Consider the following 72,089-nt stretch of genomic DNA (forward strand, 5'->3'; position numbering starts at 1 on the left):
TCTTTTAGTTTTGATTATAATTCCTTTGGTTTTAAGCTAACAACTCGGAGGAGGTTAAAACAGTGAGATTTTTTTTCTTATCTTCTTTATTATCCATTTTATTTCAAAATCGGATTACCAATTATACCCTTGTCTTGTCTGAGATTATACTGTTAAGTAAGTGGGGGCTTTCAGTCTTTTGAGTAGCATAGGATAGAATGGGTCATTGCTGTGTGCCACGTTACGGTGTCATTGTTGATTTGAAGAGTTTCAAAGTTTTGTTGTACCAATTGGCAAGGAGTTATGGGTGTGTTTAGAATTGTCATTTTTTAGATAAAAAAAATGTGATTTTAAATTAAATTATAAAAAATGAAAAAAAAAATTGATTTAAAAAACATAAAAAATCTATATTTTTAAATTGCAGATAATTGAGTTTTTTTTTTTAAATGCAGAATTTTAAAGGCTAACCTGCGATTATAAAGGTCAAATTGTAATTTTGCCAAATGCTTAACTGCATTTTTAAAAATTATCTTCCAAATTTATACATTTTAAAATTACTATTTTTAAATCGCACTTTTTAAAATCAAAAATCCAAACAAAGCCTAATACATGTAGATTTGACCGCTAGCTAAGTAGAACACCTTGGCCTCTTGTATTTGTTGGAGAAGTTTTATTACTTTTCCTAAAAACTTACAACACGTCTTTTTTTTTTTTTTTTTTTTTTTTCTTAAGGTTATATTTAGTACTCTGAAACGATGATTACATAGACATAATAATAAATATTACCAAAAATATAATAAGCTGAAATAAAATGACAATTCATATTCATTTGGATAGAACACAAGAATTGCCAAATTTCCTAACCGTAATGAAATCAAATTTCAATTAAATTTCTTAAAAATACTCTTATTTTTAAAAATAGCCTAAGAAAACTATTTTTTTTTGGCAAAAAAACAAAAAAAAAAAACAATCGTATTTGTAATCTCACCCATGGTGGCCGACCAACCCAAGGGGGTGGTCGGTGACGGTGGCAGACAGTGACAACAGAGGGCTGCCGAAAACGGCAACGTACAAGAGTTGGTGATGGTGAGGAACCGTCAAAGACAGGACAAATGATTGCTGGTAATGACAGGGGTCATCAAAGACAGCGATAGACAGTCAGTGACCGGTGACGGTAGAGGGCCTCTAGAGATGGCAGCAAACGGTGGTTGTGACTGCGACAGATGGTCGTGGAATGCTAGGCCACCAAAACGATGGCGGATGATGGCCTATGTTGACGTAGGACTGCCGAATTTGGTTTATTATTATTATTATTATGTGAAATTATTTCCAATAATAATAGATCAATCAAAGTATGAAATAACTACTCAATATCTAGATGTATACTAAACGTAACCTTATATGTAGATCATATGCTTACATATCGTTTACAAAAACTAATGGACAGATAGAAGACTCCTGTTACAATAGTGTTTAAATAATTACATGGTGCCGACTCCATATACTTTTCTTTTAATTGGATAGTAAACAATAAAATGAAGTTGTTATGTCAGATATTAGCAAAACAGTAGTAGTTATTGTCATTTTATCTTTGTCCATTTCATACGCATGCGCATGCACCAGTGGAAAAAGGAAAAAAAGCTGTTCCATTTTAAAATTGGAGTCATTCATGCATATGAGTTCATAAAAACGGGAGAATATAGAGGAAAATTTTAAAAGAATGGCCCCCCCGACACTTGCCATGCATCCTACGGTACACTTTTTGTTGGTCGGTTCTTTTGGATTGTCGACTGTCATATATCTTCCATGGAAAAGTAAGTCAAATCTGTCATCTGGTAATCTTCCACGCGGGTCGTGTAAGATTTGATTTTTCTGTCGGTTTGGTTTCAAAGAATTATTTATCGGTTAGAATTCTTTACAATTTTAAAGATTTGTCAAATTTTAGAATTTAAGTTGTCGTTTTTAAGTATTGAAATGCATGAAAAATAATATCACATATTAAAAAAATGACATGTTACAGTTGAGAATTTAACATATTTTTATTGAGGGCTGATTGCTGCACTACACCCCCACAATATGGACACAACACCTTCTCACATGGGGGTGGGGCCCACACACTGGGCCTCACCCCGTGTGAGGGGGTGTTGTGTACATGTTGTGTTGATGTTGTAAAAGTAGCATTTCCTATTTTTATTAGGTTCTTACTTTGTATATTGTAAAAAAACTTTAAGCAAAAAACTGTTTTTTTAGTTTTCTGAAAAAGAAAAGTATTTATAAAAGTGAAGAAAAAGCTTTCTACGAGAAATTTTTTTTTTGGCTACCTCGATAATATCATTTACATGCCAATTTTTTTTTTTTTTTTTTAAAAAAAGGGTGACATTTTCTAAGCTTGTTGATGCTTAAAAATGACCTAAATTTTATAATTTGAGAATTTTAATGGCATGTTTGGATAAATTGTAATTTTTCAAATATCAAATTCTACTTAAATTTTATTTAACTTTTTCTAATTTTGTTTCAGGTTTTTTAAATCATCAAAATATAATTTTAAAAATAAATTATCTCGATATTTATAATTTTTCAAAAAATCGCATACCCAAACGAACCATTATAATCTATTTAAAATTGTTGAGATCTTAAATCCATTATTTATACTAAAAGAAAATTCCAACTTTAGACGTGAGAATGTCACCAAATCCAAGATCATCCTTCTCAGCACAATCTATCAGTAGATTTTGAGAATGTCGGATTTATTATATTGAGCACATGCATGCATAGTATAAAGCTGTTGGGTTCTGACTTTTATTTTTTAATTTTCTGTTTGAGCACATAGAATTTCGGATGTTTATGAGCGTTGATCTGTTATTCTTTTGGATTCTGGTTGAGCCCATAGATTTGTAAAGGTGTAGAGTATTGATATTTTGGACCACTACTCGCCCTTTTTCTAGTGTCTACCTAAAGTTTTCATTGACAAAACGAGGTGATACGATGCCGAATTGTCTGTTTGTCTGTTTGAAAATTCATGGTATGTTTACATACTATAAATTCAAAGAGTACACATAAGTTGAGCTAAGATGCACCTTATAAAAGAGAGTTGTGTTGAAAAGCACTTATAAATGGTTTTGTCAAGGTTAATTAGGATACTGATATGGATAAAACTAAGAAGAAGATGGAGAGCAGTGTTATAATTAGAGACAACAAGGGTGAGGTTTCGGCAACTTTAACTGAACCTCAAGATAATATTATTGCACTATGTTGCAAAATCAATGGCAGTTTTAAAGGCAATAAATTTTAGTTGTGCATTGGAGTTTTTTATGATTATTTTAGAAGGTACGGTGATGCCCTCCAAAAAATGTAGAAAAAGGTGACAGTAATTAGAGTGTCTACGACCATTTTATTGAGGAGACACAGGGGGGGTTACAATTTGGAGAATTGAAAAGTTCACCATGTTAGACGGAATCTAAATGGTGCGGCTCACCGATTTGCAAAAGAAGCTTTATCGGTGTGTGAGTTTCAATATGGTCTTGATACAATTTCTTCATTATATTGCTGATATTATTGCTGTTGAGCGTTGTACTTAATTTGTCTATTTATATGATATATTTGATTCCAATAAAAAAAAGACCAAAAAACAAAAAAGAAGAAGAAGAAGAAGAAGACAAGAGAGCACACAGAAATTGAGAAGGCTATTGAGCAATGATTATGTTGTAGAACAATGAATACAATCACTTTTCATTACTGTCTTTCTTTCTTTCTGTGGGTAGATGTCCACGAACACAAACTACTTAAACGTCTAGATCGACAATATAAAACTAAGAAGAAGATGGAGATCGGTGTTATAATTAGAGACAGCAAAGGTGAGATTTTGGCAATTTTGATTGAGCTTTAAGATAATATCATTGTACTTGGTGTTGCAAAATTAATAACAGCTTTAAGGGCAATATATTTTAGCTGTGCATTGAGGTTTTTCATTATTATTTTGGAAGGTGATGCCTTTCAAATAGTGCTGGAAAAAGGTAGGAGTAATTGAAGTGTCTATAACCATCTTATTGAGGAGACGCGGAGGGTTCTGAGCAATTTGGAGAATTGAAAAGTTCACCATGTTAGGTGGAATGTAAATGGTATGATTCACGACTTGCAAAAAAGCTTTATCTTTGTGTAAGTTTTAATATAGTCCTGAGGCAATTTCTTCATTGTATTGCTGATATTATTGTTGTTAAGCGTTGTACTTAATTTATCCATTCATTAGATATGCCTGATTCCAAAAAAAAAAAAAAAAAGAAAAAAGAAAAAAGAAAAAGAAAGAGAGCACACAGAAATTGAGAGGGCTATTGAGCAATATATGATTATGTTGTATATAGAACAATGAATACAATCACTTTCCGTACGTTACCGTCTTTCTTTCTTTTTGTGGGTTGATGTCCACGTACACAAACTACTTAAACGTCTAGACAATATAATTAACTTTTTTTCTTCTCTTTCTTTTTCCAACTATATATATGTATATATATCTTAGGCAAAATTGAGAAAGAAGTGGTTAATAATATGCTACACAATAACAACCCTCCAAATCTCTTAATTTTAGATATTCTCATATCGCATTTTTATTTCTCATTATTGTTTGTACCTCAGGCCAACCTCGAGATAATTAACTTCACTAGATATTCTCATATCGCATTTTTATTTCTCATTATTGGTTGTACCTCAGGGCTCAGGCCAACCTCGAGATAATTAACTTCACTCAATTTACATTTTCTTTTTTGGTTTTGAAGGAAATGAAAAAAAGAGAAAGAAATAAATGAGGTAGCTAGAGGGATTTTATATATATTTTTATTAAAACATAGCATCTATACAAAAGGTAACTCAAGATTTAAAGTTCCGGACAACGGAGTCATAGACTAGACCGAATAGGTTTGAAAAAAAAAAAAAAATACAAGCAACTCAATCGAAACATTCAAATTAGACGGGCAACAACATCTCATTGTACCGGAGAAAAATCAAGTAAGTATAACTCGAATGAAAATACAACCAAAAAAAGATGCAGCCCAGTATTATATATTTTGCTCAAGTCGTGGTTACCACGACCTGAATTTAAAGTATATATTATATACTTTAAATTTCTAGTTAATGAATTTTGTAAACAATTTTTGTGGTTCAAATTGTTAATGAATTTTGGCAGTGTTTTTTTGTAAATTTTGATTTTAAAAAATATTCTAATTTAGCATAAAAGCGAAAACAAATATTTTGTGTTTGCATTGTTTATTAATATTTATTTTTTAAGAATGAAAAATTAAAAAATAAAAATTTTAATATGACAGTTAGAAAATATGGATGTTGGCAAAAACATAACAAAAAATGAAAGAGAAATAATATTTAGATAAAGTAGTGAAAATGATAGATAATATGGTGAATTGTGTATTGAAAAAATAGTAGATAAAGTAGAAAATTGTATTTTTTTGGTTAGCTATTTTACCTAACCTTGCTAGAGATGCTTTGAGATACGTGAAGGACTTGATTGGGCTCGAGTGAACAAGTGCCTTGATAAGAGTAGAGAACTGAGCGTCCAATGCATATGCTTTCAAAGTAGTCTTAGCCATCACAATGTGATAGATCACGTGAAATTGAGATGTGTTATTTGCACATTACATTTGTACAGGGGCGGAGTTAGGAAATTCTTGGAGAGGTGGGGATATATATATATAGTCTTTCTTTATGCGCGCCCGCTCGTAAAATAAATTAAAACAAGTTTTAAACTTAACTTATAACAGTTTTTCTTGGCATTAACAAGTGAAAAAACAACGAATAATTAACTAAATTAAACCCATCAAATTAGAAAAAAAAATTCCAATAATTAAAGTAAGTTAGTATCTATTAAAAATTTCAATCTAGCCAAAATAACAAACACATAAATATATAAACTGCTTGACAAATAAATTATACACAATTAATAGGGTCAAAGAAAAATGAGTACATTTCAATGAATCAACGTTATCTTGAGCTCGCGAGATTTCTTAAAAACAAACCAAAGACAATAATGTGCAAGCTAAATGCTGCAAACCAATAAAAACAAATAATAAATTAGAAGAAGAAATGATGGAACCGAATTAAAAAAGAAGAAGAAGAAGTTATCTTCAAATTGTCTTCTAAATTGATTACTTATTTTAAAGACAAATATTAATTTAATAGAATAATTAAAAAAAAATGTCCGATCTAATTTGGATGAGTTTTTTTCATTTAAAATCAAAGTGTTGTATTTTAATCAGTACTTTTGCTGAAAAAGACATACTATTTTTCTTTTTTTTGTTATGTATTTATTTTGTAAGCTTCTTGAAAATTTTATTCAAACTAAATACTGAAAAGAAAAATTAAATAATAAAGACAAATATAAAAAATTCTATCAATCAATACAAATATAACAATACATATTTGATTAGTTAGACAAATCAAAGACAAATATAAAAATCCTATCAATAAAAACAAATATAAAAAATTCTCAACTCCATCTTCACTTTAGATCTTCTTGAAGGATCTCAATTTCAAAATCTCAAGATTCTCAACTCTCAAGAAAAACACCTAGACCCATCTGGACCCACCACTCCCACACTTGACAACCCTCAACCTTTCATTTTTTTTTTTTTTTTTTTTTTTTAAAAAGCTTTTTGGTCCTTATCTGCTTGAGATTGCAAGCACTCCTAGCTTTCTTGTTCAAGATTCTGGAGTTCTTTAAACAGGAAATGATCGATATCTATTCTCCAGTCACTCAATTAGACTTTTCCTATTCTAATTTCTCTCTTCAACCAGTTCTCACGTCTCCCCTCCCTCTACGCAATAACTACTACACCTTTTAGAAAAATTTCAAATTTCAAAACAAAATCATATTAGAGATTTAATGCCTACAGAGAATTAAGAGCAGATAACTCATGGTGATGAGTGTTGACTGCTGTTCGTGGTGGCCCGGTGGGTGGATCAGTGGATGAACAGCCGACAGTGGTTGCACACTGGTTGTGATCTCTCGCCTCTCGGTATTTACCGTATTTTTTTTTCTTGGGGTTGAATGAGTAGATGAGATTAACTGATTGAGCCTTGGGGGCTAGGGCTTTGAGGGAAATTTGACTCATTTGAGAATTGTTGTAAAGGGAATTTTTGCCCCATTTTTTCTTGTGCAGTGTGATTTTTTTATTGACATTGTCATTTGTCACATTGGGTTGCCGTGTTGGAAAAGGCTAGACTGCTATTTTTTTTTTTTTTTTTATCTGCTGCGTCTGGATGGGTTTTTTATTTTATTTTTTTTTTTTTCATATCTAGCTGCTGCGTGTCGTTGGGTTTTTATTTATTTTTTTAAAGAATTTTTTTTTTATTAGAAGTTAGTAGAGTAAATTTCTTTGGCTTCATATCAAAAAAATTTCTTGGGGGGGGAAGGGGGGGGGGGGCAGGTGGGTTGGATCCTATTTTTGCCGGGACCATAGATGCCTATCCCTTAAAAAAATTAAAGGTGTGAAATTTTTTTGGGGGGCCAACCCATAACGTGCCTCCGCCCTTGCCTTTGTGTACACCAAGGCACATTTGGAGTGAAACCCATGCCCGTGGGATGACCCTATTAGATAGTCGGATACATCTCATGTATTTGTTTTCTAATTTTCCAGGTGTTTCTTATAGCCTGTACTTTTATAACTATGTGCAATATCCTAGTTTCATGAGAGCTTTAGGTATGGTCAATACCATAGGAAGCGCCGAAGCGGTCACACTTCCACTCTCACATAGATAAGTTCATTTAAGGTGATCATGTTTCACCTCGACAATTTTGTTATGAACTTATTAGGAGTTAAACGCATCCTTTAATACGTATAATGTATATCGCATTCTATGACAAACCATGTGCCTTGGGTGGGGGAAGCTGATTAACTATATGGGTATATGCATCATGAGTTATGACATTGCCCAAAATTGCATTTCCATGAATCAAATTTAAAAGACGTCTATAGATTTACTTGAATGGAGGATCTACTAATAATGTGACCAATATGTACAAAAATAGGTGAAACCACATCGATATTTGTTAGGTGGTCTTGAGCCTTTCTCTATCCTAAAAGTTAGCTCATGAGGTGAGGCTTTCTCTCACACTTATAAACTGACCACCAAGCTCCTTCTACAACCGATGCAGGATAACACCAACAATCTCCCCCTCATACATCGAGCATTAGGTCAGAGCATAGACAACCCGTTTCTCCCGCAAACTGTTGGGCTTGAGACTTGTTGATAAACTTGGGCTCTGATACCAATGTTAGGTGGTCTTGGGCCTCTCTCAACCCTAAAAGCTAGCTCATAAGGTGAGGCTTTCCCTCACATTTATAAACTGACAACCAAGCCTTTTCCACAACCGATGTGGGATAACCCCAACAATATTAATTGAATGAACCTCGCAATAAGTTATGGTACACATATATATAGCTTGAGCATATGAGCATCCTATCCATTGTATCCAATATATGCATGATATGGAAAGAATTCAATCGACAAAAATTCCGCCTTACCTAAATGCTCATTACATGGCTTTCTATCCTACTAAAGGAACATTGGAGGTGAAGCTATGAATTAACTGTTTATATGCAGGATGCTGCTGCCTTTCTCTTGCATTAAATACCCATAAGATCAGAGAAAGCATCACTGCAGCTGAAACCAGAGCCAACCCAATACAGATCAATTTACTATAGTGCCTCAGGCCTGGACAAAGATCATCACTGATGTCACTAAAGGTTTGTCGAACAAAAGAGCAATCTTGTATGTCAACAAGGAATGGCTCACAATGATACAATGCATAGCTCACATCAACAACAGCCACCATCTGGTTGTAAAAATCAGGGGTTAACCGGCCGACACTTGTGCAGTTACCGGTTTCTGAAACTTGGCAAACATATTTTCTCCACTCCTGCCAAAAACACAATGAGGATATTACAACTTCCCACCAAATAGTGCTTGGTCAGACGACAAAAATGATGTAGCTAAAAAGGATAGATCAAATTCCTTCTCCTTGATTTACTTCAAACAAATGGAGCATATGAGAGTAATCTTAAAAAAGAACTTTTAGTTTGCTTTTCTGGGTGGAAAAGAATAAGGAAAGATTTAAAGGTTATTCCAAGGAAATTGGTTGTAACTATGCAGACGGATCTGGCTTCAGTGCTGTTAAAAAAAGAACAGCATATCTGCTGTTAAAAATTGGACGGCGAAGATTAAATGGTAAAATTTTTAAAACAAAGCATCGCAAGGAACTAACAGATTCTTTTAAACGGACGGGGCTAACGTTTAATTCTAAAGACGATCGTCCTCACGCTGACCCAAATTCTACACACCACTTCTCATGCTTTCAAACTTAATAATTTCTCGTCCTTTGGGCATGATTTCAATCTCATTAGGTATCTTTCCAGATATTTTGCGCTTCACTATCAGTAGTTTTACACAATTTAGTGAGACGCCAACTCAATCTACAACGCCCATTTTCTCTTCCCATATCTGAGCCTTTTCTGTTTCTTCCCAACGTTTCTTCATCGCTTCTTCGTACGCTTCACAATACACTCTAGATAATTTTTTTTTTTCATCGTTCGTCTTCCTTTTTTAAACTTTCTTCTTCAACTTCTCTTTTTTATTTCTCAACGTTTCTTCTTTCTTCTTAAACTTTTTTTTTTCTTTCAAACTTTCTCCTTTCTTTAAAATATATTCTTCTTCTTTGCAGTACAGTAACAAACAGCCAGAGGCCCAGAAGTGAACCCTCATCAATAAAAATTAAACGTGGTGGGTGAAAGCAACAATTCCTCCATTACAGCTTGGGTAAAAAACAGAATGCCTTCATTACAGCTCAGAGAAAAACCAAAAGAACCTCCACTATTGTTCAAAACCTGTAATTTGTAAAGAAACAATAACCATCGAAATGGAATTACTAAACACTTCACTTCGGGTGTGAAGTAAACAACAGTACAAGTGATTGTAAAACAACATGACAAACCTTCCCACTAATTAACCAGTTACCCATGTTCTTGCCAACTCACCATGCTCAATTCTACCCACGTTGCTCATCTTCCCTACCCATTAACATTCCTCTGTTCAACCCTGTTCTATGCTACCGAAACAGAGGCCCCTTGCTTCGCGTTTTCTTCGTCTTCTAATGCTACGCTTATATCACTCCCCACTTTGGTTAATTTTTCAAGGTATTTCTGATTGGGTTTCTTGGCCTTCGGCTTCGGACTCTATCATGTTCATTTCAGTTGGCGTGAGAATACCCCCTTCTGTATCAAACCAAGCTTTGAATATAGAATCTATAGCTTATTTCGAAGTGTTTCTGCCTCGCTTTTGATAGATTAGAATAATATCATTGGGGTGAATGTCCTGTGTTTTTGTGTGTCAAGGAAACAAAAAATTATTAGGCTCTTTTCAGTTATTGTATCACGTCTTTCGCAGACCAGGAGGAATGATATCACAAGGGTTGTCTTCACTTTCTTTTTCATTAAGTATCTTGGACAATCTAGGAGGTTTGAAATGGTACTAGCAAAGGCAAGGGAGTTATTTTAGTGGAAATAGAAACCTATATATGCTACCAAACCCAAAGCAGAGTTAGTGGCATAGAAAAATTGTAGAGGGATGATGACACGATTTAAAGCTCTGCAAGTTCTTTCTCCCTTTGCTGTTAGAATGAAATGGTTATCCTGTTGCAAAGTGCGACTTTGAAGAAGCCTTGATGAAGGTTCAACGTAGTGTTTCTGAAGCTGGTATAAAAAAGCATGAAAAGTGGACTGCAAAATTTGGGTCTATGTGAGAATCATCGCCTTTGGAAGTAGACGTTAACACCGTCTAAAAGGAATCTGATAGTTCCAACGTAGTTTATTTTAAAATTTTCACTATTCAATCTTCACCGTCCATTTTTAACAGCAGATGTGCTGTTCTTTTTTTTAACAGCACTGAAGCCGGATCCCTATGCAGACTATTTCTGTCAACCTCTACAGTGTCCTGAAATTCACTGAAGAAGCATATGACGTGTTACGATCATAAGGGTTAAGAGATTAACAAAATTGGTATCCAAGAGTCCCAAGCCTTTTGGATCAATGGTTAGGCCCTTTACAATTGATGAATTAAAATGTCTTGGCATTATGTATGGACATGGTGTTAAGTTATTGTATCTGATAGGTGAATGAAGTTGCCAAAAGAAAAAGAACTATCATCGAGTCAATGTCGATAGAGTGGGCCGCCGTAGACGCTAGATTCAAAAGCGTTATGGAATATTACGATTCTAAGGGTTAAGGGTTTAATCAAATCAGTATCCAACATGCATCTAGTTTTTGAATGACTGTCCTTCTAGATTGACTAGTAGATATAGGGTAAAACTTTAACAACTTTAAATATGCTTATAATGGTCATCAATTGGAATTATTTGGAACTACAAATCCCAGATTAATTAAGAGATCTCAAAGAAGGTTGTGCAAGAACATGGGCACAACACCCCCTCACATGGGGGTGGGGCCCACACACTGGGCCCCACCCCTACCCATGTGAGGGTGTATTGTGCCCATGTTGTGGGGGTGTAGTGCAGCAATCAGTCCCCAAAAAAAAGTAGTTAAAGTTGTACAAATGTTGTGTAAGAGTTGTGCAAGAAACATTACTCATTCTTTTTGAGTATTGTTTTTTGCACAATTTTTGCACAACTTTTGTACAAATCTAACAACCATTTTAAGGATTAACCTTAAATATTTAGGGTCCACATGTACGAAAAACAAATTTAATGGTTTATCATAAAAAAAAGTAGTTAGAGTTGTGCAAAAGTTATGTAAGAGTTGTGCAAGAAACATTACTCATTCTTTTTGAGTAATGTTTTTTGCATAATTTTTGCACAATTTTTGTACAACTCTAACAACTTTTTTAAAGATTAACCATTGAATATTTAGGGCCCATATGTAGGAAAAACAAATCCAATGGTTGATCATAAAAAAAGAAAAAAAGTAATTAGAGTTGTGTAGGAAACATTACTCATTCTTTTTTAGTAATATTTTTTGCACAATTTTTACATAACTTTTTGTATAACTCTAACAACCTTTTTAAATATTAACCATTGAATATTTATGGTCCACTTGTAGGAAAAACAAATTCAATGGTTGATCATAAAAAAAGTAGTTAGAGTTGTTCAAATGTTGTGTAAGAGTTGTACAAAAAACATTATTCATTCTTTTTGAGTAATGTTTTTTGCACAATTTTTACAAAACTTTAGTACAACTCTAACAATCTTTTTAAAGATTAGCCATTGAATATTTAGGTCCCACATGTAGGAAAAACAAATCTAATAGTTGATCATAAAAAAAAGTAGTTAGAGTGTGTAAAAATTGTGTAAGAGTTATGCAAGAAACATTACTCATTCTTTTTATTATTCCCAAGAATAGAACGTTTAAAGTTGGAGGATGGATTTTATTTAAGAAGGTCTTTAATATTATTTGATTTTCTTATTTAATACTATCAATTTTTTAAGACTTATTTCAAGAACAAATGTTGGAAAATTAAGTTTTTAGGAGAATTAAATGATATTAATACTTATTTAATTACTTATTACTATAATTAGGGACCTTAATTAAAGAATATTGACTATAATAATAATGTTTTAAAAATAAAAAATATATGAGGAAGAAGATGAAGACCAACAGCAGAGAGAGATAGAGATAGATGAGTTAAAATAATAATAATAAAAAATATTAAAATATTAAAAAAAGTAAAGAAAGAGTTAAAAAGTGGGATACATAATGTTTTAAAAAGTTTGTAGCTAAAATAAAGAAAAGTAGGCTAAACTTTGAACAGTCCAATGTTAGTGGTCTAATAAGAGAAATGTTATAACTCTTTCTAACGTCTTTATGGGGTCGTTCTATGCTGACATGATACTTTTTTATTTTTTATAATAAAAACAAGAGAGAGAAATGAAGTTGTAATTTTTTTTTTTTAATTAAAAATAGGGTTCCATGTCAAGATAAAAGGACCCAGAAGGATACTAGAAGGAATTCTAGCATTTCTCGTCTAATAATTATGATGAATATCTCGTATTGGAAAACTAGCATAGATGACTCCTATTTATAATAGGGGAATGCTAAATCTCCTTTTAGTGTTCTTCTGGTGTCAATCTGGAAGAATATAAATGTAATAAAAAAAATTAAAAAATTGCATCAATGTAATTTAAAAGGACATAAATATAATTTTTTTTATTACATTTATATCATTCCAATAAAAACTAGAAAAACACTAAAAAAAACTCTAGCATTCCTCTTTATAATAAGCATTATCAAATTTGCGATTTAGTAATAAGATGCTATTAACATTGTCTCTTTTCTTAATTGACTAAGTTGATTGTACCCCCATTTTTTTCACTTTTCTCAATTCCACATTTCAAGACTATATCAACGAAAAAAAGCGATGACCAGGCCATTAATGTCCAGCTCGATCTTCGGTTATTCAAAGCTATATAATATTAATATCTTAAATTAAATTATTATACAATTATTCTTACCATCAACAGCGAATCATGCAAAGAAGAGCTCAGACATCATGGACAGATAGAGAGTATGTACGTAAGGCTCCCCACAGCTCCACAAGTGCTAATTGTTCTCATATCCCGTACAGAGGATTAGGAAGAAACAGCACATCATAAATAAATAAATAAGTAAATAAATAAAGAACTCCAAACAAATCTTACTTTAAGAAAAGAGAGCAAAAGAATTTGAAAACGCAAACTATAAATATATAAATAAGCACCAAGATAAATCACTGTGTGGTCTTGACTGGAAGTATGCGGGTGGAGCTATAAATAGAGCAAAACGCTTGCAATGTCATCAAGAGCAAGAGCAAAATTGCAGCGAGCAATGTGAGAAACTGCCATGGCTCAAAAACGTAAAGCTTCAAGAATTTTCCAACTTTAACCCTCCATCTGCCACTGTAGTACCTGTTCACATCTTCAATCACCTTGTCTAAAAATGGCACTTTTGTCAATCTGATAGACTTGCTCATTCCATTCCACAGATTTGCCACCTCTCCATCGCTCTTCAAACGGTTCAAAATGATCCCTTTTTCTCTAAGTTTTTTCACATCCTCCTCAGTGTCAATAATCCCATTCATTAATTCAGTGTAACGCGTAAAAACCAACGGCCCTGATGCATTCGAAGCTTCATATGCTACCAAGTTTCTCAAAACCACCTCTGTGTTAACATCTAAAGCAATGGTGGGAAGGTAAAATGTGGAGGTTTTTATGTCAAAAGCAACGGCTGAGATGCTACCCTTTGTGGGTAAGAAACGGACCCCGGATTTCCAGAGATCACTCACAGAAGGGATTGTGATTTCCTCTACCAATGGCGATCTGCTAATGTCATTTTCAGGCTTGTGTTCTTCTTTATTTTGAAAGAAAAATAAATACTCTACGGGCTGCTTTAAGATTGCGAATCCGGGAAGGTTAGAGAGGATTGTCAAAGGAAATTTTAGGATGAATTTTACTGCTCTAGATATTATTACCTCCTTGACGACACGTATTGGGCCGCGGTTTAATTTTGAAAGTAGCTTCGAAATCTCATGCAGGAGTTTTTCTACGTAATTTGAGTCTGCAGAAGATTTGTCCTTACCATGCACGTCAAGTTCAAAGATTTCCGATGGCTCTTCCATTTTAGGCACGATCATGTGGTACAAAAAGTCTAGCAAGTGGGCGATTTCTGAGACTAGTTGAATCTTTGGGAGGTCTTCCATGATCAAGTTGAAGGGTGAAAGCTCTTTGCATAACCCCATTAACATTGAAAACAAGGTATCATCGGCAGAGTCTAGTGATGAGAATTGGAATTCTAATATCTTTCTCAATACAAATAAAGGAATTTGATTCTCGAGCATTACCATATCTCTCAGAATTGCATTGTCCACAAAGTGTGACATCCTAGAGGAAACTCTTCCTTCTTTGCTGGCGTAAATTTGAAGGAACTCAAGCAAGAAGGATGCATCAATGGCCATCATCCACGCTAACGTTTCGCCATTGAAATGCAAGTACTTATGATAGCATGCTCGGATCCTTGGCTCAAACTTTATCAATTGGTCAACGAGATTTTGGAACTTAAGGCTTTGGAAATGCTTTTGAATGGTTTTCGCCGCTGCTAGCTTACACCTTTCCATCTCAAAGAGCTCCGGGCGGCAATAGTGATAAGGACCGAGAGAAACTTGTTGTGGGGTATAAGAATCTGGATGAGTAGCCAGAAGTGCTTTGGGGACATTGAAAATGCATACGGCGGGGACTTCGCCGTAGTCCTGATCAATCTCTTCTTCGAGGGTACGACGGATCTGAATGACCCATTGAAGCTCATCAAATTTCGGATGGAATTGTGATGACATTGTAAAAAGATTTCGGCCGTGTGGAGCGGAGTTAGGAGGATGCATGAGGCCTTTATTTCCGTAACTCTATAACCATAAACATTACTATCATTAATGAACTTCAATAAAACATTAAAATATGTGTTACATCTAGGGGGTAACGAACAAACGATCTTTCATTATAGTACGACTGTACGTACGAGAGTCATCCTCTTCTTTCTCTTAATTAATTTTCAATTTTCTTCTTTTTTTATTTTTTTTTTAAAAAAATAAATAAATCAGTCATGCAATTCTTTCATTAACGTTTACTGCGTTCAGAATTTATAATGTTCAGAATATAGTGGGAGGCTTCCTCTATATGAACTTGTACATCCATTAGAGAAAACGCTTTCTTGATTAGTCTTTGAGCTACTCCATTCCCCACCATTCTGACAAGTTTCACACACCATAACTGCAATTTATTCAGTATTGTTGTAACGCGCGTGTTACAAACATATTATTTTTCAGCTATTTATTCTTTTTTCTTATAAAAAAAATAAAATAAAATAAAGTTTGCACAAGCCATTGTTTTTTAACCACTAATCAATAAAATATTTTACCATCCATTATTATTATTATTTATTTTTTTATTTTTTACTGTTGGTCTTTAACACAATTCAGTTTTTCATATGTTTATGACCCTTTGAATTTAAGAGAAGATATCATTTGACTTTAAGGTTGTTTCATACTTTTTACGTTGTCTTTAACAAATGGTAATGGGCTTGAAAAATCATATTTACTTTTATGACCGTTTCAATTTACGGTCTTGTGCCTTAAAAGAAAAGGGGCTTGATTGTTGCACTCTTAATTCAGCTTGCTGTAACCATTTTTACTGTCTCTGATCGTTGGACAATATCAAGCTTTAATTATGGTGTTTTATGGCATTTGATCTTAATTTTGATCGTTTGTTCATTGTAACTTCTTCATGACATGCAGTTGTATATAAAACCATCATATATAAGAGCATCGATCTTTAGCCAGTGGCGGAGCCACATGCATACCGACACAAATTCTTTCTTTCCTTATTTAGTAGTGGTTGCACAACGCTAAGAGGGCATCATCTTCAAACGCCACGTGTTGTAATCTTAAGCAAAGTATGAGTAAAGGTTTTTTATTAACTGTATTATTTTTCTAAGCCTATATATATAATACAATAAACCTGTATTAAAATACACGTGGCCAACTGTGCAGTTAGTGTCAACTGGATCCACCGCGTGTATTTACGTAGCCAACAGTTCGCCACATATACAGTGACCATCCACGTGGCGAACTGCAAGTGGCGAAAAACTATTTTTTTTGTAGTGGTCAACCTGCATGTAAACCCTAAAACATAACAATTTTAAGTACAATACATATTATATATAATTATAAACCATAACTAAATATAGCACAAATCTAAGGTTGGGGTATATAATAAGAATTTTTTATAAAAATAAATTCAAAAAAATTTAAATACAAGTATTTATTTGAATACTGTACAAAACTAATTAGTTTATAAACTCTAATTTGGTATAGTGTACATAATAATATTATCATATACATACTATTTGTTTGTTTGTTTTTTTTTTTTTTTTAAAAAAAAAAAAAAAAGAATTCCAATTTTTTTTATAAAAAAACACCAGTTGGCCACGTGGCGTACTTACACGTGGCCAATAAAATGCCACGTGTCCAATTCGTACAAGTGGCCAGATGGCCACGTGTATTAAATCTACGTGGCCAAATTTAGCCACGTGTATTTTTACACGTGGCCATCTCGCCATGTTGATAAAATACACGTGTCCAGATGGTCACGTGTATTCATACACGCGGCCAATTGGCCGCGTGCATTTATACACGCGGTGAATTGGCCGCGTGTAGAAATGCACGTGGCCAATTCGCCGCGTGTAATAAATACACGCGGCTAATTGGCCGTGTGTAATAAATACGCGCGGTCAATTGTTTTTACGCTACAAATGGCCATGTGGCCAGTAAAAAACGTGGTGATCTGGCCACGTGTTTACAGTAACTGGCACTGTAGACAAGTGGCGATTTGCGGGGTTTTTTATAGTGAGTTGTGCTATGATTGTGATAAGATCATACGATCGATGGCATGGTTAAAAGAAAAGTCACCTCCTTTTCGACATTTGCCCAATTCCCACATATCACTGGGGAATATTTTGGGTTGGCGTCCGACTCCGGCTAGGATACAAATGAAACCCATATTTGATATGTTGCACAAACGAATTAAATTAAACCCAAATATCTGTAAGAATAATATTTTGTCTTGAGATTAGACATCTGTTTGGGAAGTAAACAGATTCTATTCTAATGATAATTTGAATAAAATGTTATTTTTAGAGTAATGAAAGTCTTTTTAATTAGAGAGATAATCAGAGATTGATCAAATTTTGGAATTGAAGTAGATTATTTATAGATTTAATGACACTTTTTTTACCGACCATAGTGATTGTTCTGAACCGATACCTTTTCATATATGAACATGTGTATTTTCATGAAAATGTGTATTTTTGTGAGAAGGTGTCTTTAATTTCACGGATAGATATCTTGTTTCAAAATGAATATATAATATTTAATTTTAACCGTTTGATCGCAAAGATCACTTAATTTGGATCGTTGGATTTCTAATTAATATCACATCTTTTTATAAAAAAGACAAATCCTTTACTAGCTATTGTCATACTCGTATTAGTCGTATGTTAGTATTATACTAGTGGCCGGAATTATTCAAAAAAGATAAAAATCAATAAATATAACATATTTGGTTGATATTATCCCTATAATTTTTTCTTCAAGTTAAAAAGGGTTTTTTTTCATGTAAATTCTGGTTTTTTTTTTTTTTTTTTTTTTCGTGTGATTGATTTGCTTTATGTTTATATTTATGTTCTTGACTCGGAAATTTTTATTTGAATATTTTTTAAGGACTGCTTGAAATTCTTTGTTAACTAGCTAGAATTCACATATATACGATTAGGTAGTGATGCAATATAACTAAAATGATGGTTATGGTCATAAGAGAACGTGAGTTTTTCTTACAATTATGATCATATATGTTGTTGCGAAAATTACCCCCACCAATCACATTTTAGTGTTACATTTCACGTGAAGTTGCAAGAAGACTTGAGAATGAAATTTGGACGAAAAATAGGACTTTTAGATTACTTTTCATGACTTTAACCCAAAGGAAAAATGAGTGTGTATAGTAACTTGCACTACAAAAAAAACTGTAAATCGCCACTTGCAGTTCGCCGCGTGTACAGTAACTGTACACGTGGTAAACTGTTCGCCGCGTGTAAGTAGCCGCGTAGATCCACGCGGTGGATCTGGGCAACGCTAATTGCACAATTGGCAGCGTGTATTTTAATACATGCGGCCAATTTGCCGCGTGTACATTAATACGGGCTGCCATTTGGCCGCGCGTATAAATGTACACACGGCCAACATCTGGCCGCGTGTACATTAATACACACGGCCATCTGGCCGCGTGTATAATAATACACGCGGCCAGTTGGCCGCAGTATAATATATATATATATATATATATATATATATTAATTCTATTTTTTAATTTCTTTTTATTTAAAATATATTTATATATTTTATATAAATATTCTTTATATATATATATATATATATATATATATATATATATATATATATATATATATATATATATATATATATATATATATATATATATATATATATTTTTACTAAAATTCTCCAAATTTATTTTATCCAAAAATATCACAAAATCAAATTGCACAAATTAATCAAAACAACAATATTTAAAAATTCGAATACCATGTACTAATAAATATATTCATTACTAACAATAACTACTTACACAACAATATCAACAAATTTGAAATTCTTAATTTAATAAAGTTATTCGGTACTAAAAAAAAAAAAATATACACAAAATATCTACAAATCTGGAGGACGTCGCTGCGGATCACAAGGTGCAGTCCCGGGCGTGAGCTCGCCAACTGTCGATTGTCCCGCAAGAGATGGTGTAACGGGTGAAGGAGTCCCGAGAGGGGATTGTTGGCTCAGCAATTGTCCAGAAGGCGACAACGGACCAACCGTTGTCGCATTACCTGCAAGTACTAAAAATAATTAACCTACATAATATTATATGCAAATTTAAACAAGTAATGAGAACAAATTAAAAATAAACCTAAGTGTATACATAATATGAACCATACCTGCAGGCGCACTACTAACAGATGACGTACTATCGACGTGTGCAGGTGAAGACTGCTGAGCACCAGGGCATACGAACGATAATCCTGTAGAGGACATGAAGGCCTCAAAATGTCGCATGCGCTGCTCAATGCTGTCAGCCCGCTCTCTCTCAACCCGCACTATGCCCTCCAACTCCGCAATTTTGTGAGCAGCCCAATCCTGAGACGTGCCCTCGGCCGGTCCCCCCATGTACGGGCCCTATACGAGAAACAAGTCCCGCGAACAGGAGTAACGTTCGGCCCAACCTGCTGAACCCTACCCGCATACTCGGGTCGCCCAACCGCTTGCTCGTACGCGTCGCCAGGTGCCCAACGCACCGTATCTGATGAGACGGGGTCCGAGGCAGCAGGATCAGTGGACAAACTCTGTGTCATCCGCTCCTGTACGTCGTCAACATACAAAACACTGGTAATTAATAAATACTTTATCACACTCATAACTAATAATAATCGATAACCTATAACAGTAGCATACGCATAGGTCCCGTGTCCGCTCGTTTAGGTAAGTGCCGTCTTTCCTTGTGTGCGTCTTCATAAACGACTCGGCGCGAGTGGGGGGCGTGCCAGATATAGATGCCTGTCGCCATACAGTATAAATATATAACAAACATTGGATATTCATTTAACGTTAAGAAAGAACAATTACGCACAAATAAGAATTAGGGTTTTTACATATTGTTCCATACCTCATCGTGATTAAATCTGGCATAACTTTTGGACCCCAGACTATAGGGGATGTCATTCTGCTCCCGCAGCCGCTTCATTCGTTCAGACCTCTCATTTACATTGAACATTCCCAAAAAAATGTCAGAATTGATACTTTTAATTACTTATGTGTTATGATTGAATGAACTGTTTATTAAAAAAACACAACATTATCGTAATACATTCAAAGACCTACATACCACATTTATTTTTGTGCACCACTCGTGCAGTACGTCCTCCACATCCGTTTGGTCATACTTATCAAAAAACGTATCTGGCATTCTCGCACGTATTGTCAATGGCGTGTCACCGTCTCGAATATTTAGCTGGGTCCTCAACTTCGACTTCCACGAACGGTGCTTACGGCCCATATCACCCCAGAATTCATTCTGTGCCAGGCGCTGGTCGACGGATACGGGTACATAAAATTCTTGCTGCACATTCAATCTAATGATTAATTTTAGCAGTTCAATAAAGAAAAAATCATCTTAACTTTAATTTCACAAAATACATATATTAGTTTCATACACATACCATTATGGCATCCCACATAGCCTGCTTAATCTGTTTATCTACCTTTGCCCATTTGTCCCACAAGTGAATATGGGACCCGCTCCGTAACAGCTTGCCCGCAGCCCGTCTATAACGATTGCATGCTCGTCCCACTGGTTGTGTTGCAGCATTGTACTGCAACACAACTTTCTTACCCCTCGGGAGCACCCAATTTCTCTCTGGGTCCTTAATCACCTCAAAATAGATGCTCCCGTCTGGGTTATACTCTAGTCAATAAATATAAAACGTTAATATATTAACACTAAATAACTTAATTATATTAATAAATTAAAAATTCAATTTAAATATTATACGAACTTACTAAATTAATTAGTTTATAATGATGTATACAAATGTACTTACCCATCAGCCGAATATGGTCGAACGCTATGTGCTCGGTCGCTGGGTCACCAGCATGCTCCTCGCCTACCTCATCTTCTGGGTGATGCTCATCATCATGATCGTCATCCGAAGGCATATCCTGGGGGACATCATGGGCTAACTGATCAAGACCCAACATCACATCGTCCCCCTCGCGGGACAGCTGGCTCTCCCCCACATCTGGGTCCTGACTCTCCCCAGGAAGCGGCAACTGGCTCTGTCCATAAACATGCATCTGGCTCTCCCCAGGTGCCGGGCCCTGGCCCCCCGCCGGTGCCGACAGCTGTCCCGACCGCATAGCCGGCATAGGCATCCCCCCCCGCTGTGACAGCGGGAATCTGTCATCCTGAGTCTCACTATCAGGGTTGACTGGCATAGGTGGTGGAAGGGGTATGGATAGTACAACAGAAATCTGCTCAGATCATGACACTCTCGCGCCCACCATCGATCAATATGACCCGGTGATGTCAGCCCCAACTGCAATAATGTCGTGTATGGAGAAGGAGAATATCCAGCTGAGCTCGTCTGGCCGGGATCTGACCTGCTCATCCCCGCCGTACCCGGGGGCAATGGTCTATAAACGGCGTCCGGGTGGTGTGGCCACGGTGTAGTATGTAGTGCCGCTGACATCGCCGGTGTCGACGTAGGCGGGTATAGAGAAGGAGAATATCCAGCTGTGCTCGTCTGCCCGAGATCTGACTTGCTCATCCCCGCCGTACCCGGGGGCAATGGTCTGTATACATCATCCGGGTGGTGTGGCCACGGTGTGGTATGTAGTGCCGCTGACATCGCCGGTGTGGATGTAGTCGTGCAATGCACAGGCTGGCGTGGTGCACGATGTGCGCAAGTAGGGGGTCTCGGGTCCATCGAAACCTGCGAACAAATGTGAGAAAAATTATTTGAAATTCGTTTTAATTTTAATATTAAAATAGAATATGCATAATATATAATGAGCTCTATGCAAAATAAGAAAGTATTTTGAGTTTAAGCAAATTGTACCAATAATAAATATAGCAATCATTGTATAACATGAGCTTCAATCGGATCAATGTCGGGTCTGTCGTGATCGAATTCATCATTCATATCATGCAGGTCATTAGTGGGTAATACGATCGGTACACACTCGTGATATGCATTATCTGCATCACTACTCCCTTCCCCCTGACCAACATCGTACACGTTGCGTGGTTTAGTCCTCACGGCACAAACCCAGTTTGGGTTCCTTTCATCCTCGACATAAAACACTTGGTCTACCTGAGATGTAAGCACGTAAGGCTCGTCAGTAAGCAGTTCTCCCCTGTGGACGAGGTGAGTGAAGTTGACAAACGCTAGACCATAATCGTCGACTCTAAATCCTCTGTCCATCGTGGGGTCTGCCCAATTGCACTTAAATAGGACGTACGTAGTCCTATCGTAGTACTCGACCTCAACCACATCGGTTAACTGCCCGTAGTAGGTTTCGCCGTCAACGGTTGGCACACATACGCCGCTGTTCTGAGTCCTCCTTCCCACATCATGGGCTAGCGTGCGGAACAATTTCCCCGTTTACCACGTACCTGTTATACTTCACTGCTGTCTCCTTCAACCCTCTACTGCGCATAACCAATTTCAGCCCCAATTCCTCCCTACTTTGATCGTCAAGGCCATCAACCTATGTTATCATTTCATATATTAAAAGAATACATCGGTTAATAGCGGCATATTGTCGAACCCTATCTTAAATTGACACTGAACATAGGTAAATATTATATACGAAAGTACCACTATTTCCTTACATATGCGCGGTACCACTCGCAGAACTGCTCGTGATGTTGGGCTTCAATCAGAGCGTCCGTGATGCGACCCCTAACGCATGATCGCCTAATAGCGTCTTTATGCATCCTACATTCAGCGGATATAATTAAAAAACTAATTATTATCAATTATATCATTTGAATCCGGTTCAATATGTAAACACTACTTACATCCGCAAATTGAGAAACTCTTCAGAGTTGAACACAATATAACGATGAATCTGATGCATCGTCAACCGGTTCAATCTAACTCGCGTTCCCACCCCCTTGGAACCATCAGGGTTTCTCAAAGGTCTGTTGTGGAAGGTTGATGCATTTTCTAGATATCTCGAATAGAACGTTACTAGCTCGGTCGCTATGTAACCTTCCGCAATGCACCCCTCAGGAGCCGCTTTGTTGCGCACATTCGACTTGAAACCCCCAAGACTCCTGGTGCACACACAAACATTAAGGACTTGCCCCCGTTTAATGCCACGAGTTACATGAAATATATATATATATATATATATATATATATATTCTATTGTATTTTACCTCTCTGCCGGGTACATCCACCTATATTGAACGGGTCCGCCGAGTCTACATTCGCGCACAAGATGCACGACCAAGTGGACCATGCTAGTAAAAAACCCAGGAGGAAATACCTGTTCCAGCTTGCACAGTGTGATACAGACGCCACCCTGCAGTCGGTCCATCTCAGCTTGGGTTAGCTTGGTTGAGCATATGCCTCTGAAAAATGCTGACATCTCAACGATAGGTCTGACCACTTTGTCTGGCAATGACTGACGCAATGCAATTGGTAGAAGCTGCTGTATCAGTATGTGGCTGTCATGACTTTTTAACCCTGAAATTGTACGGTCCTTCATCCAAACACACCGTGAAATGTTCGACGCATATCCGTCTGGAACTCTCACATTTCGAAGCACCTTTAAAAAGCTTTGTTTATCCTCCCTGGACATCGTGTGACAAGCCGCGGGTATATATGTTTTACCATTTGCGGCGGTAAACGGATGCAATTTAGGTCTCAACCCCATCTCCTGCAAATCCAGCCGAGCTGCCAAGTTGTCCTTCGTTTTCCCTTTGATGTCCAAAATAGTGCCAAGTATATTGTCCATGACATTTTTCTCTATGTGCATGACATCAAGATTATGCCGAATCAAATTGTCCTTCCAGTACGGCAATCTGAAGAAAATACTTTTCTTCTTCCATACAACATCATTAGCACCCCGTGCACCCGTCTTCCGCTTCTTCCGTCTCGTCTTACCCGCATTCTCATTCCCAAACGCAACTCCGTCCAACTGTTGGAGGATCTCGTCCCCGCAAGGCACATCAGGAGCACATTCTAACTCCTCAGTCCCATCAAACGTTCTTCTGTTCAGCCGCCACAGATGTTCGGTTGGCAAGTACCTCTTGTGTCCCATGTAACAAAATTTACAACCGTTATTCAGATGTTTAGAACGTGTCGAATGCATGCAACAAGGACATGCCTTCACACCTTTGTTAGGCCAACCGGATAAATCTGCATACGCCGGGAAGTCGTTTATTGTCCACATCAACTGAGCACGCATATTGAAATTCTCCATCTTCGCAGCATCTAGTGTTCGTACCCCTACATCCCACAGCTCCAACAGCTCATCAATCAGTGGCTGAAGGTAGACGTCGATATCCATACCAGGTGAGCTCGGTCCAGGGATAACCAGTGACAGGATGAACGACGTCTGTTTCATGCACATCCAAGGAGGCAAATTGTACGGTACAAGTAATACGGGCCATGTGCTGTGGGATGTACTCATGTTCCCAAATGGATTGAATCCGTCTACTGTCAGTCCAAGCCGCACGTTCCTACCGTCGGCCATAAAATCCGGATGTAGAGAGTCGAACGATCTCCATGCCTCACCGTCCGCGGGGTGCCTCAATACGCCGTCCCTAGTGCGGCCTTCTGCATGCCACCTCATATTGTGCGCCGTGTGCTCCGACATGAATAACCTCTGTAACCGTGGGATGAGTGGAAACCATCTCAACACCTTCACTGGACGTTTTTTCCTCGACGATATTACCCCACCATCCTGATCGAAATGTATATCAGCCATCCACTTAGATTCTCCACATACGGTGCATGTATCTAGATCTTTATTGTCTTTCCAGAATAGCATACAGTCATTACGACACGCCGGAATCTTCTCATACCCGAGACCCATGGAACTGAGGAATTTCTTCGCCTCGTACGTATTAACCGGCAATGCCTCATCGCAAGAAGGCAATAACTGACTGACAAGCTCAAGAATATCAGAAAAAATCTTGTTACTAATACCTCCAATGCACTTCAAGTTGTAGAAATGTACAGTAGCACTCAATTTACTGTGCTTTGTACCGGGGTGAAGTGGCTTGTCGGCAGTCTTCAACAACTCAAGGTACTTCAATGTGTCCCTTGCAGAGGTTCCTTCATTTACTTCTCCGGGCTGGCCAACATGATCGGTGTCACCTACTTCGTGCATGCCGAAGGCGTCACGCAACATGGTGTGCATGTCACCACCTTGTTCCAGGTCTCCGCCTTGTTCTGTGACTTCTACATGTTCAATGCCACATGCAGCCGTATCTGTGACACTGGGATGATCGTGACCCCGAACAGGACCAGCAGGGTTTAGGGTTGTCTCATCGTGCATATACCAGAAACCGTATCCCGTGGACATTCCCTTCCCCCCTGTCAGGTGGGCAAGAACGTAATCTGGGGGGTGCCGCTGGTTATTCCGGCAGTACTTACATGGGCAGTAAATTTTGCCATCAGCAGACCTACAGTTACGAACGGCAAATGCCACGAACGCTCTACACCCGTCGTTATACTGTGTTGTACCTCTAGGTGCTGACATCCACGACTTGTCCATATTCCTCTGTACGCGAGTTAACAGTTTGAAACGAAATATGTTATTTGATTACAGCAAATAAAGTGCTTGATTGTTTACTGTTTGTTTTAAACAGTTAACTCAAAGTATCATTTTTTCATACTTTTTTTAGGAGTTAGGGTTTTTTCTTTTTAGGTTTTAAGGTTAGGGTTTAGGTTTTTAAGGGTTTAGTTTTTAGGGTTAGGGTTTAGGGTTTAGGTTTTAATATTTGTAGGGTTTAGGGTTTTTTAGGGTGTAAGGTTTTAGGGTTTAGGGTTTAACTAAAATAAAATAGTAATAAAAAAAAAAAAAGAGACTCGAACCTTTTTCTTTTATATTTTTTTAATATTCTTCTTTCTTTTTTTAGGGTTTAGGGTTTTGTTTTTTTTTTTTTTAGGGTTTAGGGTTTTAGCTTTTTACGGTTTAGTTTGTAGGGTTAGGGTTTGGGTTTACCTCACCATAAAAAAGTAATTAAAAAAAAAAAGAGATCTCTCCCATTTTTAATTTTTTTTTTTTTTGCTATTCTTTATTCTTTATTTATGGTTTAGAGTTTTAAGGTTTCTTTTTTTAGGGTTTAGGGTTAAAAAGGTTAGGGTTTAGGTTTTTAGGGTTCTAGTTTTTAGGGTTTGGGTTTTAAGGGTTTAGTTTTTAAGGTTAGGGTTTAGGTTGTTAGGGTTCTAGTTTTTAAGGTTAGGGTTTAGGTTTTTAGGGTTTAGTTTTTACGGTTTAGTTTTTAGGGTTAGGGTATTAAGGTTAGAATTTAGGGTTTAGGGTTTAGGTTTTAGGGTTTTAAGGTTAGGATTTAGGTTTTTAGGGTTTAGTTTTTAGGGTTAGGGTTTTAAGGTTAGGGTTTAGGGTTTAGGGTTTAGTTTTTAGGGTTAGGGTTTTAAGGTTAGGGTTTAGGGTTTTAGGGTTAGGGTTTTAAGGTTAGGGTTTAGGGTTTTAGGGTTAGGGTTTTAAGGTTAGGGTTTAAAGGTTAGGGTTTAGGGTTTAGGGTTTAGGTTTTAGGGTTTTAAAGTTAGGGTTTAGGGGTTTAGGGTTTAGTTTTTACGGTTTAGTTTTTAGGGTTAGGGTATTAAGGTTAGAATTTAGGGTTTAGGGTTTAGGTTTTAGGGTTTTAAGGTTAGGATTTAGGTTTTTAGGGTTTAGTTTTTAGGGTTAGGGTTTTAAGGTTAGGGTTTAGGGTTTTAGGGTTAGGGTTTTAAGGTTAGGGTTTACGGTTTAGGGTTTAGTTTTTAGGGTTAGGGTTTTAAGGTTAGGGTTTAGGGTTTTAGGGTTAGGGTTTTAAGGTTAGGGTTTAGGGTTTAGGTTTTAGGGTTTTAAAGTTAGGGTTTAGGTTTTTAGGGTTTAGTTTTTACGGTTTAGTTTTTAGGGTTAGGGTATTAAGGTTAGAATTTAGGGTTTAGGGTTTAGGTTTTAGGGTTTTAAGGTTAGGATTTAGGTTTTTAGGGTTTAGTTTTTAGGGTTAGGGTTTTAAGGTTAGGGTTTAGGGTTTTAGGGTTAGGGTTTTAAGGTTAGGGTTTAGGGTTTAGGGTTTAGTTTTTAGGGTTAGGGTTTTAAGGTTAGGGTTTAGGGTTTTAGGGTTAGGGTTTTAAGGTTAGGGTTTAGGGTTTAGGGTTTAGGTTTTAGGGTTTTAAAGTTAGGGTTTAGGTTTTTAGGGTTTAGTTTTTACGGTTTAGTTTTTAGGGTTAGGGTATTAAGGTTAGAATTTAGGGTTTAGGGTTTAGGTTTTAGGGTTTTAAGGTTAGGATTTAGGTTTTTAGGGTTTAGTTTTTAGGGTTAGGGTTTTAAGGTTAGGGTTTAGGGTTTTAGGGTTAGGGTTTTAAGGTTAGGGTTTAGGGTTTAGGGTTTAGGTTTTAGGGTTTTAAAGTTAGGGTTTAGGTTTTTAGGGTTTAGTTTTTACGGTTTAGTTTTTAGGGTTAGGGTATTAAGGTTAGAATTTAGGGTTTAGGGTTTAGGTTTTTGGGTTTTAAGGTTAGGATTTAGGTTTTTAGGGTTTAGTTTTTAGGGTTAGGGTTTTAAGGTTAGGGTTTAGGGTTTAGGGTTTAGTTTTTAGGGTTAGGGTTTTAAGGTTAGGGTTTAGGGTTTTAGGGTTAGGGTTTTAAGGTTAGGGTTTAGGGTTTTAAGGTTAGGGTTTAGGGTTTAGGGTTTAGTTTTTAGGGTTAGGGTTTTAAGGTTAGGGTTTAGGGTTTAGGTTTTAGGTTTTAGGGTTTTAAGGTTAGGGTTTAGGTTTTTAAGGTTAGGGTTTAGGTTTTTAGGGTTTAGTTTTTACGGTTTAGTTTTTAGGGTTAGGGTTTTAAGGTTAGAGTTTAGGGTTTAGGGTTTTAAGGTTAGGATTTAGGTTTTTAGGGTTTAGTTTTTAGGGTTAGGGTTTAGGGTTTAACTACAATAAAAAAGTAATAAAAAAATTTCACTCTTTTGTAGGGTTTAGGGTTTTTAGGGTGAACGGTAATTTGGGCTAGGGTTTAGGGTTTATGGTTTTTGCTTGTTTTTTAGAGTATAAAGCTTAGGGGTTTGGTTTTGAGATTTGATCATAGGGATTTTTATATTGGTTTTGATTTAGGATTTAGGGTTTATTGTTTACACCTTTGTTATAAATTGAATAATAAAAAAAATTATTATAAATCGTAGACGGTGGCCAAATTTAATTTTCTGTATCTATCCAATAATCGTTAGATACGATCATTTTATTATGAAATGATGGCGAGTTTACTTTGAAATGGTTTTTTTTTTTTTGTTTGTAAAAAAATTACCTGAAAATGAACTATTAAACTTTTTTTCTTTGTTCTTAAAAAACCCAAAAATTGTTTTTTGTAGTACCGCATACTTATTTATATTTTATTGGTTTTGATCATTGATTTTATGATGAAGTTAATAAAATAATTGCCACAAATAATAATCCACACACCAATTCGTAGTACAGTAAAACATATTACAAAACAAAAAAAAATACCACAACTGTACGAATATTTTTCATGCATAACGACCAACCACATCAAAACACATAAAATTACACAACAATAGATATTCAAACCCAACAAAATTAACAGCATTGCATAGACCATTATTAATTGCTAAATCCACAATTATTATATGAAACTATTAAAAAAATTAGAAACAGATTTTAAACAAATTAATTTAAATGCACCAAGTTTATTATAGCCAAAAATAAAGAAAAAAAATTAATGCTAAAATTACTCACAAATATTTTTTTTTTGAGTGATTTGTATGCTCCTTTGCCAAAATGTACCTGCATTAAAACATATTAGTCCCAAAATAATATCCCAAAACAAGTCCCAAAATAGCAATCACGTACAAGGCAGAGAGAGAGAGAGAGAGAGAGAGAGAGAGAGAGAGAGAGAGAGAGAGAGAGAGAGAGAGAGAGAGAGAGAGAGAGAGAGAGAGAGACACCGGGAGAGGTTTCAGAGAGAGAGAGAGAGATGTAGAGAGATAGAGTCAGAGAGATGGGTGTAGAGAGAGAGAGGTCCGGACCTAGGGTTATGGTTTAGTCTGTGGTTCGGTTAGAGAGAGAGAGAGAGAGAGAGAGAGAGAGAGAGAGAGAGCTAGAGAGAGACAGAGAGAAAAAGAGAGAGAGAGAGGGAGATGTAGAGAGAGATAGGTCCGGACCTAGGGTTAGGGTTCATACTGTGGTTCGGTTAGAGAGAGAGAGAGAGAGAGAGAGAGAGAGAGCTAGAGAGAGAGATAGAGAGAGAGAGAGTGAGAGGGAGATGTAGAGAGAGATAGGTCCGGACCTAGGGTTAGGGTTCCTGGTTCGGTTAGAGAGAGAGAGAGAGAGCTAGAGAGAGAGACAGAGATAAAGAGAGAGAGAGATAGAGAGAGAGACAGAGAGCATGCACCTATTGGGCCAACACGCGTGGTGCAGTGACGGCCGGAGAGGGACCTGGCCGGAGAAGACACCGGATCCTGGTGGTCGGTGGTCGGTGGACGGAGAGGGAGAGAGAGAGAGAGAGAGAGAGAGAGAGAGAGAGAGAGAGAGAGAGAGAGAGAGAGAGAGAGAGAGAGCTGAGTGAGCGAGAGAGAGCTGAGGGAGAGAGGGAGAAATGTGCTAAGAACGAGGGTAGCTTCCTTTGGAATCTACCCTGTTTTTTTTTTTATTATTATTATTAATTAAAATTTAGGCCAGGTGGCGCACGGGAATTGTCCCGCGCAGGTCACCTGGCCAAAAATTGGCCGCGTGGCGTAATGCCACCCGGCCAATTAGAGACATGTATAATAATACACGTCTCTATCTGTTTTTATTTTTATTTTTTATTTTTTTGAAAAACGAAAAATTATATATATATATAGATATATATATTATCTATATAAAATATATATATATATATATATATATATATATATATATATATATATATATATATATATATATATAAACACAAACACAAACCCTAATCCGACCCTAAGTGTATGTAATATATATAGTGTTAAGGTTTACGTAAACTCTAACCCATAAAACTAAACCCTAAACGATAACCCTAAAACTAATTCTTAAACCCTAAGTCTGTGTTAAGTTTCATATATATATATATAGGTCCTATATATATATGGGGTTAGGGTTTTATTAGATTAGTATTCCATTAACGTAAATCCTAATTAGAGTTAGGGTTTACTTATAAGTATACCATATATATTTAAAGTACTCAACACGTAAAACGTAAATATACTATAAACATATTGCACGTAGCCCATAACCTCTAACCCTATATCTATATACTATATATAGTCATAAACCCTAACCCTAAGTGTATGTACTTTGTTATGTTGCAAATTTTTTTTTTTGTTCCTCGCCGTATAATTATGCATATATATATAGCACAAATTTGGGTTAATTATGCATTTAGTACTCTATATAAACATAAACCTTAACACTAAGTGTATATACAACGTTATTATATATATCTATAAACCCTAACCCTAAGTGTATATATATACTATATATATATAGCTATACACAGTATAGCTATATAAGTATACTATATATATATATATATAGCCATAAACACCAATTTTAGGTTATATACAAGTAACTATAAAGGTATATAGTTTCGGCACGCCGTTTACATGCATGCATGCATGCATATATTATATATATGTATATACATAATATGACAAGATAGTTTTGAAATACAAATACAAATACAAATACAAACACATGCAACCCTAAGTGTATGTACTGTACAAATTGTTAAACCCTAAGTGTATGTACTGTACAAATTGCTAAACCCTAAGTCATAAAACTAAACCGTAAACTATTAATTAAAACTAAATCCTAACCCTAAGTATATATATATATATATATATATATATATATATATATATATATATATACTATACTATACTAAACCCCGACCATAAAATTGAACCTTAAAACCCATAATCTTAACCCTAATCTTAAGTGTATGTACCATATATATGTAAGCCATAAACTCTAACCTTAACCCTAATCTTAAGTGTATGTACCATATATATGTAAGCCATAAACTCTAACCTTAACCCTAATCTTAAGTGTATGTACCATATATATGTAAGCCATAAACCCTAACCTTAACCCTAATATTAAGTGTATGTACTATATGTATAAGCCATAAACCCTAACCTTAACCCTAATATTAAGTGTATGTACTATTTGTATAAGCCATAAACCCTAACCCTAAATATATATACTATATATATAGTGATAAACCCTAACTCTAGGATCAAATGATAGTTCGACCAAGTTTTGAACATTGAACTGGATCAAATGATAGAGGAATGCAATTTTATACTTGTGTAAGGTATGCTATAATGATCGGGACCACAAGGCGAACACATTCAGATGGATGTTCTACGAACCCTAACCCTGAGAGTATGTACTACACATACAATAAATTAAGTCCTAACGTATAAACCATATTCAAGAAACTCAACTTGCATGTAAACCCTAAAACATAACTATAAGTACAATACATACTAAATAAAGCACAAATTTATTGTTGGGGTATATAATAAGAATTTTTAATATAAATAAATTCAAAAAAATTTAAATACAAGTACTGTACAAAACTAATTAGTTTATAAACTCTAATTTGGTATAGGGTACATAGTAATATTATCATGTACATACTATTTGTTTTTTTTTTTTTTTAAAAAAGGAATTCCAAAAATATTTTTTTGGAAAACACCAGTTAGCCACGTGTATTAAATTACACGTGTCCGCCAGATGGCAGCGTGCATAAATTACACGCGGCCAGATGGCAGCGTGTATAAATTACACGCGGCCAATTTATACACGCTGCCAATTGGCCGCGTGTATAAATTACACGCTGCCATCTGGCCGCGTGTAATTTATACACGCTGCCAATTGTTTCTACGCCACATATGGCCACGTGGCCAGAGACACACGCTGCCATCTGGCCGCGTGTCTACAGTACCGGTTACTGTAGACACGTGGCGATTTACAGTGTTTTTTGTAGTGTTGGCTGATGTTATCTCCTAAAATCATATACATCAATTCTGGTTTTGGGATCGATATATATAGCTGATTTCATTGCCTACAATCATGGAAATGCTTTCCATAGATTATATACTTCACTCTCATCATTCTTTTATCCTACTTGGCTGACAGTGCCCTATTAGTCTCTTTTTTCTTTTCTTTTTTTCTTTTTTTTTTTTAAAAAAATAAAATAAAATAAAAATAAGGGCTAACGTAAAGACTGATTCGCATTTCAGTCCAGTGAGACGAAAATTTAGTATGTAGCATTACTTAAGGTTGTATATGCAGATGCGGATGCGGTTATGGTACTCGTATTCGCATTTTGTGTGGTTCTCTTTTAAGTAACCGCATCCACATTATATGGTTGTTGACCCCTATCGGGGTGGTTATTACGGTTATTTGATGCGATTGTTAACCACTATCCTTGTATCGGATATATAATAGGCCTTTTGGACCTCTATTATAACATATTTAAAACGATTTTAAAAATGCTTTGAACATGATTTAGTTTTTTTTAAGCCCTAGTGTTTGAGTGAAATCTATATCTTGATTCCACATTCCAACTGAAAAAAAAAAAAAAAAAAAACAAAGAAAATACAAACACCCCATTATAAGTATTAAACACCAAAACAATAACCGCATTCGAATATGCGGATAGCAGTTATTTGTGATTAATAACCGCTCGCTTGTACAGCCCTAGCGCTACTCTTCCTGATAATAAAGCAATTATGATTTTCCGGTATAGTTGACTTGTTTGCTAGAACAATAAGCCTACATACTACACCTATATGATATCCCAATCTCATCTCATTAGGCTGGCTTGGCTGGCGTGATAGTTCCCCTTAGCCTTTGGTTTTGGTTTTTGTTTTTGTTTTTGTTTTTTTTTTGTTTTGTTTTGTTTTTGTTTTTGTTTTCTAATAAAAACTAATCTAAAGATCGATGAGTTTCGAGTACTACCACATCAGCCTAATGATATATAGCATGAAAATTTGAAAGACCGCCAAACTTGCTCTATATATGGAGATAAAGAAAGTGGTGCAATTTTCTTATAATTAATTACAATCTTTCACAAACTTGGAATATGATCATGACATTCCCAAATATTTACAATTCCCAAACCAAAAAATGAAAAATATACAAATAAAAAAGGCAAGCACCGACCAACGTTTTTTTAAACAAGGCACACAAACTTATGGGAACTATTTTTTAAGGTATGTATATATATATATAAAGGAACAGCTAAGATCGAAGCAGTACCAAGATTGGGTACTGGGGCCTTGGCCGGAAGAATGCGACTAGTACTGCATGTATCCATAAACCGAGCAAAAAGATTGCAATTTCATCAAGAGCAGGAAAAAAATTGCAGCAAGCAATATTGTGAGAAACTGCCAAGAACCAAACACGTAAACCTTAAAGAATTTTCCAACTTTAACCCTCTATCTGCGACTGTGATACTTGTTCACATCTTCAATCACCTTGTCTAAAAATGGCACTTTTGTCAATCTGATGGACTTGCTCATTCCATTCCACAGATTTGCCACCTCTCTATCGCTCTTCAAACGGTTCGAAATGATCCCTTTTTCTCTTAGGGCTTTCGCGTCCTCCTCAGTGTCAATAATCCCATTCATTAATTCAGTGTAACGCGTAAAAACCAACGGCCCCGATGCATTCGAAGCTTCATATGCTACCAAGTTTCTCAAAACCACCTCCGTGTTGATATCTAAACTCACTCTGGGGAGTTCAAACGTGAATTTCTTGGCGTTAAAAGCAACGGTTGATATGCTACCGTCTTTGGGTAAGAAACGGACGCCGGATTTCGAGAGCTCAGTCACAGAAGGGATTGAGATTTCCTCCACCAGCGGTGGTTTGTTTGAAATTGAAGTCTTATTTGCTGGATTGGATTCTTCTTTCTCCAGAAGTTGTTTTAAGATTGTGGATCCGGGAAGCGCGGAGAGGATTGTCCATGCAATTTTAGGATGAGTTTTACGGGTCTAGATGCAAATACCTGTTAGAATATAAATTAAATAATTAAATATGTTAACTATTGTTTTCATCATTTACTTATCATTTTAATTAAATATTTTATATATTAATTGGACATGACTAATTAATTAGAGTATATATGCTATATAGTTACATTTACCATCATTTTATCTTAAAAAGCTGACGTGCATGACGTGGTCCCCCATAACATTTGGTTAACGAATAGAGATACATATAATAGCTGCACAACAATTGTATAATAATGCTGGTATATTCAGCATTTTTTATTTTTATTTTTAAATAGTGGACACATCAATATTGTTGTATAAGAGTTGTGCAAATAACATATCTCTAAAGATGCATATGGGCTTCTTTTTTTTTTTTTTTGGAAAAAATGATAAAGAGTAATGATTGAATACCACCTAAAGATATAACTTTTTACCACCTTGCCTATGTGGCAAGGTGGTCCCCTACCTTAATTTATTTTTAAAAAATAAAAAAATTCAAAAAATAGTGGGGGACCACCTTGCCACATAGACAAGGTGGTGAAAAGTTGTATATTTAGGTGGTAGTGAATCATTACTCAATGATAAATGTACATCACATATACAACAAGTGTACAACACCCCTCTCACATGGGGTGGGCCCCACACACTTTGGGGCCCACCCCATGTGAGGAGGGTGTTGTACACTTGTTGTACATGTGATGTACGAGAATCACCTCTCTTTTTGTTTTGGGAACCATGCACGCCACATCAGCATTAAGGTATAAAAAGATGGTAGATCGATAACATTACTCCACTAATTAAAGGAGAGTTTAAGTTCACGCATATATACATGAAAGGTTGCTATAATATATACTAAATTATTAAAATAACTATTTTCTATAAATTTAACCTTTTACGATAATTAAATAGTGATTAAAGAGTAGTACCTTCTTGATGAGATTCCAAATCTCATCCAGGAGTTTTTTCACGTAACTGGAGTCTGCAGAAGATTTTTCCTCGCCTTGCATGCCGCCTTCCTTAGGATCCATGTCCGGAACTTCGATTATTTCCGATGGTTCTTCCATTTTGGGCACGACCATGTCGTACAAAAAGGCTAGCAAGTGGGCGGCCTTTGAGACTTGAATCTTTGATGGGTCTTTCAACAGCTTGAAAGGCGAAAGCTCTTTGCATAACCCCGTCAACATTGAAAGCAACATCTCGTCGGCAGACTCTGGGGACGAGAATTGGAATACTAACACTTTCCTCAACACAAATAAAGGGATTTGGTTCTCAAGCATTATCATATCTCTAAGAATTGCGTTATGTGCCGACTTCTTCCCGGCATAGTCAACCAAGTGTGACATTCTGGAGGAAACTTTTGTCAGCACCCTTCCTTTTTCGACGGCATAAATTTGAAGGAACTCCAACAAGAACGATGCATCGACGGCCATCATCCACGCCAACGTTTCGCCATTCAAATCCAAGTACTTATGATAGCATGCTCGGATCCTTGGCTCAAGATTTATCAATTGGTCAACCAGATTTTGGAACTTAAGGCATTGGAGTTGCTTTTGAGTGCTTCTTGCTGCCGCTAGCTTGTACCTCTGCATCTCATAGAGCTCCGGACGCAAATAGTGGAAAGGACCAAGAGCAACTTCTTGTGGAGTTTAAGAATCTGGATGACTGGCAAGAAGGGCTTTGGGGACATTGAAGATGCATACTGGGACTTTAGCAGCAGCAGCAGCAGCATCGTCCTGCTCTTCTTCGAGGGCTCGACGGATCTGATTCACCCATTGATACTCATCAAATTTGGAATAAGATTGAGATGATGACGACATTGTTGTGGGTTGGGGAGAAGTCATGTTTTTTTGTTAATTTAAGAGAAGCTTTTGGTGTATTGAATGATGAGGGAGTTATATATATATATATATATATATAGTATAAAAACTTTAATAATAGTGCTTTTTGTAAACAATATTAAGCTAGCACGTTTGTAGTCTATTTTACATCTCGGAAGCATCTTTAATTTCATTAGCCATTAGCAAGAGAATTGAAATGAATTGTTTTAATATTCAATGCTAATAATATATAATTTATTCTAAACGTCAAAAAGAAAGAAATTATGTCACATGTACAAGTTCAACGTTCAAAATCAAACAGAAAAAATAATTAAATGCTAAGAAGATGAAAAGTTTTTAAAATGTTTTATTCAATTATAAACTCCTCTCTATATAAGTTTCTATTTTTTTTTTCCCTCTATTTTCTTATTCAAATTTGGGGGGTTTTATCTTTATTTTGTAATTTTGGTGATCGAGAAAATTAATTGCAATTCTTAGAGAAGTGATTCTTTGCGCCATCTGTACGTATCAACTCGATCTATTATTAGTGTACGTGAGCTCAAGTTTAATTTGGATACAAACGAGTTAAAATTGTGCAATATTCAATTCGTTCAAAATTATATAGTCGTTCTTTTCTTCAAAAAGAAAAAAAAATTAAAAAAGGTTCACATAAATTTTAGGTCTCGTTTGGTGACAATACATATTTTTTAATGGAATTGAACCAAAATGGTTAAAATATTCAAAAAAATAAAATTGGTCGATCATTGGGAACTTCTTGCACAAGCATTGATGAGCATGGTGACAGAGGTACGTGCATGCATGGTTATAAATTGTAATCAGCAATAATAGAAGAATAATATTAGTTAAGCTTTTCTTGTAAACCAATTAATTCTTTGCTTGTAGTTAAGCAGGGTCTAAACCCAGAAGAAAAGGTCGACTCTTTCAACGCCCCGGCCCCCTACTCTATGTTCTTAAGAATTAAAGTTGGAGATACAAAAGGACGACGAATCATTCACGTAATTCACATGCAGTTGCCAGAGTCCCTCAGGGGGTACGTGACCACCACGTACAAGCTACGACCATCCCCGGGTTCTGTTATGTGTGGTTAGCCACCCACATAAATTCCTTCAGTTTCAGTTTTTGTTTCTTTTCTTTTTTTCAAGCTTTTTTATTTGGGTTTGAAAAAAATATATTATATATAATGTGTTAATTTTTTTTTTTTTTTTTTTTTAAAAGAATAGATATCCCTTTTCGTAGATGAATATTTATTTCTATAAAAATAGCTGATCCTAAAAATGATCTGCAGCCAAACAAAATAATTATTTATTAGAATAACTATTCCATTGAAGGACCTATTTTACAAACCAAACAGACCCTTTGAATAGTTTTTTATATAATTAAATATTTGCGTTTCAGCTTTAGAAGTTTGGTTAAAATATTTGTAGTTGAAAATTTTATTGCTAGAATTAAAATAAGTTTCAGTTGTGTGAAAGACTCTTTCTTTCTTTCTTTTTTTTTTCTTTTTTTTTTTTGGTGTAATAATTACGATCAAATTGTTACCTAAACTATCCCACCAATCATTTTTTTGGTGTTATGTTTCACATGCAGCTACAAGAAGACTGTACGTAGAATAAAAGTTCGATGCTACCTTCGTCACAAAATAGGATCACGCAATTTTGTTTTCTTTGACTTCAACTCCAGGGAAAAATGACTCTCTAACTCTGACAACTCTTTGCAAACAGTAATCTAGCGGGTCTGCGATTCCGGATTGTTGGGAATAAATTTCACTCAACCCGATCCAATGAGGAGATAGCAAGACTCTCGAGAAGTCCAATTCAGGAGATAAACACTTAGCAGCTATTCCCGAAAAATCATGTATCATTTATCCCAGTAAATATGGATTATGACTCTTACTTCAATTCAACTTGGAGAAGAGTCTTAATCCGATTAGTAGTCATATCCCGATAGAATTGGGACAGGACTCTTAGTCCAAGTATATATAGTTTAATCAGTAGTCCTATTCCCGGCAGGTAAAATCGGAATAGGACTCATGGTTTAATTAGATCAGAAGTCTAATAAGGGATCAAATCAGAAGTCTAATAAAGTATCAAAATCCAATTGGAACTCTGATATATAGCACTTCTAGATCAAGGAGTAAAAAACTAAGTTCAAGTTTGACTACACCTCTTTGCCTATAAATAGGTCTATATCTTAGGTATAAACTAGGATTCAATATTTTATGCTTTGAGCAAATTTTTTCCTCATAAACTAATTTAGGCATCGGAATGGGATCCACGGAAGAGCTCCATACCAACACGGATGATTCACTGAATTGTAGGCCCTTCATTTATCCCATGTTTTATATTTGAGATCAGTGGCGGAGCCAAGATTTTGGGTGAGGGGGGTCAATTTTTTTTTTTTTTTTTTAATGAATAAAAAAAACTAAAGTTGAACAAAAATTAATTAAAGATTTTAACTAACGCAATAAATAAAGAATTGATCAAAGTTAAACTAATTTTTAAAACATATAAAAGTAACTTACAATTTAATTGAGTTGTCCTCGACGAGTCTTCATTCCTTGAAATCGCTGCATGATTTTTTCATTGTTGATAGTTGAATATATCCTTCTCAATGTACGTGAGCAAACAATTATTCATCCACTGATCTCTCATTTTGTTACGTAATCGATTTTTAACAATATTTATTACTGAAAATGATCTTTCAACAGTTGCTGTCGCAACTGGTAGAATCAATGACAATGTCACAATGAATAAACCAATGGATATGTGATATCTTTTTTCATCTCCACCATCTTCTCAGCAAGTTGTCCAATCCCTTTAAGTGTAGCAAATTATTCACTAGAACGCATGTCAATGATAAATGTTTCAAGTTGGTTGTCTAAGGTCATAAGTTGAATTGCTGAAAAATCATTCGGATAAAATTGAGCAAGACGAAGTATATTATCCTTATTAAAGGCAGCAAACAAGTCATCTGGACTCAGGCACACAACACAAAGTAATAATTCAGAAATTCGCCTCAGTAAAACGACTGTTAAGTTCTTCGAGTTGCATGTTTATAAAAGTATAATAAAGCTCCACACGATAATGATGCAAATTTGTCATGCTTTGAGCTTTTCTCCGTGATCAAGATTGGTACATATCATCCATATTGGGCACAACAATATTTTTTTTGGGTACAAAACACATAAACTTCTTCAAATAAAGAGTTTCACCCTTCTTCTCTCATAGCCTGTAAACGCTGCTTTGAAACTCCAACCAACTTCATTGCATTTAGAATATTTTGATCTTTTTGTTGTAATGTTTGAGATAACTCATTTGTAATTCCCAAAACACTTTTCATTAAATGTAAATTGAAAGCAAATTCAAAAGTCTGTAGCGATTGAATCAATATATTTGCTTCTGCTCTTTGTTCAGAATATAAACCATCTTCCACAATATCTTTAACCGCCTCGACGATAGAAGAAAACATGATAATAAGATTAATAATTGCACCATATATGATGAGAACTCCAACGTGTATCTCCAGGTTTCTTTATATTCATTTCTTGATTCAAGCCATGACCAGTAGAAATTTCATTATTTTGTAGTGCTTCAACACCTTCAGCAATTCTTTTGCACCAAGTGTGTCATGACGCTTGCATGATGCTCCAACAACATTAAAAACACTATTAACCAAGCTAAAAAAAAGTTGCAATTTGGATGTGATTTTTAGTAACAACAACTAAAGTCAGTTGAAACTGATGTGCAAAGCAATGAACATAATAGGCAGATGAGTTTTCATTCAAAATAAGTGTTTTAAGTCCATTCAACTCATCTCGCATATTGCTAGCTCCATCGTATCCTTGTCCTTGCAATCTGCTAATACTTAAATGATGCTTGATAAGTACTGACTCAATTGCCATCTTCAATACTATAGCTGTGGTATTGCTAACATGTGTAATGCCTAAAATACGTTCAATCACATGGCCCTTCTTATCTACATATCGCAAAACAATTGCCAATTGTTCTTTAACAGATATATCACGAGCTTCATCAACTAGGATAGCAAATGACGAGTCTCCAAGATCTTTAAGAATAGCATCTAGAATTTCACTTGCTGCAGCATTTGCTATTTCTTTTTAAATGTTCAGTGCAGTCATTTGATGATTTTCAGGAGCATTTTCCAAGACTACCTTGTCAATTTCTTCATTATGTTTCGCTAGAAACTACAACAATTCACGAAAAAATTTCTGATTTCTTGAGTTTTTAGATTCATCATGGCCACGGAATGCTAATCTTTGTTGCTGTAAAAAGCGAATACAATCAACTGATGCATTCAAACGAGTTCTATAGTCCCTTTTCTGTTGATCTGATTGCTTGTCAAAAAATGTTATGATGCTTTGTTTCTGATTTAACAAAGCTTCACATCTTCGTCGAGCTTGATTATGTGCACTATTGTGAGCCCCCACATGGCTCTGTAACTTTTCTCTCTTTTTCCAATTTTTAAATCCTTCAATAACAAATGAGTCTCCTCTTGCTTGATTTCTAGTGTTCGGTTTGAAGAGATAACAAAACAAGCAATACGCAGCATCTTTTAAAATGTTGTATTCCAACCAGTCAGAATATTCTTCGAACCATGCTGGATTAAAACGATGCCATGTTTTTCCAAATTGGGTTTGTGGAAAATTATGCTCAAATGGTTGACAAGGTTTTTTTTTTTGTAGATATGCTCTTCAAATTTTGTCTCTATCACTAGGATGGTAATCAAATTTTTTTTTCCTTAAGCCAGGATCGGTTGGCATATTTGCTAAATCTACCTCAATATGAGCTCGTTTAGAATTTGATTGTAGCTCAATTGAATCATTGATCTCCATAATCTTACACAACTACAATTATATATTTTATACAATTAATATATATGAAACTAAAACTATATATATATATATATTCCTAAACAATTAAATATAAAAACAATTATAAAAAAAAAAAAAAAGCAGTCTAAATATAAAAAAAAATAAAAATCAAAAGAACAATTCAAATATAAAAAGCTTAAATGTTAATCAAAATAAACGTTAAATACATATTTACATACCTGATAGGTAGGTTGAACTTTGAAGTTTGAATGTTTATTTGAATGGATGAACCTTAATAGTTGAGCAACTTAGAAGCCGGATCCTTCTCCTCCTTCTCCTCTCTTTAATATCAAACTATCAATGATTTCAAACTTGCTTGAAATTTGTTATTGTGTTAAGTTTAACCAAACATCCGCTTGAAAGCCTTAAATTTTTAAAATTTCTGAATGAGATTTGACACTCACACGGCAGGTTACGCAACACTCAACTGTCTCAAGGGGCTTGTTTGGCATGGGAATTAAAATTTTCCATTCCCCTCTTCACTTATCCAAAAAACAATCAACTTCAAAATATTCTAACTTTATATCACATCAATAATTTTTTATTATTATTTAAATAAAAAAATTCACTATAAAACAAAACTTTTTCACTTTTCTATACAAATTCATTTTCTTTTATATCACATCTATCACTTCCAACTCCCACTACCAATTTCCCTTCCCTTACCAAACAAGGCTAAGCTGTCAAGCAAGCCGCACTGTTAGACTGAGACATGCATGTTGTCCCGATTCCCACAGGGCCACAGCCGCCGCACTAATTGATGTATATTTTTTTTCCAAGCAAAGAATTCAATTCATTTGTTTTTTCTACATTAATTTATTTGTTTTTTTACACATAATTCATTTACATTAAATTTATTTGCTTTTCATTAAATTGGTTAGCTTGTTTTTGCACGATTTGATTTGTTTTTAAACATTTTTTTTTTTTTTGCCTTTTTCATTAAATGTTGGACGACTTTCACAGTTTCACTTGACTTGTTTATTTCCCTTTGCATTAAATGTGAAGACAGAACACTCTTCAGTCTTCACACGGTCACACCAGGCGGCAGGCACCAAGCCACCAACTACTCACTCGGTCTACTTGATAGGCTGCTGCCATTGCCAGCTTGCATGAATCATGATTGCATCCACAGACTCTAATAGAATGGTGCGTTTTGAACTTTTGGATAAAGAAAAAAAAAAAAAAGCGTCGTCTTCTACCTTCATCAGCTTCTGAACAACCAAATTACCTACTTTTACAGTCTTCTTACAAAGTAAGTAAACTGTAAACAAGAATGAGAAAGGTGAAAAAAGAAAAAAGAAAACTCACAACAAAGGGTAGGTCATTGGCAAGCTTGCCCCCCCTTGTTGTGGCTTGTGGGGGGGGGGGCATTCCAGGGATATATAAAAAATTATACCACGTGCAAAAATTTTTTATAAGAAGTGAGGGGGGCATTTGCCCCCTCTCGACCCCCCCTCCCTCCGCCCCTGTCTGAGATAAAGATGCAAAAACCAAAAATCAAGGGAGATACAAGGAAAAGCACTAACATATTACTGAATAAGAGAGAGAGGTTAAGAAGCAGGACCTACAAAAGTACCTTATTCATGCAATTGATGACTGAAGAAGGACCTTGTGATGCCTAAGAGCACCCAATGCTTACCAAGTGAAGGAAGGTGGCCCAAATGAAAGAAGTCTGGAATCTTGAGGAATAATGGGATAATTATATAGGAATTTTCCGTGCTTGAGAGAGTTGAATTTCTAAGTTTTCAGTGATCAATTATGGTGAAGACATCTGTTTGTAAAATTCACTCTCTCTTTTTTCAACTTTTAAATCGTATACCTTGTGGTACAATGCGAAATTGAATAAGGTACAAGAAGTTTTGGAAGCCTAGCTCTGATCATCCTTTTAGTATATGCTTTAGGCCACAATACATGATGTATGCATAATAAAATTGTTGACAGAGGGTCACATTTATCATAAGTTCAAGCATTAGTTCTACTTTCTTAGACTAATGTGCTAATTGTAAAAGTTTATAGGCCTAATTCACTTTCAAAAGACGCATTGAGAGATGAGGGGTGTCTATGGCTTATAAAGTGCATAGGTTATGTGTCTTTTGGCGATGTGTGACACTTTAATATGCCCCCTTCACGTGTGACAACTTTGGCCAAATACGTGTTTAACATTGGGAGGGAAATGCTATCATCGTCCAAGGAACCCGCTCTGATACCATGTAAAAGTTCATGGACCTAATTCACTCTCAAAAGACACTTTGAGAGAGAAAGGATGCCCATGGCTTATAAAGTGCACATGTCATGTATCTTTTAGCGATGTGGGACACTTTAACACTAATGTGCTTCATATGAAAATGCAGGAATGTGGACACATGCTGGGGAACATTTTGCAGACAAAATGCAAGGACTTGGTATATACACCTTTAGGAATGGGGAGACACAGTCCGAATTGATAAAAAATCTAACTAAATACTTTTGTAGCTTGTTGTTGACTATGAGATTGATCATATTAATTTTTTGTAGTAGTTAGTATAGTACTTGGATGTTTATTAATTAATAGTTGGGATTGTTTGATGTTATTTTTGCAAAAACAGAGAATGAGAGAACAGACTTGGAAGCTTAAAATTCCAAGCTGCAAGGACTCTACTATATATAGTGTTTTGAGAGCTTTACAAAATTTGCTCTAATAGGGAAGTTACAAAGTAATCGTTCCTATACAGCGAATCTGTGGAATACAAGGAAAGAAATACAACAGAAAAATAGGTAAAGAAGAACAGAATTAGGCAACATATAGCCGTTAGTCTTATAAGGCAGTATATGACTGTTTGGGGAATACTGTTGCAGTGAATCACAAGTACGTGATTGTAGGATCGTGATAGCAATGTGAGAGTGAATGTTTGGTATGGGGAGAGATGTGATGTTCTCTGTCATTGGTGATGGAGAGTTGAGGTTATTGAGTAGTGGTGCGGAAGTATTAGCACTGTTGGATGATTCTGGCATTTGAAAAAAAGAAAGAAAGGAGGAAGAAGGTAGTTTGGTGTGAACCGTTTGAGGCTCTGATACCATGCAAAACCAGAGAATGAGAGAACAGACTTGGAAGCTTGAAATTCCAAGTTGCAAGGACTCTACTATATATAGTGTTTTGAGAGCTTTACAGAATCTGCTCTAATAGGGAAGTTACAAAGTAATCGTTCCTATACAGCGAATATGTGGAATACAAGGAAAGAAATACAATAGAAAAATAGGAAAAGAACAAAATTAGGCAACATATAACCGTTAGTCATATAAGGCAGTTTATGACCGTTTGGGGAATACTGTCGCAGTGAATCACAAGTACGTGATTGTAGGATCGTGATACTCGGGATCAATGTAATCGTGTATATTCTGAGTAATCAAAGGGATGCTAATTCCTGGACGTGTAAGGCATGTATGGTTTGCGGATGCGTGGGCTGCAAGAGCTTGATTTGCAAAACCATCTGCGGATCCTTGGACAGCAAGGTCTCCTGTCTTAACAATTTTGTTATATTAATTAAACATATAATATGTTTTCCCCTGGTTATTTGTCAATTTCGATTATACATATTAACAGGTTCTACAAAATTTGATTATACTGGAATTATTTTAGCATTATCAAATAATAATAATAATAATAATAATAATTAAATTATATATTTTTTTTAATTTTTTATTTGGAGTCGTTTTGAAACCTAAAAATGGCTCCAACCAGTTGGAGTCGTTTTAGTCCTAAAACGGCTCTAACTTAGAATTAATACGTTATATGTTGAGTTGTTTTGAAAACGACTCTAAAACAATGGTTCAAAACGATTTGAGCCATTTTTAGGCCAAAAATCGACTCAAAATGTGTGATTTTTTGTAGTACCAGGAAGCTTGGAGAGGATTGTCCATGGCAATTTTAGGATATTTTTATGGGTCCAGATAATAATACCTGTCACGGCTGTCCGAGAAAAAAAGAAATGGACCCACACAGGAAAAAAATAGACTAGTATAACTCATTGATGGAGTTTGAATGATGAGAAGGCACTTGCGGCAGGCTCATCAGAGCATTCCTAGTAGGATCGCCAAATTTTACTAGCCAAAATAACTAAAAAATATTTTTCTATATTCTGATGAGCCACTTTTTTAAAGCACCACCAGCAGCCTTATTATTTTAACTATTCATTATCACTATTCCATTTAAATAATACTTTTTTCATATTTATTTATTTATTTCTCTATTTAATCCTTTTTGAATGCTTGTCTTTTTCTAATGGTCATATTTTTTATTATTTGTCTTATTGTAATAGTCATATTTTTAAAAATTTGTCTTTTCCTAACGATCATATTTATGAATATTTGTCTTATCCAAACGGTCCTATTTTTTAAAATTTGTCTTTTCCTACTAGGTTGTGTTGAGACTGCTCATTTGTGCGAGAAAGAAAGGATGAAAAAAAAAAAAAAAATCCCAAAAACTACTCCTAGTAGCCTCACTAGTTTAACCACCAATTTTGATAATTACTATTCACTGACCAAATCATTAAAAAATAACTATAAAAATTGTCATTTCTCTCTCTCTCTCTCTCTCTCTCTCTCTCTCTCTCTCGCTTTTTCACACGAATCAGCACAACACCACTTTTTTCATTTCTTTATCCCATTTTCTTCTCCCAACTCTCATGCACCATTTTCTTCTCCAAATTCCTACTTCTAAAATAGCAGTCCCTCCATCCGGAAGTGTGAAATTTCAACAAATTTTAAAATATATGACCATTAAGAAAAGATAAATATTAAAAAAATATGATCGTTAGGAAAAGACAAACATTAAAAAAAGATTAAATAGAGAAAGAATAAAGAAATCTGAAAAATTATTATTTAAATGGAATAGTGATAGTGAATAGTTAAAATTGTGAGGCTGCTATGAGTATTTTAAAAAAGTGGCTCACCAAAATAGAGAAGAATAGTTTTTAGTTATTTTAACTAGTAAAATTTGATGAGGCTACTAGGAATGCTCTAAGTGAGTGAGCTTTGGATTCTCTTGGTCTAGTGAATGTGGTGGACTCCACACCACATGATTGAATCAAAGTAATCAAAGAAAATTAAAAGCAGGAAAGTGATTGGTAGAATATATTATATATTCTGAATATAATATTATTGATTTATATATTTTAGTATAGGTCGATTTGTATTTCTTAATATAAGTTGATTTAGGTTTACTTGTGTAGGTCGATTTATTCAACTATAAATATGAACCTATGTATTGTAAACAATTAAGTTATATATTGAGCACAATGTAGCCCTTTTAGCTTTACCCTGCAGGCGTAGGTCATAGACCGAATTACGTAAATTCTATCTCTTTTCCCTTTCTTGCTTCCGCTATTATTCCGTTTTTATTATATTTTAAATTTATACACAAATCTCAAAATTGATGTTTAACACCTCCATTATTGGAGAAGCAAAACTTGGGAGGTGACCATTGCCAATCGAAGGTGAGTAGAGGTACGTAGAGCGCCCAAGTCTGAACTTGTATGGAAATGAGTTAAAGAAAAATATAATAATTAAGATCAATTTAAAATAAGTATCATTAAATTTTTTTATGGAAATGATATTTAGTTTTGGTTGATCCTAGTTGTATGGAAATGAATGAAAGAAAAAAAAAAAAAAAACCCTTTCTTTTTATTTTTTTTGACATGTTTGTTAGGAAATAAATCATTTTTCCCAAAACGAGTGAGAAGCGAAAAATAAAATGGAAACAAATAAAAGACAACGAGATTTGCCGTGAAATTTCACTATTTCTTAAGAAACAATACAAATGAGGAGTCAATCCCGCACAGAAGTCAGAACCCTAGAAAATAGAAGCCATTATAAATACGACCATCAATCTGTCTAAGCCTCTGCTCCATGGACTAAGCCTTAGAAGAAGAAGAAGAAGAAGAAAAATAAAAAGAAAAAAAAAACTATTTAAACTATAGCGCGTCAAATGTCAAATCGGGTCGGACACAAATTAGGTTCCACATAGCCTAATAATGTTTAGACAGAAGGAAGAAAAATGGAAGGGAGATTCAAACTGTCCTTTCAGAACAGTTTTTGCTTGTCTTGTATACTCATAAAAGAAAAGAATTAAAGCTTTGGGTTATGAATAACATATGATTCAGAATTGGTACGTTGTTTTATTAAGAGTAATAAAATACCTAAACAAAGATTCAAAATTCTAATTCAGTTGAGTTATAACAAGGCTAGGTTATAGTAATTTGACAAATGAGTTCATAGTTTTAAATTTATTATGTTAAATTTAGCAATTTCATCTTCGCTATTTTTTTTTCTATTTTTAAAACAAAAACAAAAACAAAAACAAAAACTTCAACACAACATTTTGTGTTTGGTATCACCACCAATAGACCTTGCCTCTCTAAAGTAAATGATATCATCGCAAATAATTAAAATTATTCTGTGTACAAAGGCATTGTCATAATATAGCCTTATTTTTCTTTCCTAAGAGCATCCTCAATTGCTTAGTCATTTTTACCTTTAGGTTAAAATAGCTAACCAATTCATTAAAAATTCCATCCATCCATCAAATGCAAAATGCAATTGTGAATAGTGTGCACTATTCACACATGCAACTCTTATTTTTTCTTTTTCTTTTTCTTTTTTCTTTTTCTTTCTTTTTACTCTCTCTCTCTCTCTCTTGCCCTCATCTCTCTCACCAAAACTCATTTACACCATAGCAATAATCTAATATATCTCTGATTCTAGGAAATTGTATTTCAGAGTATGTTTATATGACAAAATCTATATTTGCCATTTTAAGGTCACATTCATACGAACCACCTCAAATGAGAACAAAAAATTTGCTAACTTTATAGCAAAAAAATTATCATGTTAAAAAAAAAATATGACTTATCGTTAAAAACGGAAGGCAGGGAACTAAAAATTGGTTGTTTTATTATGAATAATGAAGTCCCTAAATAAAGATTAAAAGTTCTAGTTTAATTTAATTAATAGGCTCCTAGTTTTAGATTTATTATGTTAAATTAGCCAATTTTTAAATCTAATAAAAATTTCTATAAATCGATTGAAACTTTAAGAAATTGGAACATTTAATTGAGAGATGTCATTGGGTCAAACAACGCTTGGTGGAGGGTAGAGAGAAACAGTCATCCCACTATGATTGAGATTGCGTTTAGGAGTTTAAAAAGTACTTAACTGTGACAAACAAAAAGTTGGCCTCTTTGGCAAAAAGTTCAAAAAGATTTTCTCTAAGCTTTTGCTTTAAAAAGTCCTTTCGAAAAAAAGTATTAGTGGTACATAAAAAATTGTGCAAGGCAAAAAATAAGTCTGCTCAATTAAAAAACTCAATATATATATATTTTTTACTTTTTTATTCTAGAAAAGAGGTTAAAACACATTTTTGAGAAAAACTTGAAAATGAAGCTTTTTTTTTTTCTTTTTTTTTTTTTTAATAAAAAGCTCTTTATAAATATAAAAGCTATATTTCTCAATATAATTTCAAACAAGCTGTAAGGCCATATTTTCTTGTTTGCAATAGGAGAGATAAAAGGAAATGAACAAAAATGATTGGAGCCAACAACAAAGCTAAGGGCTATTTGGGATTGTGTTGAGAAAAATAGAATTTAAAGTTGAAAAAAAAAAAAAAAAACATTTTAACAAAACCTTTATTTTTAAACCTTTTTCAAAAGTTTGTTTTGGCTATTTTTAGAGTAAAAAAGTCAAAGTACTTTTAGAGTTTTTTACTAAACAAGCCAATTTTTTATTTAGCATAGACTTTTAAATACTAAAAAAAAATCCTTTTTAATCACTCCGACACAATTCTAAGAGTAATTCTATTAGTACATTAAGTGTTCATCAAGTGTCCATAAAAAAATCATGTGGTTTTTAAAATCACCATTGGGCGTGTGATTAATCAAATAATGATTTTGATGTGATTTTAAAAGCAACCTCATTTTTTTATGGACACTTATGAACACTTAATATACTAATAAAATTACTTCAATTCTAAACTGTGAGTAATTCTATTAGTATATTAAATGTCCATCAAGTGTTCATCAGAAAATGAGGTGACTTTTAAAATCATCATTAAACATGTAATTAATCAAATATTAATTTTAAAAGACACCTCATTTTTTTATGGACGTTTAATAAACACTTAATATACTAATAGAATTACTCCTAAACTGTCTCTAATAAATTAAAGTGCAGGGTATCTTTGGCTTTTACACCAAAGAAGCTAGTGGGCCATATATATATTGATTAAAAAAAAAAAAAAAAGTCTGGTGAATGATGGACCAGAATTGATTTGATAATAGAAATCTTTTTTCTTTGTTTCTTTTTGTTTTTCTAACTTGCCTTCAGAAAAAGAGAGCTTTTTGTTTTTATGCTGCATTAAGACATTATTTTCAAAAAAAAAGAAAGATCGAAGTCTCCCTCTTCTCTTTCTCTCTTCTGACCTTCCCACCGTTTCGTGCTGCTTGTCGGGGGAGGGAGGCTCAAGCGTCCCTCCTCCCGGTTTTTTTTGTTTGTTTCTTCTCTTAGCCTTTTCGGGCTAGAGAGGTTTTTGTGCTAGAGTCTCCCAGCCACTAGGGCTGTTTGGAGTTTTGAGTCCCCCGGACTTGTCCGGTGGTGGATTTTAGTCCTCCTAGTCCGTTTGGACTATGGAGGTTTGTGTAGTCTTTTAGTTTTTTTTTATTGTTTCATTCGGTTAGCAGGAAAACATTTCAGAGAGGCGTCGGAGGAGGAGACTCCGTCGTTTCGGTGGCTGGCGAAAGCTTTGGTTGGGTTTCAATTTTTTCATTCTTTGAAGGCCAGATCTGCTCTGTTTCACAGCCCCCCAATCGACACGCGCCCCTTTGCCGTGCTCATCGTCGTCCTCTGGTTCAGACGCTGCCTTCTACGGCTGGGTAGCTCAGCGGTGACCGGCGCATGGAATCCACCCGCCAGGGTGTTCTTCGTACTTTGGGCCGCGCGTGATGGCCATGTTCCGTATCTTTGCCGTGCAGGTTGGTGCCCAGGGGTTTTTCTTGCCTTAGGCGGTTGCAAGGGTTGTCCTATGGCGGCGCGTGTGCTACACGCGCCGTCTCCGGTGGTGTTTCCTCCGATGGCAGATCCTGCTTTGGGTGTTTTTTTGTTTTTGACAGATTGTATTTAACAGTTTGCTTTGGGTTTGATTTAGTCTGGTCATTGCTTTTAAGTACAGTTTTGTGACCGACTCCATCGTGCAAGTAGAAGTTCATATCTCAACGTAGAGGCATATTTCTGTTGGCTAAGCTTATTAGTAGCAGCTGTTGGTATAATCTGTGATTTGGGTAACTGTAATGGGGCATCTGTATTCTGTTAAGTCCCTGTTATCTGTAATCTATACTTTCGTTACCCTTTGGGTGTTATTAATGAAATCTTTATACTTTACCTTCAAAAAAAGAAAAGAAAAAGATAGATAACAATCACAATATCACACCACATGATAATAAAGCCGTTTCATTTCCATTGTCAGACTAAGCAGTACTTGAGAGAGCATTTGTAGCTTTCTTCGTAAACATAATTCAACAACTTGATAAAATTGTTGTAGATCGAGCCCAGCTCATGAGTCTTATAAATCCATATAACATAATTCAACAGAATTAACGAGAGGCCCTGCGGGTTGTGTTATGGACGTAGACGGCAGGCAGACATGTAGAAGAAACCAGTTCAATTAATCCACAGCAAGTGAATGCAACTCATTGACGTCACAAGATGATTCCTGGAAATCTTTCTTTCTTTCTCTGTTTGTCTTTCATTTTGTTCCTCTTTTTCTCTTTGGATACTGAAAACGTAACAGATATTTGTTTGTTAATTAGCTCTCTGATCTTCTGTTAGTAAGCTTCGGACTTAATTTTGTTATTATTTGTTTGAAAAAATATTCAGAGAGCAGAACACTCTTGCCCCCAAGAAGACCAAGAATCAGCGGTGCTATCAAGTTTTTTTGAAATTGTAGGAGATCCTGGCCTTATCCTGAGGGAGGGGGGGGGGGGGGGGGGGGGCGTTGGTTAAGGGTAGCACTTAACTCAAAATCTTAATTAATGAAAGAAATTATTTATCAACAAAGAAACATTTTAGGCATGAAAAGGAATGAACACTTTCTGTGAAGCTGACAAAAGCTACTGAATTATCCATCTACAATCTTCACCTTCTTCCTTGAATTCCTTCCTATTTTGCCTTGCTTGCTTATAATTTCTCTGCAAATAGCTAAAGTCATTACAGTTGGTATTAGAGCCAACGAGTCCCTCCATTCTCAGCTTCTTTTCACCCCAGGAATTTTTTTTTCTTTCTACTCTATGGCTGACGGGACTTGTCTCTTTCAACTCTCGGAATTTGTCAAGGAGTGCCTTGATGGGTTGGCTCAACAACAGCTGGTCAACACCAATATGGACCAGAAGCTCACTTATCTTACCGAGCTCCTCCAAACGGCCATCTAGAATTAGAATCACCCTCCACCCTTCACCTACCGACCGTCCGCTAGAAGGTTGTGGTCTTCCTCCCCCTCCCGTCTATCGAGGCCGCCATGACCGGTACCCCCCAGAGCATGAACGGCCTAAGGATCATGATGACCGAGGAGAGTATCCGCCAGACCGATGTCACAGAAGGGAATACTATGACCCCGAGCGTCGAAATGGCCAGGATAGCTTTGATCCAAACTGAAACAACGTCTGGGATCACTTTAACCAAAACTGAAGAGATAGCTGGGATGAATGATGGTACCCGGATGATGACAACCACCGAGCGGAGCATAATATTCACACCCGGGCTATGCACCTCGACTTTCCTTATTTTGATGGTGATAATCCATCTGCCTGGACATATAAGGTAAATCAATTCTTTGATTATTATCAAACTCCTTTGTATCAAAGTATCCGAATGGCTTCATTCCACATGGAGAGGGAATCTCTCATCTGGTTCCAAGATGCTGATGAGGCCGGGCAACTTCCAACGTGGGATTTATTTATTCAAGCTCTTTTGGTTTGGTTTGGACCGGCCTATGATGACCCAATGGAATCTTTGGTGAAGCTGGGTCATTCTTCTACAGTGGCCGAGTATACCTCTCAGTTTGTGTCTCTCTCGAATCACCTATGTGGCCTCTCGAAAAAAAAAATACAAGCTCAGTTGTTTCCTCAGTGGACTCAAGGACGAGATCTGCCTTCCTCTTTGGATGCTCACTCCCCGGGATTTGGTGTTTGCTTTCGGGTTGGCCAAACTGCAGGAAGAATTCCTAACAAGTTCCAGGAAACCGTTCCGGGGTACTTCTTGTTTGAAAAGATAAACGAAAGTAGAAAAACGAAATGCTCCTAAGGCGCGTTACAACATCGCTTTCCTTAATAAATTATTTGCCCCCACTAGAAAGGTATGCAAAAAGGTTACAGCAAATATTTTTCCAGGATACAATGGAGCCCAGAAACCTCTGTTTGTTTAATTGCGTTTTGCACTAACGAAAAATTAAACCTGAACACTTTCAGATTTTTCTATTATAGCAAGAGACAGACACAAAATAAATATATATTCATTCCCAAGACACAAAATAAATATATATACATATTAATTTTGAAAATATTTTAACAATCCCCCACCATTTTCAAAATCAAAACACAACTTGACTATAATAGGAAAAAGCATGCATAAATGAAGGTGTCTTGAGGACTTGAACCTTTACTTAGTGATAATATGCCAAAGCTAATCAGAATACCATGGTAGACAAGCTTTGAACCAGTTATCCTATTTGACTAGCCGGGCACATCTCACACATGCTTTTTCTTCTCTTTGAGTAGTTCTAGAAGCCGACACGTGGATTGGCCTTGTGTCAATATCCTGGTTTCATGAGAGCTCTAGAGACAAAACCTTAGTCTCATAGAAGGCGGCACCACCTCCGACACTCATATAGGTAAGCTTATCAGAAGTGCCCTGTAACAAATACACTTCAACATAAATCTGTTATAAGCCTATTAAGTGCAAAAAGCACAGCCTCCATTTTAACATTACAGGTTCCAAGCACATCAACCTTGAGATGGTTTATTAGTTTAAAAACTAATAGAATATGGGTGCTTGCGATCACATCATATAGTGTACTTTAGCTCATTGAACTCAAGATCTTAATAATTTAAGTGTTGAGTTGAGTTTCCACTATTGGTGATCTAAAGGCTTTAATCCCATCTCCTTTGATGTTTTCCACACCAAATCCCTTGCAAGTCCTTTAGTCAATGGATCTGCCAAAATTTGAACAGATCTCACAAAATCAATTGTAATTACTACATCAACATAACTATGCCTTAAACCAATATGCCTTGATTTGCCATTATAAATATGACTATAAGCCCGTGACAATGTTGCCTGACTTTCACAATGTAAAGAAATAGAAGGCATAGGTTTAGGCCACAAAGGAATTTCCATTAATAAATTCCTTAACCATTCCGCTTCTTTGCTACAAGAAGCTAATGCCACAAACTCTGCCGCCATTGTAGAGTCTGTAATAAGGGTCTGTTTTTTAGAACCCCAGGAGATAACTCCTCCACCAAGGGTGAATATCCACCCACTGGTTGATTTGTGATCATCGTTATCCGTGATCCAACTAGCATCCGTATATCCTTCCAATACTGTAGGATGCCCTCGGTACAAAATTCCATCATTAATGGTTTTCTTTAAATATTTAAGAATCCTTTGTACAGCAATCCAATGAATATGACTAGGGTTACTAGTGTATCTACTCATTTTACCAACTGCATATGCAATATCAGGTCTAGTACATGTCATTGCATACATCAAGCAACCAATAACTCTAGCAAACTCTAATTGGTCTACAGCTCTACCAGTATTAGGATATAATTTCATGCTAGTATCAAAAGGTGTAGTCACAGGTTTACAATCAAACTGATTAAACCTTTTGAGAACTTTTTCAATATAATGTGATTGAGTAAGAATTAAACCTCCATTATTTCTAATAATTCTAATGCCAAGAATCACATCAGCAACACCCAAATTTTTCATGTCAAAATTAAAAGACAAAAAATTCTTAGTATTAACAATGCTATCATAATCCGTACCAAAAATCAACATGTCATCAACATATAAACATATAATGACTCCTTGATTTTTATAAAACTTACTATAAACGCATTTATCTGAATCATGAATTTTAAAACCATTTGCAATTACAGCTTGATCAAATTTTTCATGCCATTGTTTAGGAGCTTGTTTAAGACCATAGAGAGATTTAATTAATTTACAAATTTTACGTTCTTGATTAGGCAAAACAAATCCCTCTGGTTGATGCATATAAATTTCTTCTTCAAGCTCACCATTTAAAAATGTAGTTTTAACATCCATTTGATGAATATCAAATTTATAAATAGATGTTAAAGCAATTAACGTTCTAATAGTAGCAATCCTAGCAACAAGAGCATAAGTATCAAAATAATCCAAACATTCTTTTTGTTTAAATCCTTTAGCAACTAACCTTGCTTTGAATTTTTCTATGGTTCCATCTACCTTCAATTTCCTTCTAAAAATCCATTTACAACCAATAGGAATGGAACCAGGGGGTAATTCTACTAAAATCCACATGTTATTACCTATTATAGAATCCATTTCATCATTAATGGCTTCCTTCCAAAAAGCAGAATCTTGAGACTTCATAGCCTCTTCATATGTCAAAGGATCCGATTCTATATTAGGTGAGATCATCTTTTGTTTACAAGATGAATCTCTAGATCCTTCAACCAAATATACAATGAAATCTGGTCCAAAAGATTTTTCTTTTCTCATTCTTTTGCTCATTCTTATTTCAGAAGGTTCACTTGGTTCACCAGATTCATTGTTATTTTTTATAGGTTCTACCATCTTATCATTAAAAGATGGAATTGATGTGAACCTATGTTCATAAAATTCTGCATCTCTGGATTCTATAACAGTATTTACCTCAACAGAAAGATTAGGCTCAACTACTAAGAACCTATAACCTTTACTATGTTGTGCATAACCCAAGAAAATGCACTCAATGGCTTTTTGTCCCAATTTCTTGATTTTTGGCTCTGGTAATCTGACAATAGCTCTACACCTCCACACCTTAAAATAACTAAGATTGGGTTTTCTTTTCTTCCATAATTCATATGGAGTAACCTTGGATTTCTTTTGAGGTATTCTGTTTAAAATATAACACGCAGAAAGAATAGCTTCTCCCCAAAAACTTTTATTTAGTCCAAAATTACAAAGCAAGACATTTACCATTTCAACTAAAGTTCTGTTTTTCCTTTCTGCAACTCCATTTTGTTGTGGTGTATATGCAATGGATGTTTCATGAATAATGCCTACAGATTCACAATATGAAGGAAAATAATATTCTCCTCCTTTATCGGATCTGAGGCATTTAATTCTAACATCACATTGATTTTCAACTTCTGTTTTGTAAACTTTAAAATTTTTCAGAACTTCATCTTTTGAAAACATAAGATAAACATAACAGTATTTTGAAAAATCATCAATGAATGTTACAAAATACTTTTTGCCTCCTCTTGTAGGATTACTATGCATATCACAAACATCACTATGTACAAGTTGTAACAAAATTGAAGATCTATCAATTTTTGGAAAAGGTTTTCTAGTAATTTTTGTTTGCATACAAATTCTACATTTATCAAACATATCATTTACAGATTTAGGAATCAAATTTAAAACAATCATATCATGCATTCTTCTAGTATTAACATGGCCTAATCTATTATGCCATAAAGAAATTGAGTCAATCAAGTAAGCAGAATTATTAACTTTATTAATAAGGTTCAACTTAAACATCCCTTCAAACAGATAACCCTTCCCAACAAAAACACCTCATTTGGTCAGCACAAACTTATCTGACTCAAAGACAGGCTTAAAACCAAATTTATTAAGAAGACCTCTAGACACAAGGTTCTTCCTGATTTCAGGTACAAAATAAACATCAGTTAAAGACAGAACTTTACCAGAAGTGAATTCAAGATTCACTGTTCCTTTGCCTTTGACAACAGCAGTGGAAGAATTTCCCATAAAGAGAACACAATTTTCCACCGTTTCAAAGGTCTTGAAAAGACTCCTTTCCTTGCATATGTGCCTGGTTGCACATGAATCAATCCACCACGAACCCTCTTCCTCGAGCATAAAAACCTCGGAAATCATTGCCACAAACTCTTTCGAGTCAAAATCCTGCTGTTTCTTTTTCAGAAAACGGCAGTCCCTCTTAAAACGGCTTGGCTTGCCACAATAGTAGCAACCACCCTTATCCTTCTTCTCATGGTTCTGGTCTGGCTTTTGATTCTTAAAGTTCTTCCTCTTCTTCTGATTGGGCTTTTTGAATTGAGAGGGCTTCTTTGAAGAATTCCCTTCCTTTCCTTCCTCCACCATATGCACTTTCGAGGACAAAATTCCTTGCTCTTCATTTTCTTTGATTTTCAATTCTTCCTCTATCTGAAAGTGCTGGCCTAACTGATCAATAGTTATCTCCTCCTTTTTGTGTTTCAGAATCTTTCTCTGTTTTTTCCAGGAGGGAGGAAGTTTATCAATGATGGATGAGACAACAATTTCCTCATCCATTTTCATGTTATGCTGACCAAATTGACTCAAAATATGCAGAATTTTGTTAAATTGTTCAACAATAGGTCTAGCATCAACCATTCTGTAATTCATAAATTTAGAGGCCAAGAACTTCTTACTTGTAGCATCTTCTAAAAGATACTTAGCCTTGAGTGCATCCCAGACATCTTTGGCCGTTGATTTGCTTTGGTAGATGTCGAACAGAGAATCCACCATAGCATTGCAGATGTGGCCCTTGCAGATGTAGTCATCCTGCTCCCATTTCATCCTTGTCCGAGTATCAGCAATTGTCTCGTTCTCATGCGCTACAGGTTTGGGAGTTGTAAGCACATAAGCCACTCTCAGTCCAGCAAGGAGGAAATGCATCTTCTTCTGCCATCGCTTGAACGAGGAACCATCAAACCTTTCGAGTTTGATGAAATCAGCAACAAGTTCTTTCAGAGATTGCGGTGCCATTGAACCAAAGATAATTTCTTAAGATTATTAGAAAAGATAAACGAAAGCAGAAAAACGAAATGCTCCTAAGGCGCGTTACAACATCGCTTTCCTTAAGAAATTATTTGCTCCCACCAGAAAGGTATGCAAAAAGGTTACAGCAAATATTTCTCCAGGATACAATGGAGCCTAGAAACCTCTGTTTGTTTAATTGCATTTTGCACTAACGAAAAATTAAACCCGAACACTTTCAGATTTTTCTATTATATCAAGAGACAGACTGAGACTTTTTTAATTTTAAATACAGAAGGTATCAGAAAAAGCATTGAAGATAAAAGAAATTTTGTTATTTCTTTTATTAAACACTGTACAGTAGTTATTTCTGTATATTTCTGATAACTGGACAGCAGTTACTTCTGTATAATATTGAAATAACTGCTAATCTAACCGTCCATAACTGCTTAAGTAACAGTCATAAACTGTTGTTTTAACAGACACTTAAATTTGACCATCAGATTAAATAACTATCTATGATTGATTAATAATAACCATTAGATCAAATGTGATTTGACCTTACAGTTTATTTATTTGATTGTCCAGTAAATCCAACCACTGGATTTACCTATGAAGCATCCTATGGTTTAGATTAAACTACTAGATCGATTGATCAGGACCATCCAAAATCGAAAGGTCATGATTAGATCGCTCTGAGCTCCGATGCTTCGTGCTAAGTGCCAAGTGCCAAGTGCGCCATCAAAGCGCCACTAGCGCCCTACAGCCCACTGCCACACGAGCGTGCGCGTGTGCGTGTGCGTCCGGTGCTTCGCACCGTACTAGAGTATACACGTTAGAGTATACACCCAAGCATTACTTTAAATGCTTAAAGTGTGTTGGTTCTTATAAATGCCAACTTTAGTTTATCTTTTTCCCATGTGGGACTATCTTCATTTAATGCTCTTTAACACTTTCCTTTTAAATCATTCCCAAGACACAAAATAAATATATATACATATTAATTTTGAAAATACTTTAACACTTCTAGCCACCAACAGTCTTGGGGACAAACCAGTGGTTTTTCTTCCCAATCAGGCTGTGCTTCTTACAATTCGTAATTCTCTCCTCGAACACCTTGTGTTGTTCCTGTCCAACACATTTCTTCTGCCTAGATGCGTGAACGCCGAGAGAAGGGACTCTGTTACAATTGCGATGAGAAGTGGATTCCATCGCATAAGTGTAACTCCCATACACTTTACTTGTTACGTGGTACTAAGTCTATAATTGAGGATAATGTGGATGAGGATTATATAGAATCCATTGATAAATCTGACCAATAGAACCAATTATCCAGGAGGTTTTAGAACCTGAAATATCCCTTCATGCTATCTGTGAATAAGAGATAGCATGAAGGGAGATATATACAAGGAAAAGCACTAACATTACTGAATAAGAGAGCTAGAGAGGCTCAGAAACAGGACCTACAAAAGTACCTTATTCAGGCAATTGAAGACTGAAGGAGGACCCTGTGATGCTTAACAGCACCCAATGCTTACCAAGTAAAGGAAGGTGACCCAAATGAAAGAAGTTTGGAATCTTGAGGATTAATGGGGTAATAGGAATTTTTCGTGCTTTAGTATCAAAGAAGCATGAGACATGAGTGAGCTCTTAGAGTGAGTGGAATCTCTAAGTTTTCAGTGATTATGGTGTTGACATCTGTTTGTAAAATTCACTCCTTTGTTTTTTTCAAATTTTAAACCGTATGCTTTATGGTACAATGTGAAATTGAATAAGGTACTAAGGGTACAAAATAATTGAATGCAGTATCTGAGAAAGAATAAGTCATGTACAGTTCACCCATTATTGCAGTGAACTCTTTCAACTTCAATCTAGCTAGCAGTCTTTCTCATGATGATGAGGTAGGCATACACATCATCCCACCTATTAGGTACCATATTCTTCCCAGCTACAGATTTTGGATTGATGCATGCCCATTTGTTAGATCCATATCTACCAATTCTACCTTAATAAATCTACTTCTCACAAATCCTTGTGTTAGTTTTTATTTATTAGCTATATTCTGTCGACAGAAACGTTACCATATCAGGAACTCCATATTTTCAAGACTGTCAGAAATTATATTGCAAGAATATTTATCAAGAAATGAAAGGGCTAAACAAGGCAATATGTGCAGTGTATTTCTCAAAGAAGGAAAGAATTTGGTAGAGGAAATATTCTAAAGACTTTACAGAATCAGAAAAGTCGGTTTCCTTACAGCCCTTTCGGACGGCTAGAAGCTATGTCCGAATGCCAGTCACAGAAAGTCAGTGTTCGATACCTGTCCGAACGGCCCAGCAAACGCAAGTCACAAAGAGTTCATGTTCGCAACCTGTTCGAACAGACCAGCGGACGCGAACCACAGAGAGCTCCTATTTGCAAGGATGTCCAAACGCAGAAGTGAAGACTGAGGACAGAGAAGCCTTTTTATGCAACCGTCTAGACGCTAAGGTAAGTCGTTCGGATGTCCTTCAACAAAATATGAAGTTGTTGTTTCCTGTCCGGACACCTAATGTCATATTCGGACCCCGTCGCCTAGAAATTCGTTCCTGACTTGTTTTAGGATTTTCAGAGCCTATTTAAAGGGGTTTCTAGGTAGTGTCGTTATAAGAATTCCTGTAGAGAATTCCAGTGTGCTAAGAGAAGATTATTTAGGCATAAATTGTTATATGTATTTCTGTTAGAGTTTATTTGTTTTGTAACTATTCAACCATTGAAGTCTAACTAGAGAGGAGCTCTAGTTAAGGAAGTTGATCAATTCATGAAGAACTCTCCAGATGGGTCTGGGAGAGAGGCAAACAGGTAGGCGCTTGTTAGAGTTCAAGGTGTGACTACTGCAAAGGGTTGTGAGTACGAACTTCTTGTAACTAGCTATTTCTTCTGTTAGTTGATTTCCTGGGTTTGGCTGTCCCAGAGTGGTTTTTCTCTTTGGTGCAAAGAGTTTCAACTTCGTAACCAAATATCTGTGTTTTATCTCTTTAAAGCATTTTATATTTGGTTATCTGTTTGGTTGCTGTTATTTAGGAGTCTAGATTTATTTTCACCCTGTGAAGAGATCCTTTGCTGAGCCCTTGGTTTAGCTGAAAGCCCTTTTGCTAACATCTCTTCATCATACTTCCGGGCCATATCGACCATTCATTTCTCCACCAAAGCATCAATTAAAGCATTGTAAGCAGACTCATCCGGACTACACCCAAGTTTCTCCACCTTCTTCCATACAATAAAAACTAGTCGAAGAAACCCCCATCTCCCAAATTTTCTCAGAAGCATCACATAAGTATGAAGAAGAGATGTTAGCAAAAGGTTTCTTGGTTTCACCATTGCCAACATCATACACGTTTCTTGGTTTTGTCCTTCAAGCAACAAGCCGATTTGGATGTTCGGGATCCTGGACATAATACACATGTGATACTTGATTTGATAGTACGAACGGATCATCGATAATTCACACACCCGTGTGTATTAGGTTCTTGAAATTTAGAAGATCAAATCCATATTCGTTCCTTTTGTATCCCTTATTCGGTTGAATGTTGGATCAATCGCACTTAAAGAGCACATACCGTGTCAAATTGTAGTATGTAACCTTGATTATTCGAGTTAGCTTACTGTAGTAGGTGGGACCATCTTCAGTGGTGACACACACTCCACTGTTTTGACTTTTTTTTTCTTTGTCGACATTTAGGGTGTGGTACAACACACCATTGACCATATACCGCTTATATTCAACAGCATCGAGCATTGGGCCTTTGGCATAACTTACAAGTTTCTCTCCCAATTCTATTTTACCCAACTCGTCCAACTTATCAACCTGTGATTTGGACACGTTATTAAAAAAATGATTTCATGATACTTTTATAGGCACTTAATTATTCAAATGAACATTATTCTTACGCGTGACTTGTACTAGCTACAGAATTGGTCCCTATGTTGCTTCATCAATTGTTGGTGTGATGTACACTCCCTATTATTTGTTTCCATTAGTGACTCCATGTGCATCCTATACGTCAACAAAAGATGTATCTGGTTACTTTTCATTGCATTTGTAGCCGTAAAATACGTATTTAGTAATGCAACTCACGTGCGAAATCGAAGGAAATTATCGGAATTGAATAAAATATATTGGTGTGCTTGCTCAAACGTGATCATATCAAGTTTTATCCGCTTGCTCGCCCCTCTCCACTCATCTTGGTGTCTTGAGGCCTTTTTGTGGACCGTTAGCACATTGACTAAATAGCGCGAGCAAAACGTCAACAATTTACCCATAATGTAATCCTCTGCAATAGGCCCTTCAAGTGCAGCCTTATTACAAACGGTATGTTTATATCGACCAAGGCACCTACATTAAAGCTAGACCATGAGACCGTAACATAAGAAAGATATATAGTAATAGGTCATTCTTTTGAATAATAAGTGAATATAATTTTAATATTACTTCTCAACGGTATACATCCACTTGTAGTGTACCGGTCCGCCCAGTTTACATTCACGGACTAAATGTATGACCACGTGCACCATAACTATAAAAAAAAAAAACCTGAGGGAATATTCGTTCCAATTTGCACAAGATTATGGGTATCTAATTCTCTAGACGATCCAAATCTTCCACCCGCAGTGTTTTTGAACAAGTGTCCTTAAAAAACCCACATAACTCGATTAAAGACCTAACAACATCATCTGATAAGGTTTCTCGAAGTGGAATTGGCAGGAGTTGTTGCATGATTATGTGCTTGTCATGACTTTTCAAACCCCCAACAGTACATTCCTTGAGCTTGACACAACGTGATACATTTGAAGAATATTCACATGGCACTCTAACATCATGTGACATCTGCAGGAAGTTAGTCTTCTCTTTTTTTGTCATTGTGAAACAAGTTATGGGCAAAAGTGTATTGCCGTTTTCAGCAATAAATGGATGAAGTTCTGGTCTCAAATTTATCTTACACTAGTCTTGACGTGCTTTGAGGTTGTCTTTGGTTTTCCCATTCATGTTCAATAGCGTGCCAAGTATGTTATCAACAACATTTTTTTTTTTTGTGCATCACATCAATGTTATGGCTTAGTAACTAATCTTTCCAATAAAACAAATCGTATAATACACTTAGCCTCTTCCAATCAACTTCCCCCTAGGCAGCTTCTATCCAGTCCTTGCCCGTTTCACAACACATTCTAATTGTCTCATGATCTCATCGCCATCCAGCACTTCGAGAGGACTATCCATTTCCTGCTCACTGTTGAATCGTCTTTTGTTTCTCTCCATGGATGATCTGGAGCCAACCATTGCTTATGCCCCATAAAACACTATTTTGTACAATAAGTTAGCCACGTTGACTATGTTTCATGCCTACAACAAGGACATGCTTTCCGTCCATGTGTACTCTGGCTTAACAAATCACCGTATGCCAGGAAGTCATTTATCGTCCACATCAAGGCCGAACGCATTATGAAATATTTTTTTGAGGTTACATCAAAAGTTTGTACCCCTACTTCCCATAGTTCCTTCAATTTACTTACAATGGGCACTAGGTACACATCTATATTCTGTCCTGGTGCACTCAGACTAAGGATAATCAAGCTTAACACAAAACATGATTGTTTTATGCACATCCAATAAGGCAAATTGTAAAGTACTAACATTATCGGCCAAGTACTGTGACTAGAGGACATGTTCCCAAAAGGATTAAAGTCATCTAACACTAAACCTAGCCTCACAATTTCAAGCTGATAATGGAGTTGATTGGCAATTTCCTGATTTTCAATCCTTCCACACCAAGTATCCTTTGGTCTCTTATTTTTCTGCTACCCCAGACATTGAACCTACTTCCTACCGCACGGCATCTCTTGATCCTAGGTGGCAGGCTGCTATGAAGGTTGAATTTGACGCCCTTCTCTCCATTGGAACATGGACTCTCTGTCCTAGACCTCACACCCAGCATGTTATTCATAACAAGTGGGTCTATAAAATCAAAAGAAAGGCTGATGGCTCTGTGGAGAGGTTTAAGGCTCGGCTGGTTGCAAAAGGGTTTGAGCAACAATTTGGAATTGATTTCACTGAGACCTTTAGCCCTGTGATTAAACCTTCCACCATTCGACTCATCCTTGCCCTGGCTGTGTTCAGAGATTGGCCTATCTGCCAACTTGATATCTCAAATGCTTTTCTCCATGGTTCCTTAACTGAAGAAGTCTATATGGAGCAGCCTATGGGGTTTGTTGACAAGCAGCAACCAGCATTTGTATGCAAGCTTCATAAAGCTATTTATGGATTAAAACAGGCCCCTCAGGCTTGGTATACAAGACTCTCCAATTTTCTCCTTGGAATTGGATTTACAGCTTCACTTGTGGACACATCTTTGTTCTTGCACATTTCTGGTCCTGTTCAAATATTTTTACTCATTTATGTGGATGACATTATTGTTACAGGCACTCATCCTCACCTCATTAGCTCTCTCATTCATCGGATGCAGCATGAGTTCCCAATGAAAGATTTAGGCCCCTTGAACTATTTTCTTGGTATCCAAGTGACACGCACCTCAGCCGGGCTGCACCTCTGTCAATCTAAATATGTGCATGAACTACTCACTCGGACACACATGACAGGAGCCAAACCTGCCAAGTCTCCTTGTGCTTCAGGTTCCAAACTCTCCAAGTTTGATGGTGAAGCTCTCCCTGATTCCAGCCAATATCGGAGCATTGTTGGAGCCCTGCAGTATTGTACCCTCACCTGGCCTGACCTTGCCTATTCGGTGAATCAACTATGTCAACACCTTCATCAACCAACTTCTACACACTGGTCTGCTGCCAAGAGAGTGCTGAGATTCCTCAAGAATACCATTGATCATGGTCTTTTTTACTCGAAAGGCACACTACAACTCAATGCCTTTTGTGACTCCGATTGGACTGGACATCCGGATGATCGTCGCTCCACCTCTGGCTATGCTGTGTTCCTTGGTGATTGTTTGATTTCCTGGAGTGCCAAGAAACAACCAGTGGTGTCTCGATCGAGCACTGAAGCTGAATATCGCTCTCTTGCCATTGTCACTGCTGAGCTATTTTGGATCCGAATGCTTTTCTGTGAACTTCAAGTTCCTCTTCCTGTTGCTCCTGTGATTTGGTGTGACAATGTAAGTGCCCTTGCCTTAGCCTCTAACCCTGTCTTCCATGCTCAAACAAAGCACATCAAAGTTGATTATCACTTTATACGAGAAAAGGTCCTCAATCGAGATGTCCTCCTCTCCTTTATCTCCACTGCCAATCAAGTTGCAGATATATTCACCAAAGGGCTATCTACTGCTCGGTTTCACTTCTTGCAGTCCAAGTTGAAGGTGATTTCATCCCCTTTCACCTCAAGGGGGGATGTTAAGGAGAGTGACACGGCTGCTACAACTACAAGTGCTGCTACAACTACAAGTGTCACACCTAGTGACACTAAGACTGCTATGCATGCCCTGCATGTTCTGGGTGCACCCAAGGCTGCCACAACTACAACCACATGTGACATAGCTGATATGCCAGCTGTTGTCAAGGATTATTTACAATCACAGCAGAATCCTAAAGATGCAGCAAATCACTCAAGCCAACCCGCAAGACTACATGCTGTCAATGGAAACTCACCTAGCCAAATATTTCCTGCAAGGCAAATATTGTATAAACCAGGAAACCAATATTTGCCTTGCATTGATCACTCAATCACGATCAATGCTGTCCAACCATACTTGTTATGTTCATCAAATATATATGGCAGTGAAGGCAAGTCAACGAGGCAAGTATTAAGGGAATATGTGCCGTGCTCACCAAGAACATTGATGATGAAGAACAACAGTCGTATATCAAGGGATTTCATATCACCTAAGGAAAGACTAGAGCAGCCGAATCAAATTAGTGATACCCAATTGTATTTTTGAATTTAACTTCCCTTATGTTTCACATGTACATCAGTATATATGTATGATGTTACCATTGTAATAAAATAAGCAAAAGTTTCTCTCTGCATATCAACTCTTTTAAATAGGAGGTCAAGGTTAAGCAGAAAAACTGGGGGAAATTTGGGATCTGATGGGATTTTGCAATGTTTTTTGGTCTTGGAGTTCCATTTAATGTCAATATTGTAATCTAGCAATACTGCTATAATATTTATTTCAATTGACAAATATTTAGTCATTAACTATAATATGCCTTTTCACTATTGAAAAATTGATTATTTATTTGGGTAGTGTACTTGAGAATATCACCAGTTAAACAGAAATTGAATCAACAAAATATATATATAAACCTTTTGAAAAAGGGGATGAGGATGTTCAGGGAACTAAAAGCTGCAAAGATTGTAAAGCTTGACGAATTTGCCTTTTATATCTGATGATAGAAACATTGTCAGTTAGGAACATTTGATATCTATGTCAGTATGTATTTTCAGAAAATCTCTTTTTTCTTTGTTTGCATCTTTTAAGGTTACTAAACTCAAATCTCTCTCCCTATTTATCCAGATTTGGCAATGTATTCATGAAAGGGGAAGTACAAGCATGCCAACAAATTGCGCAGCAAACTGGTATTCTGGTGGATCCCATGTATACATTAAAAAACAATTTTAATGTATATTTACTAAAACCGTCTATATTTATTTTTTTATGGACCGTTTTTTAAAAACCATCTATAAAAGTTTAATTCTAGACGGTTTTAGAAACCGTCTAGAAAAAAACCGTCCATAATTAATGATTTTTTGTAGTGATCCTTGGATCAAGCTTTATCCATTGGTCAACCAGATTTTGGAACTAAAGGCATTGGAGTTGCTTTTGAGTGCTTCTTGCTGCCGCTAGCTTGTACCTCTCCATCTCATAGAGCTCCGGACACAAATAGTGGAAGGGACCAAGAGCAACTTCTTGTGGAGTATAAGAATCTCGATTACTGGCAAGAAGGGCTTTGGGGACATTGAAGATGCATTCTAGGACTTCAGCAGCAGCATCATCGTCCTGATCTTCTTCGAGGGCTCGACGGATATGATTCACCCTATATATGAAATAGAGAATATATATGAAAGAGCAGAAATATATTAAAGATTACATTGTGTTAAGTAGTGTTGATAATCATATAACATATTACAAGAAACCTCTATATATAGAGAGACTATGAGTAGTGACCAAGAAACCCTAAAGTATTTAAGGTAGGAAAGAAAATTAATTAAGGTAGGAAATAAATCATAATAGGAAAGACAATAATATATTCTAACATCCTCCCTCAAACTCAAGGTAGAAGATTCTGGAACCTTGAGTTTGAAATTAGAAGCCGGATTTAAATGCAGCCGAAGTCGATGGTTGGATCAAAACGATGCCGGCGAGAAAGGCTGAAAGTGATGGCTGGAGAACAGAGACAAGCTGTTAATCCCGTGAGGGGCCAAGCCGCAACTGACAATAATAGTTGGAGAACGGTAACTAACTGTCAATTTTGTGAAGGGCCAAACCACATTGTGCCAAAAGGCTGAAGGAGACGGCCGAAGAACGGAGAATATCCGTTAATCCCATGAAGGGCTAAACCGCAACTTACAATGATGGTCGGAAACAAAAATTAGTCGTTAATTCTATGAAGAGCCAAACCATATTGTGCCAAGTTTCGCCAATGAATTGAACCGCAAATTACAACAAAATAGGCAAAAATAAATCCAAAAGAGAGATCAAAATAGGCTTTGATACCATGTTAAATAAATATATGAAATAGATAATATATATGAAAGAGCGGATATATATTAAGAACTAAATTGTGTTGAGTAGTGTTGATAATCATATAACATATTACAAGAAATCTCTATATATAGAGAGGCTATGAGTAGTGACCAAAAAACCCTAAAGTATTTAAGGTAAGAAAGAAGACTAATTAAGGTAGGAAATACATCATAATAGGAAAGACAATAATATATTCTAACAATCCTAATAGGAAAGGCAATAATATATTCTAACAATCCTAATATGAAATGCAACAATATATTCTAACACACCCATTGATACTCATCAAATTTGGAATAAGATTGAGATGATAACGACATTATTATGGGTTGGTGAGAAGTCATGTTTGTTTGTTAATCTAAGAGAAGCTTTTGGTGTATTGAATGATGAGGGAGTTATATATATAGTAGAAAAACTTTAATAATAGTGCTTTTGTAAACAATAAGATAGCAATGCGTTTATCACGTTTGTAGTCTATTTTACATCTCGATCGGAAGCATCTTTCATTAGCAAGAGAAATGAATTGTTTTAACATTCAATATTGCTAATAATATATAATTTATTCTGAACGTTAAAAAGATAAAAAAAAATTATGTTACACTTACAAGTACAAGTTCAACGTTTAAAATCAAACGAAAAATAAATAAATAAATGCTAAGAAAATAGAAAGTTTTCAAAATATTTTATTCAATTATAAACTCCTCTCTTTATAAGTTTTCATTTTTTTTTCTCTCTATTTTCTTATTCAAATTTGGGGTTTTTATCTTTAATTTGTAATTTTGGTGAGAAAATTCATTGCAATTCTTAGAGAAGTGACTCAACGCCCTGGCCCCTACTCTATACTCTCTATGTGCTTAAGAACTAAAGTTGGAGAATAAAAAAAAATAAAATAAAAAAGTACTTGGAGATTCAAAAGGACGAAGCATTCATCATGGACAGCCTAGAAGCGTTTCAGATTGGTTGGGGGGGAGCCGTACACGTAATTCACATGCAGTTGCCAGAGCCCCAAAGGGGTATGTGTCCACCTCGAGCTACGACCATTCCCGAATTCTGTTATAAATAGTTGGCCACCCACAAAACTTCCTTCACTTTTGTGTTTTGTTTGTTTTGATATAAAATGATTTTTATCATAAATTATTTTTTTGAAAATATTTTTCAATATTTGGCTCATATGAAAAAATCAACAATAAAAAACGGAATCTAACAACTGCCGCCAAAATCAAGCAATTACTGTCGGGATCCGGCCAGTTTGGCCGGATTGGCTAGAACAGTCGGAATCCGACAAGTTTGGCCGGAATCTTGTCCACCAGAATCCAACAACAGCGGCCAAACATTGCTGGATTCTGGCGGCAGTTGTCAGATTCTGACATCGGCAGGATTCCGTCAATCAAATACGAAAATTCGAGACATTTGACGGTAGATTCAGGCTACCAACAAACTCCAATGTTTGGCGGTGGCGGATTCCTACAAACGTGTGGGCAAGAATGAAGAGTTTAAATCCGGAAACGTTTTCCAAAAATTAAAGAAGCTTTTACAGTTAAACTGAAAATGATTTCTATTGACCATTATTTTCGTCCTCACCAAATACCATAAAATGCCAAAAACATTTTACGCTGAAACAAACGGAGCATCAATAAAAAACAATATGGTATTCATCTCATTTTTTTTGAAGAATAAGTCTTCCTCTTTGTAGATGAATATTTATTTCCGTGAGAATACTTGACCTAAGAATAGCGTGCAGCCAAACAAAATAGTTATTTCATTGGAATAACCATTCCATTTCCATTGAATGACCTATTCTGCAAATATTTGTCATTGAAAATTCTTTGCTAGAATTCAAATAAGATTCAGTTGTGTGAGAGACTCGTTTGTTTTTTTTTTTTTTTAAAGTTAAACACATTTTTGATACATGTGGTTTAACTTCTTTATATTTTGCCTCCTTGTGGTTCATTTCATATCGTATGGTACTTGCATGTGCTATGAGAAAAGACGGAGATGGTGCCTTTATCTAAATTTTCATCCAAAAACTAACTGTTATCCACGTGTTTACTTTCAGGTGTTGACATGTGTCTTATGCATTAAAAAATTGGAAAAAAAAAAAAAAAAAAAAAAAAAAAAAAAAAAAAAGAAAAAAAAAAGAAAAAAAAGAGAGAAAGAAATAAAGAAATAAAGAAAGAAGAAGAAAGCTTTAAAAATTAATAAATAATTAAAAAACTACAAATAATATGACTTATAAAAAAAAAAAAAAAAAAAAAAAAAAAAAAAAAAAGCATTAAAAATTTATTAAAACAAATTGAAAAAAATAAGAAGAGAAAATCGAGGAGCCACCCCATGGCTAGTTTAGCCACCCTCAAGGGCCAAACCCCTTTAATTTTTATTTTCTTTCTTGCTCTTTTGCCCTTGAGGGTGGCCGAACCATTCCCATGGGCCATGGGGTGGCCCCCTTAATTTTTTTTCTTACTCTTTTGCCCTTGGGGGTGTTTCGGCCACCTCCAAGAGCCAAACCCCCTTAATTAATTTTATTTTTTTATTTTATTTTATTTTTCTTGCTCTTTTGCCAAGACCGGCCAAGGAGGTGGCATAGCCACCACTCCTTTTGTTTTGTTTTTGTTTTTTGTTTTTTCATTTTTTTAAAGCATTTAAGTTTTATTATTTTAAGTTTTTTAATGCATAGGACACACGCTTGTCAATACCTGAGAGTAGACACATGTCAATACCCGTCAGTACCATTAGTTTTTGGACGGAAATTTGGACGAGGTACCATCTCCTTATTTTCTAATAGCATTGGAACAATCTGCGATACGAAATAAACCACAGAAAGCAAAAAATAAAGAAGTTAAACCACATGTATCAATACCCTATTTAACCCTTCCTTCTTCTTTTTTTTCTTTTTTCTTTTTTGTATAATTATGATCAAATTGTTACCAAAACTATCCCACCAATCATTTTTTTGGTGTTATGTTTCACATGAAGACTGTAGAATAAAAGTTCGATGCTAGCTACCTTTGTCACAAAATAGGATTACGCAATTTCGCTTTCTTTGACTTCTACACCAAAGGAAAAATGACTCTCCAACTTTGACAACTCTTTGCAAACAGTAATCTAGCGTGTCTGCTCTCGATTCCGGATGATTCACTGAATTGTAGGCCCTTCATTTATCACATGTTTTATATCTGAGATAAAGATTTAGAAACAAAAAATCAAGGGAGATACAAGGAATTGGGTTCAGAAGCAGGACCTACAAAAGTACCTTATTCAGGCAATTGATGACTGAAGGAGGACCTGTGATGCTTAAGAGCAGCCAATGCTTACCAAGTAAAGGAAGGTGGCTCAAATGAAAAAAGTCTGGAATCTTGAGGAATAATGGGGTAATATATAGGAATTTTCTGTGATTCAGTGTCAAAGAAGCATGAGAAATGAGTGAGCTCTTAGACTGAGGGGAATTTCTAAGTTTCCAGTGGTTATGGTGTTGACATCTATTTATAAAATTCACTCTCTTTTTTTTTTCAACTTTTAAATTGTATGTTTTGTGGACTAAGAGCATTAGTAGCAGATGCCTTATAAGTAGTTCTCTTCCCTAAAAGAGGAAAAATTTGACAAAACACTACAAAAAAAAAGGACAATTATAGACGGTTTTTTTCTAGACGGTTTCTAAAACCGTCTAGAATTAAAATTTTACAGACGGTTTTTTTCAAACCGTCTGGAATTATTGATATTAAAAAAAAAATAGTGACAAAAATCGCTTGATTAAAAAAAAAAATTAATTAATTTTGGACGGTTTGAAACAAACCGTGTTTCAAACCGTCCAAAAATTCATAAGTATTCAAAAGACACATATAGGCACCTAACTTTTCAGCCATAGATCGAAACACTATCAACGGCTTAAAGGTGTCTAAAGAAAATGTCGCGGATTGAGAAGCATGTCAAAATGACGCATATTCCCCAAGCAAAGAAGGCGTAGCCCCCTTGAACCCCACGTCGTAAATGTGAACCCCAGCCCCTCATGAACCCCAGCCGGCCGAACGACAACCTTGAGGGTGAAGCAAAATGCTATTCTCCGACACTTCAATCTAAAGGGCCGGGTCTTTCCTTTTTGGGTTCGTTGATTCACACGGGCAACGATATCTCGACGGAACGGCGGGATCGGGACAACGGGAGAGAGTGCCAGAGATGGAGTGCCGAATCTGTCAAACCCACGCCGGTGTGCGTGGGTTTCCGGCCGAATCTGGCGAGGCTGTCTGGGTTTCCGGCCAGATCTGGTGAAGTCGTCTGGGTTTCCGGCCAGATCTGGTGAAGTCGTCTGGGTTTCCGACCGAAACCCACTCTCGGTATCTCTCTCTGGCCACATACAGAGAGAGATTTGGCCGAAATACCACCGATTCCGGCCAGTTCTCTCTTCCTCTATCTTTCTCTATCGCCGGCCGGTGTGCGTGGGTGACGGATCTTTCTTCCTCTCGCTCTTTCTCCGTCGTCGTCCAGATCTCTCTTCCGGCCTATTTCCTTCTCTGTCGCCGGTCGGCGTATGAACCGATCGAATATCAAAAAACTAATTCAGACCATATTAATTAGTTTTAATATCAAAAAAATAATTAATATAAAAAATAATCGAAACAGAAGGAAAAAAAAGAAAAAAGAAAAAAGAAAAAAAGGAAAGTCTAGACGGTTTTTCCCAAACTGTCCAGAACTGTTTCTAGACGGTTTGACCACCGTCCAGAACTGTTTCTAGACGGTTTGGGTCAAACCGTCTGGAATTCCGGACAGTTTTGCCCAAACCGTCCAGATAATTTATTTAGCGACACTATATACTGGACGGTTTTAAACCGTCCAGAAAAAATCGTCTGGAATTGATTCCAGACGGTTTTTTTTTTGCATTTCTGGACGGTTTAAAACCATCCAGAATTTGCTTTTTTTTTTTTTTTTTTTTTTTTTTTTTTTTTTTTTGTAGTGAAAGCTACAAAAAAACAAGCTACAGCAGTTGCCCTATTTTAGGGCTCCATCCTCTATAGCTACCCAGAATACATTATTTTATTTTTTAAAAAAAGTCTCTCTCTCTCTGACTCTCTCTTCTTCACACATCCTTAACCCTCAACCTCAAGAATTCATCAAATCCCCTTCTATCCTTATCAGAGCAGGCCTTCGATCCCCTTCGATTCAAATTTTTTCCTCAAATGG

At 35.9% G+C, this 72,089-nt stretch overlaps 1 protein-coding gene and 1 pseudogene across 1 annotated transcript; both read right to left on the bottom strand.

Annotated features, from left to right (window-relative positions):
- Positions 1 to 13,755: 13,755 nt before the first annotated feature.
- Positions 13,756 to 15,354, bottom strand: LOC133863305 (putative UPF0481 protein At3g02645). Its single transcript, XM_062299252.1, has one exon. The coding sequence runs from the start codon at positions 15,352 to 15,354 to the stop codon at positions 13,756 to 13,758; it is 1,599 nt and encodes a 532-aa protein (XP_062155236.1).
- An 18,360-nt stretch (positions 15,355 to 33,714) lies between these two features.
- Positions 33,715 to 36,227, bottom strand: LOC133863306 (putative UPF0481 protein At3g02645; annotated as a pseudogene).
- Positions 36,228 to 72,089: the final 35,862 nt, after the last annotated feature.

The sequence above is a fragment of the Alnus glutinosa genome, chromosome 3 (assembly GCF_958979055.1).
Source record: "Alnus glutinosa chromosome 3, dhAlnGlut1.1, whole genome shotgun sequence".
NCBI lineage: Eukaryota > Viridiplantae > Streptophyta > Magnoliopsida > Fagales > Betulaceae > Alnus > Alnus glutinosa.

What these genes read in the sequence shown, in the direction of transcription:
- LOC133863305 (XM_062299252.1), bottom strand. Translation starts at nt 15,354, where the DNA reads ATGTCATCACAATTCCATCCGAAATTTGATGAGCTTCAATGGGTCATT.